Source organism: Phocoena sinus, chromosome 14 (assembly GCF_008692025.1).
Source record: "Phocoena sinus isolate mPhoSin1 chromosome 14, mPhoSin1.pri, whole genome shotgun sequence".
Taxonomy (NCBI): Eukaryota; Metazoa; Chordata; class Mammalia; order Artiodactyla; family Phocoenidae; genus Phocoena; species Phocoena sinus.
The window spans coordinates 71,208,732-71,279,579 of NC_045776.1; the positions used below are offsets into that span (position 1 = coordinate 71,208,732).

General features: G+C 50.7%; 1 protein-coding gene and 2 long non-coding RNA genes across 6 annotated transcripts; 2 read left to right on the plus strand and 1 right to left on the minus strand.

Annotated features, from left to right (window-relative positions):
* Nucleotides 1-1,881: 1,881 nt before the first annotated feature.
* Nucleotides 1,882-40,875, minus strand: CMKLR1 (chemerin chemokine-like receptor 1). 4 transcript variants are annotated; one of them, XM_032602730.1, is made up of 3 exons: nt 40,636-40,875; nt 5,055-5,130; nt 1,882-4,442 (listed from the first exon to the last, which is right to left on the minus strand). In XM_032602730.1, the coding sequence occupies exon 3, from the start codon at nt 4,437-4,439 to the stop codon at nt 3,360-3,362; it is 1,080 nt and encodes a 359-aa protein (XP_032458621.1). In that variant the 5' UTR covers nt 4,440-4,442; nt 5,055-5,130; nt 40,636-40,875; the 3' UTR covers nt 1,882-3,359. The 4 variants fall into 4 exon arrangements, with proteins under 4 accessions (XP_032458621.1, XP_032458622.1, XP_032458619.1 ...); XM_032602731.1 differs by having other exon boundaries at nt 40,585-40,875; XM_032602728.1 differs by lacking the exon at nt 40,636-40,875 and adding an exon at nt 32,404-32,601.
* LOC116738859 lies at nt 20,511-32,310 on the plus strand. Its single transcript, XR_004345385.1, has 4 exons — nt 20,511-22,818; nt 23,374-23,441; nt 26,113-26,358; nt 30,193-32,310. It is a non-coding gene; the product is annotated as an uncharacterized LOC116738859 (long non-coding RNA).
* Nucleotides 40,876-44,253: 3,378 nt separating the features above from the next.
* Nucleotides 44,254-57,195, plus strand: LOC116739358. The gene is made up of 2 exons (XR_004345545.1): nt 44,254-44,380; nt 56,990-57,195. It is a non-coding gene; the product is annotated as an uncharacterized LOC116739358 (long non-coding RNA).
* Nucleotides 57,196-70,848: the final 13,653 nt, after the last annotated feature.

The following is a 70,848-nucleotide window of genomic DNA, read 5'->3' on the forward strand; positions in this document are numbered from 1 at the left end:
AAGCCAGCACCACCTAATTTTGCAGATTTCTCGAAGGGCAGCTCTTACGACCTCAGTTCCCTCATCTGTAAAATGGGAAAGACCTGGGTGGTTTGAGTTTGAATGGCCCTGTGGCTCTCATGATTGGTTGCTCTCTTCTCCCACCCATCCTGGCCCCTAAGCTCTCCAAGCTTAAGGGTTTAAGGCAAACTCCTCCCTCAGCCAGCGCCTGGGTCGGTCCCCCCTTCTGAGCCCCTCCCTCTTGTCTTGCTCCTACTTCTTCTCTCCCTTCCCCTTCCCCTCCCCCTCCCCCTCCCTCTCCATCCTCCCAAGGGCTGAAGAAGCTGGGAATTCAGGCAGCAGACCCAGTTCCATTTACTACTGTGTGACCCTGAACAAGTGAGGTCCACCACCTGACCCTCCCTTCCTGCACTCCCCAAGGTGGGTCTGATGGTTCTCTTCTCACAGGACCGTTTTTGAGGGTTTGATGAGATTTTGTGCCTGACACATGGTAGATGCTTGATAAATGCCAGATCTCTTTTCTTCATTGTCCTTCTCTGTTTCCTTTGTGCTTCCCTCCTCCCTCCCTCTCCCCCACCCTCAAACAGCATCTTCTCTGCTTGTCCCTCTGCCCACAGCCCCGTGCCCCCTCCACCCACCCACCAAACCCAGGAAGCAGCACTGAGGCCCCAACTGGCGGGTCCTGGCCCTGGAGGGAGGGCTCTCGGGCACAAAGCGTGTTGGCTGCCTGTGGAGTAATTCAGGTGAACGTGCTTTGTGAACTGCAGGGCCTTTGTATGTGTGACCTGTGGGGTCGTCAGAAGCTGTAGGGACAAGGTTGAAAAGGGTGTTATGGCTGCACTTAAGCATTTGATGGGGAACTACAATCAGAACAGGAAGACTTGGTGGGGCAGCCAGAAAGAGCGAGCCCTGGCTCCGAGGAGGAAAACAGCTGGCTTTCATTTCGTTCCTGTTCATCAGCTTTTCCAATGACAAAATGATTTCCTGGCTTCCCCAGCCTGGCCTGACCTGCACACAGCCCGGAAGGAACGAGAAACTGAGCCCCAAGGAACAGCACGGTCCTCCCCGAGTGGCTGGTGACTGTCTCTGGGGCCTGGAACACGTCCCACTCCATCTTGTGCCCTGGATGCTTCCCCTGTGAAGTTGGGAAAGGGGGTGACAGGGGGCGCTGGGCAATATTTAAAGCTCCCTTAGCTCAAGCTAAGTTCAGATTGCTCAAAACAATCGGAGGCCCCAGTGGGGTCAGTTCAGAGCTGCCTCACCAACACACTGACCCAAGAAGGGAAGGAACAGTTTGTCTCTTAACGAGGTGTGATTCCAAACAGCCCATGGCCTCGGGAACTTGCCGCCCGTGCTGTGTTGATGTTACATCTGTTCACTGTATCTTGTTGAAGTGGCTTCGCAACAAAGAAACTTGGAAGAGAGCAGAATATGGACACTTGGAGGCCAAAGGGCCCTCCCGTCAGGCCTCTCTCCCCACTGCCCTCCCCCAGAGAGCCTGGGGGGACACAGGAGGTGGGAGCCAGGGTGGGTGGCTGTGAATGGATGCCAAGGGAGCTGGGAGCCAAGTACATTTTCTTTGCCACGTTGGATCGTTTTTGAAAACTATTTGCAAAGCTGCCTTTAAAGCCCTTAAGATGTTTACATTAATCTGCTGAGGGATGCATATATATTTATGGTCAAAACCCCAAGCCTCTGCCGACTTATTTGAGCCAGACAGACCTAGGTTCAAACCTAGCCAGACTCTAACAGAGACCTGCTGGGTGCCCTTGGGCAAGTTACTTAAACTCTGAGCCCCAGATGTCTCATCCATAAAAGGGAAGGGATAATTGTACTTAACTCAGGGCTGCTGGGAGGGATAAATGAGATACACATGGAAAGTGCTTAACATAGACGTGCTAAATAAATGTAGGTTACCAGGATAGTCTAGAATATTCTCAGTAGATACATTCTCCATAAAAGAACAGAGTTTCTGGGACCAGACGGAGCTGGGTTCAGACGGGTAACTGTGCCCCTGGCCAGCTGTGTGACGTTGGGTGTGTAACTTCCCTTCTCTGAGCCTCAGCTGTGTCGTTTGTAAATGGGACAATGACACTGCAGCACAGGGAGGTGTGGGTCCCAGAAAAGACAATGTGACTGCACATAGGAGGGGCCCTAGGCCTGTGGGCCCCCCTCGGCCCTGCGTCTCAGGAGCACAGTCCAGTGAGCCAGGCTCCAGATTCTGCTTCAAGCTCGGGGACTGAGCCCTCGGACTCAGCTTCAGCCCGTGAGGTGCTCCGAGGTTGCTTCCTGCAGCTGATTTTGGACTAGCCTCCAGCCAGGCTTTGAGGAAGTTGGGAAGGAGTAGATGTCCCCCACCATCCTCCCATCTGCCTCCTGCCCTGGAGTGTTTTCTTCTGAGCATCTCCAGCAAGAACCAGTGGATCAGGGAAGAGGGAGGAATCCCTGTGATGGGGTGGAGGCTGCTGGTGAAGCTGCCCACCTCGAACCAGCCCAGGGTAAAAAATGCAAAGTGAGAACAGGGCTTGGGACAAGGGGCTGGCATCACCCCCACCCCAAAATAGCTACGGCCCAAAGCACCATCGCCCTGGGAGGTTCGAGGGTGAGTTGATACATGTCACGCACCCTTTGAAAGGTCTTTTCTTTCTTCATTCCTTCCCCCAAACCCCTGAGTCCTCATCACAGCCCTGCTTCTCTTGCCCTCACAAAGAGCCCCATGGCTCCTCAGGACCTGTTGCCTGTCTTTTCAGCTGATCTGAAAGTCAAATGCATGGTCCCGGGAGTTCCTGTGCTCATATGTCACCTTCTCTTCCCAGGGAACCTGGAGAAGGTGTGTGCATTTCCACACACCCTAACCCAGAGGAATGGCTTGAGTGGCAGGATTTCTGGCCAGCTATTGACAGAGGGATATGAGCGAGGCGTGACCTACATCACACTGGGTTTGCTCTGACCTCCTCTGCTCACACCAGGAATGGACCTTGAAAAGCGTTTCTGTCATTCCTGGGAAGCACTCAGGTAGGTAACTGATCCCTCTGTCTTATGCCCAGCCCAGTTCAGTTCATGGCAGTGCTTTTGAGAATTCTCCCTTTTTTGCTTTGCATCAGTCAAGGCTGGTCTCCCAGGATGCACGGGATGCTCTTCCAAGGCTGAGCACCGTAGCATGCTCTGTCCGCCGTGCCCCTGGAAGAAAGGAGTTCTGAGCCCTGGATTCCCAGTTCAAAACACAGTTCAGCCCCATGCAAAATACAGCGGGCATCTGTGGGCGCCCAAGATGTTCTTGCCGTGGTCTTGAGAAGGCGTAGCTTTGAGCCTCCAAGGTTGGGAGTATCCACGGGGGGCGGGGGTGTTCCAGGCGAGGCTCAGAGCATGCTGGTCTCCCTCTCGTTCATGGATGACATCTTGGTGAAACTTCTATGGCTGGGATAGGAGGAGTGGCCTGTGTCCTCACTCAGAGCATGGACCAGACGGGAGAAGAGGGCCACCTTGAACTTCTTGAAGTCCTGACCCACGAAGACGTACAGAATGGGATTCATGCAGCTGTTGGCAATGGCGATGGCAGTGGCCAGGGGCACACCCAGGCTGAAGACGGAGCCAGGCATGGCGCTGTGATGGAGCTCCAGAAGGTACAGCGTGTGGTAGGGGCACCAGCAGAGGAAGAAGGTGATAATGATGGTCACGATGACCTTGAAGGGCTTCTTAGTCTTGGCCAGGCGGTTGCGCCGCAGCTTGCAGACGATGGTGACGTAGCAGGCGGTGATGATGAGCATCGGGGTCAGGAAGCCACAGAGGAAGCGGGTGATGGTCACCGCCACGTGCCGGCCAAAGCCCACAGCGTCCACTTGGGGATGAGTGGTGGCAGACAGGCTGAAGTTGTTAAAGCAGGATATTTTCCCGTGCACATGGGCTGTGTCCCGGAAGACGAGGGATGGGGAACTCAAGAAGAAAGCCAGGACCCAGATGACCATGCAGGCCATGTAAGCCAACCGGACGCTGCGGTGGTTCTGGGACCAGACGGGAAGGAGCACGGAGATGCAGCGGTCGGAGCTGATGACAGTGAGCAGGAAGACGCTGGTGTACATGTTGTGGATGAGCAGGAAGTTGCTGATCTTGCACATGGCTGTGCCGAACACCCAGTGGTAGTCCATGGCGGCGTAGGTGATGTGGATTGGGAGGAAGACGTTGAACAGGAAATCCGCAACGGCCAGGTTGAGGAACCAGACGGTGTTCACCGTCTTCTTCATCTTGCAGGTGGCGATGATGATCACCAAGCCGTTGCCCAGGATCCCGAGGAAACAGATGATGCTGTAGACCACCACCAGGAAGATCCTGACCACCCTGCCTTCCAGGGGAGATAACTCCTCCAAAACCACGACGGGGTCGAAATCATCAGAGTACACGTACTCATAGGTGAGGGAGGTGTTGTTATCCTCATCCTCCATTCTCTGCAAGCGGAGGCAGGGGTCATTAGGGGAACTTTGATGAGAACTGGCTTTAAAAGGTTGACCTTAAAGCCAGCGCAACTGACCGTGTCCTCCCTGGCTGTGAGCAAGGCCAGTTGGGTGGCTTTGCTATTTTATTTACTGGACTAACACCTCTCAGGCACCTCCTATATATCGGGTACTATTCTTTTCATCCTCATAATAACTCAATGAAAGTTGTTACAAACCCCATTTTACAGATGAGGAAACTGAGGCACAGAGAGCTTGAGTCACGTGCCCAAAGTCATACAGCTGGGAAGAGGCAGAGCCAGGAGTCAGGCCCCAGCTTCAGAGTCTGTGGTCCCTCTGGACCACCATGTTTTTGCTTCCTCTCTGGGACCCTCCCCTTTCCCTTACAGTCTAGTGGGAGACAACTATTCATCAAAAAACTCCTCAAATCATGGAAAAAATCGCAACGATGCTAAGCGCAATGAAGGAGAGGTGCGTAGTGCTGCAAACTTGGTTCCGACCGTATTTCCAAAACCCAGGGACCCCTGCACTGACAGTGCACCCACCTCATCCTCGTCCCCCACTGATGCCCTTTGGAGAGATGAGTTCAGATTCCGTGTCCCTTACCGTTCCCTGTTACGACGCCCAAAGCTCTCCAATGTGGGTCCTTGGCCAGTCAGTTCCCAAACACAGCTGGAAACACCTGCAGGGAAGAATGAGGAACAGCAGTTGGCTCTGGATCTAAGAACCAGAGGTTTGGGTGGACCCAGAGCCAGAGGTTGAATGTATTGCTGTTACTCCCACTTTCCAGAGGAGGAAGCAGAGGCTCAGAGAAGCTAAGTGATGTGCCCGAGGTTACCCAGCTGGGAAGTGGTGGAGCCCCCTGAACCCAGGTCAACAGCTGAACCCTTCATCCCAACCCCCATCTCCACCAACCCCCCCCATCCCAGCACATCCAGAGACGAGAGCCTGATTCAGGGATGGGTGCAGGGGAGAGAGTATGGATGGCTCGATACAAATCCACTGCCAGGGCAGGACCCAGAAAACACCATTTCAGGCAGTGTTGGGGACACAGGAGACAAGAAGAGGAACTGCCCAGAGCACCTACTCTGTGCCAAGAACTATAATTTCCTCATCACATTAAATCCTCCCAGAGGTTCTTCCAGGCAGGTGATACTACTCTTGGCTTGGAGCTGCGGAAACTGAGGCTCAGAGAGAAGCATCCTTCTCACCGGGCATCTTCTGGGCCCTCTGTTACCAAGAATTGGGCCCTGGTGTCACAACGGTCCAATGAGACAGACACAAATACATTCCCTGAGCATCTACTATATGCCAGAAAGCTGAACTGGTACTTCATACAATCCCCATAACAACCTTGTTGGATATTTTCCCAATGTATGGAAGAAGGAACAAAGATTGGAGAGTTTGCAAGCTTGGGAGATCTTGGAGGAGGTGGTCTCATGCATCGTTCACACCCAGCCTTGGCCACCTGCCAGCTCTGTGGCTTTGGACACACGACTTCTCCTCTCTGAGCCTCGGTTTCCTCATCAGTAAGATGGGAATACTCACTACTTCACGGAAAGGATGTAAGGATTACAGGCAATCAGGAATTTGGAGCATTTGGCTCAGTGCTGGCACACTCGATAAATATTAGCGATTACATTGCAACCCAAGGGTAAACAGCTGAATTCTGAGCTGGAATCCGAGCCCAGGGCGCTGACAACCCAGAGCCCATGCACTTTCCACCACCCATGTCCTCCCCATCTGACAAATGGGCTCTAAACAAGATGTCTCAGCCTGGCGACACTGGCAATCGACACTTCATTATAAGTAAGTCCAACCCTTCTCCATATAAATTCATCATTGCTGCTTGATGGGCTTGAGGTTGTATTTTATTGCATAAAAGTCATCTTTCGCTTTTTATTAAATAAAAGCCACTTGGAAATTTCCATTGAGGACTCTGGGCTCAAAGGAGTGGGCTGCATCATCCCGCTCTACAGCCTGGGTGAAGAATCCGGAAGTGTCCAACCAGGGGTCCCCAAGGACTTCCTGTGGGATGCGGAGAGAAGACGGGGAGGCAGCAGCTGCCCCCTCCCCCAACGCCCACAACTGGGGGAAACGTCACAGGTGTTCACGATAATAATGTATGTGCTGAGCATGTGATTCAGATGGTCTCACTTTGACCCAGGAGGGGCCACAGCGAGGCTGAAGGAGATGAAGACCCTTGCCCAAGACATCTGGGCAGGGGGGTGGGAGAGCCTGGATTTGAACCAGGTCTGCAGAATGTGGGATCTTGCCCGCCACTCCACGCTGCGAAATCGTGATCTCATGACAGCCACCGAGTGTGTCCTTGAGGAAGCAAGGAGCATGCCCGCGTTCCCTGTTCCGGGCTGTGCCCGATGCAGGGACGAGGCCATGGCTTCCCAGGTTGCTTTTCCACAGGGGCTCAGTCACAAGGGACAAGACAGAGGTGGTGCTGTGTCCTGAGCAAGGCCAGGCTGCACCCAGGGAGCCCCCCGGAGGGGCATCCCCTATGCTGGGCATTGGAGACTTCCTGTGGCAGGTGGGCTATGGGCTGAGGTTTTTTTTTGTTTTGGGGGGCGTTTTTTTGCTGTACGCGGGCCTCTCACTGTTGTGGCCTCTCCCGTTGCGGCGCACAGGCTCCAGGCGCACAGGCTCCAGACGCGCAGGCTCAGCGGCCATGGCTCACGGGCCCAGCCGCTCCGCGGCACGTGGGATCTTCCTGGACCGGGGCATGAACGGCAGGCGGACTCTCAACCACTGCGCCACCAGGGAAGCCCGTACGAGCTGAGTTTTAAAGGGCAGTTGTGAGTTAAGACGGGAAGGAGGGAGGAGGGAGGGCATGCCAGGCCGTCTCCCCCGCCCCCGCATCCCCCCCTCATTAGCGGGGCGGGGGGGGGCCGGTGTCTGAGCCCCCAGAGGAGGGCGAAGAGCAGCAAGGTCTCAGGACCCAGCAATTGGCACTGAAGCAGCTGCAGAAATGCGACATCACATCTGGCTCTCCGGCTGGGCTGGAAGCAGCTCGGGGTCGGAAGTCACAGGTCTTTTCATCTTTGAGCAGGGTGGAGGCCAGGCTGGGCCTGCACAGGGTGGTGCTGACATCCCCCGGCATGTCTGTCCAACTACTCCTCACCCCTCATCCCCCCAGAAATGTCAGTGTCCCCCACAGGTGTGTGCCCTTCCCCTCCACTCCCCCCTGCCTGAGCCCCTGGGATCTCCCTGCAGGGGGGCGCCAGTCACAGGTTTGCCCTCAGCCTCAGCCTCTGCTCTATCCCGACGTACATCCCTCCTGTCCTGTACTGCCCCCAGCCTGGGCAGTAGAGCAGAGCAGTCAAGGACACAGACCTTGGGGCCCGGCCTAGCTACCAGCGTCCAAATCCTCCTCCTTCATGAACTCCCTGTGACCTTGAGCCACTCAGGTATCTTCTCTGTGCCTCAGTTGTCTTATCTATAAAATGGGTATGATCGTAATAGTTCAAATGGTTGAGAGGATTAAATGTCACATGCAAAGTACTAAGAACAGGGTCTCTTATGGGGTAAGCACTATGTTTTTACTGTCATTATTACTGTTGTTATTATTATCATCACTTTCCCCCCTCAGTCTTCTACTCTTAACTCCCTTCTAAAATGGCCTTTGCCATTCTAAAATGGTGGGAGGGGCCAGGAAGGCCAGAGGACCTGTGCATCTTGCCCGCTTGTCTCCCCAGCTCTGGGTTCAAGGGCAGGTCAAGGGCGATACAGGCAAGAATTTGCTTCTCTAAGCTCCAGTCTCCTCACCTCTCCAGAGGGGTAAGAACCCTTCCCTCATTGCTGTTGGAAGGGTCATAAGAAATGACAATGACTCCTTTGCCAATCGTAAAGAGCTGTAAAATTCTCATTGTTCAGATTCCTTAAACCCTCTATAACCAGGAAGCTTAGGAAAAAAGGGTATAAGTATACATACATAATATGTGTATACTAACATTGTATATATAATATGTGTATGGCTAACATTTATTTGAGCACTCCCTATATGCTATTGTGCTCTGTAATAGCCTTACAAGGATACATTAGCTTGCAGTTAGGAAAACTGAGGTTCAGAGAGGTGAAGCAACTTGCCCGAAGCCACACAGCTGGGAAATCTGACCCCAGAGCCTGACTTCCAAGGATCCCAAGTGAAAAGTCTCTTGGGTTCCCCCTGCTTCCCTGAGAGATTAGGAGTCCCAATCCCACCTCTCTGAGCTCTCTAAGCCTTAGCTTTGAACCCTGAGAGCCCAGACCTTCATCACATTCTTGATCCTCCCATGGAGCTGCCTTCCCCGGTCTCCCTTTGCCTTGCCTTCAAGGTCCCTACAAGCAGCTACCACAGGGAAATCACATCTGTGATGCTGTATTAGTCCTGGACAGTGATGCTACCCACTGCCTCTCTCAAGGTGCCCTTTATGAAGTTCCCTGCCCAGTGAGAAATGCCCTGGAGAATTCAAGGTAAGGAAAAACATTATTTCCTCTGAGGAACTAGGCTGCTTCCTCAATCTTAATAAACAAAGTTCTACAAAGGATCATGGTTCCCTTTTTGATGTGGCAAGAGTCACATCTGCACGTCAGAGGCAGCAAGCCCATCCATCCTGCTGGTCTGCAGTTCCTGCATTGGTTTGGGTTGGCTCTGATGTCTACATCTAGCTATACTTCATGTTGGTTTTAGTTCCTTGTGATAGATAAATCGGGGCACACTCTAGCCCAAACATTGTACCAAGCTTTTTAGTGGCATTCGCTCATACGTCCCCAACAAACCCCAGCAGTAGTACTGCTGTTACTCCCAAGGTAAAGGTAAGGAAGTGAGGCTAAGGCACAGTCAGCTAGTAGCCAGTTCACACCCAGGTTGCTGGGACTCTGTGCCCTGCTCTTAACCATCTTGCTTTCCAGGAAGTGGAGCACATCTTTCCATGTCTGTTCACACCCTGGCTGATGCCCCAGGGTCCCCAGCTCCACCCTCCCGGGAAACCTCCTCTTTGCTCCCCTTTCTTAGCCCCTCAAGGAACCCATGTTCCCCAGTTTTGAGGACAATCTGGCTGAGGTCTGGGGCACAGATGGGAATCGTTTGCCAAAGCTGACACTGTCCATCACAGCCCAGGCGGGCAAGCGAGCCTGTAGCCAGACTGTCCTTCTTTCTGCCCTCGGCTCCCCAGGGAGCCCAAGGGACAGATGAGCTGTGCTGGCGCGGCTCCCAGATTCTTCGTGTGATCCCAAACTCACACCCATTTGGAACCAGGACCTAGAGCTGATCTGCTCTGAGGCTCCTGAGACAGACTCTCCAAGCCCGTCTTGGCAGTCCTTTCTTTGGGACAGTTCCCATAGGTCCCCAGAAGGGGATGCCAGGGAGGAGGTGGTAGGGGAGGCAGGAGACCCGCTATGACACCGGAGCAAGTTTCTTCCCCATCTCTGAGCCTCGGTTGTGCCATCTGAAAAATGGGAATGATAACCCCTGCCCTGCTTACTTCTCAGGACCGGTGGGAGCACGCATTAAGGCCCTTCAGCTTGTCCCAGGCTTGGTGAGGATGATGGAGAGAGACCCAATGTGAGTCAAGGCCCTGGGAGGTCTGAGAGCTCCACTTTGTGGAGTGACAAAGCTTCCCGAAGTGAAGTAACACATTTGCTACGTGGCATCTGCCAAAAATCAAAATCACTCTTTTTTTCAGGGTGTAAGAGTTTCTATTCCCTTTTAAATTTCCTCTACAAGTTCAAACTCATCTCTGAAAACCAGGCTCCTCTCCAGCTGGTTTTCCCTTGGCATCCCTCCCCCCACCCCCTGCAGTGGGTTAAATGTCTTCCCTCAAAAAAAAAAAGATAGTTCACCAGAACCTGCAAATGTGACCTTATTTGGAAAAAAGGGTCTTTGCAGATGTAATTAACATAAGGATCTCAAGATGAGATCATCTTGGATTCAGGTGGACTCTAAATCCAATGACAAGTGTCCCTATAAGAGGAAATGACAGAAGGAGGTTTGACACAGAAACAGAGAAGGCCATGTGAAGAGGGAGGTGGGGCCTGGAGGGATGCAGCCAGGAGCCAAGGAACACCCAGAGCCCCAGAAGCTGGAAGACACAAGGAAGGGTCCTCCCCTAGAGACTTCAGAGGGAGCACAGCCTGCGATGGCTTGTTTTCAGACTTCTGGCCTCCAGAACCACGAGAGAATATACATTTCTATCGTTTTAAGCCACCCGGTGTGCAGTAATTTGTTACAGCAGCCCTAGGACACTAATACACCTCCGTTCTGGCTCCGCCAGCACCCTGCTCCCCACTGCGGAGCACGCAGTATTTATATGATTATTACTGGCTTCACACATCTGACTAGATTGCAAGCTACCTGAGGGGGAGGACTGGGTCTTATTCAGGCTCCGTATCTCAGGTCAGAGCAGGATGTGGGCACCAAGTGGGTCCTCGGGATATTGCTGTGTCCTCACATGGTCTCCCCTGTGTGCGTGTCCTAATCACCTCTTCATATAAGGACATCAGGCAGATTGGGTTAGGGCCCACCCTAATGACCTCACTTTTCCCTAATCACCACTTAAAAACCCTGTTCCAAATACAGTCACATTCCCAAAGTACTGGGGTTTAGGACGTCAGCATATGAATTTGGGGGAGGGGACACAATTCAGCCCATAACACCTACATAGTTGTCATTATTGTTAGAACTTAACATTGCTATTTGCTGTTCCTCCAGATCGCTCCCTCTGTACTGAGGTTGCCAACTGGAATGTACAGGGAACGCCTTCCTGCAAATCAGAAAACACAGCAACCCCAGCAGAAAAATGGGCTAATGATAGAAACAGGTAATTTACAGGAGGGAAACCTCTAAACCCAGGTATTAGACAAACTGATCATCAAAGACATGCGAATGAGAACTGTGGAAAGGTTCCAGAAAGCTGGGATGGAGACCCCCTGGGGCTGGCACAGGCTTCATGCCTTGCTGCTGGTACCCGTGAACCCCTGCGTGCCCCCCAGCTTATGTGCGGTGTTTGGAGGGGCATGCCTTAGCATTGGTTCTCCAGAAGCAAACCTCACATAAGCCTTCCTGCAAAGGTGATTATTAAGGAAGTGTTCCAGGAAAACCCAGTAAGGGAGTGGAGAAGTAGGATTAGGAAAGGGAGGAGGTCCGACAAGGGGGCAACGCCAGGCAAAATCCCCGGGGAAGGTGGCTTGGTTCATGCCGCGGTCAGGGAACAATGGAGGTTGAATTCCAGAAGGCTATTTATATCCCTCCATCCTGCCCGAGGCCGGTCGGCAGTCCCAGGCCCTCCCAGTGCCCGAGGGCCAGTCCTCCGACAAAGAGCCACAGGTGCCGGCTGTCAGTAGCGAGAGCTCACGGGGAGGCTGTGTGCCCCAAAACGGTCAAAGATCCAGGCGTCTCGGGCAGCGCAGGGGCATCTGCTGACGGCTGGAAGCTGGAAGCTGCTTACGTCCAGTGTGGGAGAGGCAGAAAGCTACGCAGCTGTTAGAAGCAACAGATTAGCAAGTGTACTCACAGCGAAAGAACGCGGCTATTTAAAACCACCTACCCAAATAGCACTTAAGTACACTGAAAACAAGCCTCCAAAAGCAGTAACACACTTTCTGCAAGAACAGGGCCAAATAACGAGATACACGCTGAACAGATTAGAATAGCTCCTTGGGTGCGGGGGTGGGAGGGAGAGGGAGAAGGAAAAGGGGAAAAAGGAAATGAATGCAGAGAAGAATGAAAATAAGACAAGGGCGGGGGCTTCAGAGGCCTCTGAGGCAGATGGGGATGGGTGGAGGGGTGTCATTATGTCAGCCTTCCCTCCCCTCCTGAGGTCCAGAAAAACCCAAAGCAAACAAACACACACCCCAAATTCCTGCCCCCGGGGTTCAGGCTTGGGCAGTGACCAGCCCATGCCTGGGTCACTGAATCTCTCATAAAGCCACATTGGGCAGGGGAAGGACCAAACAAGCAGCCTTGTCCCTGCCCGGGGCCTTGAGAGCCCCGCCCTGCCAGCCTTCTCCATCAGGCTGGGAATGAACTTGGATGAGCCCACAAAAGGAACAGCATCAACCCAGTCAGAGGTGGCTGTGCGGTGGCCAAGGGCCGATTCCTCCTGTCGGAGGCCAGATAGACCAGGCAGAAGACCCTGCACAGATGGTCCTGCCCTGCCCACCTGGCCAGGGCAGACAGACCTTTGCTGGGGAAGGGGTGGGAGAGCTCAAGGCCACATCTGGTTCCTCCCACCACAGAGAGCAGAAGCCTCAGACAGATGTTCTTTGCTTAGTTTTTATTAAGCAAATGTGTATAGAGCCCTCACCAAATTCCAGGCACGGTTCTAAGCACTATTACCGAAGAGGAAATTGTGCCAGAGAGGTTAAGTGCCCAAGGTCACACAGATAGCTCAGGTAAGCAAGATAGGCCAAATTCGTCATTCCAGACAGGAAGGAGCTCAGAGCCCGGTGAACTGCCAAACCCACTCTCCTTCCTTGTCCACTGCCTCGCCTCCTTGGGACATTCCAGAATCCTCTAGTCATTGCCCCAGTGGAACCTCCCAAGAGTCCCCACGAGGTCAGGGTGTGCATTTTCCAGGTGGGGCAAGACGAGGCTCCCCTGGGTTTCCCCCAAGCCCCCGTGCCTCTAGGTAATGGCCTTAAGGGGAGCATGTCACATCCCAGGTGCTGCAGGAAAAGCCCTTTGGAGGGGGGCTCATTCATTCATCCATCCTTCAAGGATGCGTGGAGCCTGCTGCCCCCTGGCCCAGGAGAGGAGGCCAGGGTGCCATGGGCACAGCTCTTCCCACCTGGACCTCCCCCTAACCCTGCAAGGTCACTGTCTTCAGTCCTGATTTACCGAGGGGATGTCTGAGGCCAGGCAGCAGTGGGAGAAGGGTCATCTGCCTGCAGTCACACACCTGGTTAGTGGCAGTGCAGGAATTTGAACACAGGTCCTTAGGAATCCAGGGCCCCACCTCCTCCAGCTGCCACCTGCTGGCCTATGTCCCCTGGGCTCAGGGGACAGCAGGGCTGAGAGCCATCTGGGCGGCAGACGTGGCCTTCAGCTTCCTCTCCGTGTCGTTGCCACGCCCCTCTACCAGACTCTGCAAAGGACTTGCTCCCTTTCTGTCCGAGTCTGGTCTCTCCCTGCTTGCTTCTCCGTCGTCAGCCTCTATCTTGGTCTCTCTCCCTTTGTCTTGTCTTGTATTCTCTGTCTGTCCCTGTCTCTGTGTCTCGCCCTGCCTCTCACTTCTCTGTGCAGTCTCCCTGTCTTCTCTTTGTCTCCCTGTTCCCTCCCTCTCTCCCCACTCTCCCGCCTGAGAAGCCAACCCCTCACCTTCTGGCATCACTCACCTATGTGCCTAGCGGGCTACACCGCAGGCTGCCACCCTGTCTCCCAGACCGCTGCCTTCCAGCTGCTGCGTCTCCAGCCTATGGCTAACCGTCTCCTGGCTGCAGGCCCCAGGCCGAGTGCAGGGGCTTTATCAGGGCCCGTGGGCGTGGGAGCCCATCGGGGAAACTGGTAACTCTTCCCCCCATGTTTGCCCTGGCTCCTGTCCGCGTCTCCCACCTCCCCCATGGCCCACCCTGACAGTCCGGGCCGGGCGGCCCCGGATGCCTCTCCTCCAGCTTTCAGAGCCTCCAACAGGCTCTCAGGAGCTGGGAGGCCCCTCAGAGGACATTCTGTTTTGTAGCCGGGGAAACGGAGGTCCAGGAGAGGGACTGACCCTCCCTAAGCCTCAGAGAAGAGGGCCTTAGCCTGTCTTGCCCGTGATGTATCCCAGAGCCTAGAAGCCAGCCTGGTGCTTGACACACCTTAGGCCTCAGCACTCCGCCCTCAGGCCCTCAGCTTGTGACATAGATTTGCAAATGAAGCCTCACTCAGAGAGGTGAAGTGACTCACCCGAGCTCACACAGCCTTTAAGCATCAGCCCAGGGTTTGAACCAAGGACCCTCTGACCCCCAAACCTTGGCTATTTCTACTTGCCCAAGATCACAGCCTGAGCCAGCAGGTGAAACATAATGGGGCCTTCCAGGCACCACTCTCCCTGTCACAAATGTCCCTCCTCGGCAGTGTCCCCACCTCCCCCAGGCCCTGCCAGCCAGCTTTGGTCCTGATACCTTGGCCTCTGCCACAGTCCCCTGTCTGGTCCCGTCCACCAGTCCCTCATCCTTCAGGGCAGAGAGAGGGGGCCTCGAGCCCCACCGCCGGCTCCACGAGATACTCAGGGGTTACCATCCCTGGATCCCTAGCCCTGAGAGACTCGGGAATCTCGAAACTGCACGGCAGCAGCTGTTCCAGCCACAGCCCTGGCTGCCAGCGCTGGGACAGAATTAGCTCTGTGTTGGGAGAAAATTTCCTCCCTGGTCCCACGCCCACACCCGGGAGCTCGGGCTGAGTCACCGTAGTGGGGATCGAAGGAGCTGGCTGCCCAACAACCTACCCCATTTTCTTTGGGTTGGGATGGGGCTGCGTTTGGGCTTAGGACTCTGCAGCGGTGGGAAAAAGCAAGGAGCTTATGCCCTTCGACGTGGGCAACCTGCTTGCCCAGAGGCCCCAGGAAACCTCCAGTGCCTGACGGGAGCACTGAAGCAGGAAGACTGCCCCCACCCCCCCACCGCCACCGCCAAATGTCCACTCCGCTGCCTGGATCCCCCCCATTAGAATGATCCATGCCTTCTCCCCAATGTGCTGTCTTCAAATTCACTGCTCCCTGCTCTGTGCCCTGCAGGCTGAGCTGTAGGAATAATATTATTAACTCCCTGCCCTCTGACCTCCAGTTGACTCAATCCATGAAGGCCCAGCAGGGGCTGCAGGACAGGAAGAAAGCAGGTCAGGTGTTTATTGTCCCAGTGCCCTCCCTGCAGGGTCTCCATGAGTCTGTCACAGCTACACAACCTGGGTCCCAGTAAGCAGTCCCTCCCTGACCCCTCGGCCTAAGGGCAGGAAGGTCTCCTTGTATCTTAGACCTGGGGTCTAAGATACAAGGATACATCATTTAGGCTGTCCACACTTTCTAAGTCCTCCCTTGCCTAAGCACTCATCAAGTCCTCATTTGAGTGGGTCATCTGTTTCCCGCTGAGACCCTGACCCAGAATCCAGACTCTCTGTGTCTCCCCCTCTGACACCCACACGTCTGTTTCCTAAACAGCTCACAAATCTGTCCATCATTTCTGCCCGCCTGGGTGAGTGCTAGAGATCCCTAACCAGCATGTCACTTCCACTATAATTTCATTTTCCACCTAGTAGCTGGAGAGACCATTTCAAAATGCAAACCGCATCACAGCTCTCCCTGCTTAAAAGCCCCTGCCTACCCTAGGACTGAGCGGAGGCTGGACCCCAGCCCCAGAGAGAATCCTGACTGGGAAGCAGATTCCTGGCCCAGGTAGAGGGCGGACTCTTCCTTGCAAACCCAGCCCCACTATTTTACTGCAGACCCAGCAGCTATTCCAGCCACAAAAGACCCCCAAGATTGTTTGGATGTATGTGTCTCTTTGGACATATGTCCAAGATTGTTTGGACGTATGTCTCTCTTTGTTTGGACGTATGTCTCTCTTTGTTTGGACGTATGTCTCTCTTTCCAGGCCAAAAGGCTACTCTGGCCCCCACCGTGGGTCCAATGCACAAACACTACGAATTCTCCCGGCCACTCAGCTTACATCCAAAGCGGTCAGGGAAATAGCCTGGGTCTCTCCCCCGTAAACAGTGCCCCAGCCCCTGGAGGTGGCCTGTAAACAGATTTTCTCCCATGCTTATAACCCACTGGACTGGGAGGCCCGGCATCCCGTTCGCTTAATCACCTGAAGTCAGCCTTGAGTCCACTCACGTAAATAATCCCCAAGCTGTGTACACAGAGTATCTGGAAAGCAGCAGGCACAGGGGTTTTACGTGAGCCGCTCAGGATGTGGTCGGAGGAGGCTGCCAGTGGTGGTCGCCGTCTCCCCAGTGCTGGCAATGCCCTCAGTGTTCTGCTCATGGCGTGGGCTTGGAGCCCAGACTCTGAGTGGCTCCTGGGTGCCCTGCGAGTTGTCATAGTTCCAGCCCCTGTCCCCCTAAATCCAGGCCAGCACAGCCCACCTTCAGCCCTGAGGGCCAGGCTGCATCTGATACCGCCCCAGAGCATGGCTTCTCCTCTGGGTACCTTGAGATGCGTGGAAGGGAGCAGCCAAAGGAACTGTCCCCATCTTTAGTGCCCCAACCTGCTGCGGGAAAGAAGGGCGAGGAAGCTGAAGACTGGCCTCATCTGCTTTTGCAGCCCCTCCCTCTCTCTCTGTTACTCTGAGAACCTTACCAGGCCCCTGAAAGTCACTCCTGGACATTCTGGTAAAGAGCTTTTGACCCTAGAATGCCAGGGTTAAATATTATAATAATCACCAAAATATCAATATTTTATTGAGCACCTACTATATATGCCAGGACATTGAGAAGCACCTTATGTGTATCATCTCACACAAACCCAGGGGGATGATTATGGCCATTTTAGAGTTGAGGAAGCCAAGGCCAGAGAGGTTAAGAGTCTTACCCAAAGTCACGTGGCTAGTGAGAGGCAGAGGTAGGATTTGAACCCAGATTAAGAATACAGTACTCTTTCTTTTATACCTTACAGGATCTACTTGGCAAATGTCTTTAGATAAATCCCTGACCATTTGGGGCCTTGGTTTCCACAACTATAAAACAAGGAGGTTGGAGTTGATGGCATCAAAGGCTCTCTTCCAGCTTTAAAATATGCCATAATTGAACGGGCCAAGTGTCTGTCTATTCCTAGCCTTGTGCCCATAAAAAGACAGCATGGCTCAGCTCCACGCTGTGTGACCCTAGACAAGTTGCTTTACCTCTCTGAGCTATAGTAGGGTTGCCTATAAAATGGCAATAATAAAACCTTCCTTTCAGAAAATCCAGGAATCTGGATGAAGCGATCTCTTGGGACCCCTTGCAGGATTAAGATCTCTGGGATGGAAGTTCAAGGTTAATTTACAAGCCTCCCCACCACAAAGACCCCAAGTCTGGGGTCCTTACTGACTGTGACAGTGTTGTCTCAGACTCGCCCCCCTCCCCCTTCCCAGCTGCACAGTGGCTAAAAGCCCATACTTGAAAGTCAGCCAGACCAGGTTTAAAGGCCCTTCCTCATTCAGTGGCTGTGGACATATTACCTCTCTTCTCCAAGCCTCAGTGTGCTCATTGGTAAAATGGGGCTGATATTATTACCTCCCTCCTAGGGTTACCGTGAGCATATCACAAAACGATGAGGTGAACGTGGTATCTGGTGCGCAGCAGGTGCTCAGCAAACGTTTGTATAGAAAAATCAGATGGTGACGTGCCTGTGAGATCCGGTAGCATCCCTGTCTCATGGAGGGAGGGGAGAAAGCCAGGCCGAATATCCAGTTTGCAGATGCTGAACCAAAGCAAAGGGCTGTGTTACCAGGAAACTCACAGAGCTCAAAGATGAGCCTGGATGGTGTCTGGAAGTAGAGGAGGGCTGGGAGCCAGCCAGCGGTTGCTCTCAGCCTCCTCCTTCCAGACCAGATGCCGCCCGGGGCCGGATGAGGAAACGGTGGCTACTGCCATTCCCTCCCCGTCTCGGCCCCTTCTCCCTTCCTGGCATCCCCACATCCTCTGCCAGAGCTTCTGCAAAGCATTTTTCAACTTGACTATAGTCCCTCGGTTAAAACAAGCATTGTCCCACTTCCGGCCGCACAGGGCATTAAAGCATAACAAGGAGGTGCCCGGGCTATGTGGCCTCGGGCCCATTCTCCACATCTCCAACCTTCCGTTTCCAACCTGGCACACAGAGATGGCCCAACATACTGGGAAGATGAAGGAAAATGATTATATGAAGCACCTAGCAAAACAGCCAGCCGCTCATAGGGCCTCAGACGATGCCAATTCCCCCTTATGCCCATTTAACAGATAAGAAAACTGAGATTCAAACAAGTTTCATGATCTTTCCCAAAGTTACCCAGAAACTGAGCAATGGGTATAACCAGGAGCTCTAGGCTGGACTTTGGGCTTCTCCTCTCCTGGTTTTCCCTGGAATCATTTTCCGTATCACTTAGAACTAGATTTCAATTCCACCTCCAGCACTTAGAGGCTGTGTGACCTTGTATAGGTTGCTTCACCTCTCTGAGCCTCAGGCTCCTCATCCATAGCATCTTTCTCTAGGAGTTGTGAGGATACAGTAAAACAAGGCTGGTAAAGTGCTTGGCATTGTGCCTGCCATGATCACAATTACCAATACTATTAATACCAGTAATTAGTAATATTACAGGAAAGGGAGGGATTTATCTCACAGCGGTAAAACTGGAAAATATGTTTCCACCCTCTTGGTGGGGTCCTTTATTTTAGGATCCAAGGAGAACTTGGCAGGACACAGCCTTTTCTAGAATTCCCAGAATGTCAGGGAACATTGGGTAAATTGGAGACACCAGGAGGCTGCAGCGTCACGTCACAGACCCCTTTCCAGCCTTCTCCCATGTCCCATCTGCTGGTCGCCTAAGCAGCCCTGAGGCCCCAGCACATCTAGACGAGAGCAGCCCCGCCCAGGCCCCTCACTGTCTGCCCAAAAGCCCTGTTCACTCCGGGCCACTTTGTTTCGGAGACTTCCTGCCTCTGGCCTGGAACGTTCTCCTCCATGGCCCTGTCACAGGAGGAAGTGTGCGCAGCATGGGCCTGGGGTTCCAGGAGTGCGGTTTGGCACCTTTGCCTGGGAGAGGTCAGAAAACAGAAGCCTTATTGGAGGGTGAGGGAGGGGAAGGGAGGGCGAGGTGGGGTCCCTTCCAGACAGGCTGACTCAAACCCTCCAGGAGGCTGAGAAACTTCCCACAGATGGCCTTGACATTGGGCTAACGGAAAGCTCAGAAGGCCAAGGATTCTTCCCTGCAATTCTCCGATCCTCCTCTCTCCCTTCCTCCATCCTTCCAAGAAATATTTATTAAACACCTATTGTGTGCCAAGCCCAGATCCAGATCCAGATCCAGGGGCTACAGCAGGGAACAAAATGGACACATTGCTTCCCTGGAGGGGCTGGCATTCTCAAGGGTGAGGATTGGGCAACAAACAGATAAACAAATTTGTAATAAAGAGGACAAACACCTCTAGAGCCAAACTGCCTGGGTTTGAACCCCTGCCCTGCCATTCACCAGCTGCGTTACTGTGGGCAAGTCACCACATCTCTCTGTGCCTCAGTTTCCTCATCTGAAAAATGGGAGTGATAGCTCTTTCCTCATAGGGTTGTTACGAGGATTAAATGAGTTTATGTTGGTAATGTTTAGAAGCATGCCTGGTTCATTGGAAGCAGTATGGAAGTGCTGGAAAAATGAAACGAATATAACAGATGATGATATATGCTATGAACTAAAATATAAAGAGGAGTGGGGCATAGAGATGGGGGCGGGGTGCTATTTTAGGCAGAGTGTTCCAAGAAGGCCTCTGATACGGAGACCTTTGAGCAGACTTGAATACAGGGAGAGGGAGACATATCACTATCTGATGGAAGAGCACTTCAGGCAGTGGGAAGGGTAAGTGCAAAGGCCCTGAGGCAGGAGCAGGTTTAGCAGGTTCAAGAAACAGCATGAATCCATTCATTCAAACATCCATTCAATAAGCAGCTAGTGAATACCTTCTAAGTGTCACACTGCTTGTTGGAGACTGTGGGAGTCTATGCCCCCAAGTAGGGGAGGTGGGTGCAGGAACATGGCATAGTCAGTGCTCTGAGATGTCACCTAAAATCCAGACTTCCAGCAAACCAGCCCTATTGGGCCTGCATCACAGACAGGATGGGGTTCTTGGCAGCCTCCCTATGTTCAACCCCTTGACTCTGGGGCAACGAGTCTGGTGTGATTCACCATGGAGCCTGCCCTGGCTCTCTACTGTTGTCGAAACAAGAGCAAGATAAGAGAAAGATGAACAGTCATTCTCACTTTCAGCTTTAATGGGAGAGTGTGGATTTCTTTGTGGAAGTGGAGAATGTTCTGATGTTAGTCAATTGTGTCTCCTGCCTGACCTTGTTGCTGGCTGAGTTTGTGGCCCTGGCTCTGTACAAAGCAAAGGGAAGGCAGCCAGGGAAATCAGGGGAGGCTTCTGGGAGGAAGTGACATTTGAGCTGAGGCTTGAGGGGTACGAAGCCTTTGCTTAATGGAGCAGTGGAAGGAGAAGGCATCTCCGCAGAGGAAACTGTGTGCAAAGGTACAGAGGCTGGGTAATGTGAGGTTAGATTGTGTGTGGGTGTCTGTGCGTGTGTGTCTGTGTGTGTGTGGCGGGAATTTTGGGGGGATGGCAGGAGACGTGGCTGAGAAAAGAAGAGGGGTTCAGATTATGAGACCTCCTGCAAGGTGCCAAATTTATCCTGTGGGCAATAGGGAGCCATGGGTGGTTTTTAAGCAGAGGGGTGCCCATTTTTCTAAACAACCCCAGCTCTAGCCCAGGTGGCTCATACGGAGACTGCATTGGAAGAGGAGAGACTGGAGGCAAGAGGCTAGCAAAAGACCTGATGAACTGAGTGAGAATCCCCCACCAGCTCCAGGTCCACTCAGAAGTGGCAGTTTTTGGAGGCTTCAGAAATCAAGGGCCCCATCACAGAGCCGGGGAGTCTGGCAATCTCCCCATTTTCTTGAGGGAATTCTTCCTCAGCCGGCATGGGCACATTTGCCTCAAGAGCCGTTTCCATGGCAACTGCCAATGCTCCAAGAAAAATCTTGGATGAGCAGAGGAGTAGGGACAGGATACACCAAAATGAGTCTTCATGGAAGAAGCCAGGTCACACTGGCCAGTCCCAGGGGCTGAGACCCAACCCCAGCCCGAGAATCCCTGATGGCCACAGATGAAATCTAGTCACCATGGCAACACTGATTCCCCATCCTTGGGTGTCACTGGGGATGGGGAGAGACAGGAGGGAGGAAATGCCAAGGGGCAGCCAGACCAGTAGCTTACAAGGTATGCTAATCCTAGGATGGGTGTGAGAGGCAGGTAAGTGAAGAACATGGGTGCAGATGAAAGAGCAGCCTCTGGGGTCTGATTTTTGGATTCAGAAAGGCATCCCCTACCCAAAAATTGATGCCTGGTAAACCCTGTTGCTAGGCCTTGAATTCCACCATTAGAGTTCTACTTTTAACTCCCCCACAATTAACTGCAGTAAAAGTAACAATGGCCTGTGGGCCAACACTCCCACCACCACCACCATTCACTGGCTCAGGCTGGTTGGGGGCAAGGCTGGAGCAGTTGTGGGTGTGGAGAGAAGCGAGGGAGAGAATAGTTTATGCTAAATGATGGGGGTGGCAGGACATCTCAAGGATGCAACCTGATCCCCCCCTCCCTGTCTTCCACTCCAGCAAACCTGAGGAGTGCATAGAGGGCTGAGCTTAGAGAACAAACTGACAGAACCTCCCATGGTGTCCCTGGTTTGCTGTGTGACTTTAGGCAAGCACTTTCCCTCTCTGATCAGGCCTCAGTTTCCACATCTCTAAAATGGACAGGTTGGACTGAGAGAGGAAGACTTTGGAGTGGAGGAAAGAGAGAGTAGGAAAGCAAAGAAAGTTGGGGTGCAGTGTGGAAGAATTATGGGGGTTGCAGAGCTATGAAAGACAGAAGGCAGAAATGTTGCTGTTATGTAATCATTAGCTATTCCTTGAAATAGGATTTGGGGGAAGGTTAGACATCCAGCTCATCAAGCTCAGGCTCTCACTGAGGCCAGATGGTGGAGGGGCTGAGTGCCCAGCTGGGGAGCCAGGTTGCCCGGGGTTAATCTCAGCAGTGGAGGATCATTTACCTGCCCTCTGCCTCAGTTTCCCTATTTGCAAAGTGGGGAAAATTGTAATACCTCTTGCACTGAACTATTCTGGGATTAAATAACTTGACACACACAGAGCGCATAGCATAGATCCTGTTTCTTGTTATCTCACTATTGATGAGACAAGGCTAAAAGCATCTAATTGGGGGGCATGTGCGTGCGCGCGTGCCTGATCCTGACATTACTAAGTTTCAGGGAAGGGATGTTAAGGGGAAAAGGCAGCCCAGATCAGGAGGCTGGATGGAGATAAGCTGCAAAAAAGAGGAAGGGAGGGCCCCTGGCTGTGAGCACTGATCTCTGTTCCCCTTCGCCAGCCCAGGGAGGTCAGCGACATGCACGCACCCACCCAGGACAGGGCAGCAGGGTTCATGGGGAACCGCCGGCTGGGTCCAGGGAGGGGCCACAGGGGGGAACCTTGGACCTCAAGTCCTTCCAAGACGACACACTCACTTGTGCCCCCAAGAGCCCAGTGCCCCTTGAATGCGTGGCGGTCAAGGCCTCTGGGCATTTGCTCTTACAGGTTGCTGTGCTGGGGGTCAGAGGAACCTTTTCCTGTCCTGCTCCCCCCAGCCTTGCTACGCACTGGACAAAAAGACAGGCAGAACGGAGAGCAAATGGTAAGAAGACAGAGAATGATCCTGCTGGCATGTGCCAGACATCTGGCTGGATGCTTTGCCTTCCTTATCTCCCGGTAGCCTGACCAGCTCCCCACCCAAGACGGGGATGGTTATTATCCCCACTTAACAGGTGTTGAAACTGAGGCTCTGAAAGGAACCTGGTCAGGATCACCAGACAGCCCTGGTGGAGCCAGGACTTGAACTTGGATCTGTGGTCTCCAGAGCCCGTGCTCCAGTGCACCCCAGCTGCAATCCACACAGCTGTTTAAAATGTTCTCCTGTCCTTATCACAGCGCTTCTAAGAGTCCTGGGTGGGCTGCTGGCCTCTTTCACTGCTAGGCCGTGACAAGCCTTCAGGCCACATTCCTTCCTCTCCCTCCTTCTTCCCCGGGTTCCCAGGTGCAGCCCTGGTAGGGGAGGAATCTAAGCCACTGAGAGGCTGGGGGTGGGAGGTGGTGATAACAGTGGCCCTTACTTGTCAGGCGCCAACTGTGTACCCAGTGCCTCTACTCAGAACAAACCTTTAAGGTGGGTATTTTCATTCCCATTTTGCAGATGTGGAAACTGAGGCACAGAAAAGCAAAGCCACTAGCCCAAGATCCCACAGCTAGGAAGAGGCAGAGGTAAGATTTGAACCTGGGCTGTTCTGACACGGGGGCCCACACCTTCAATCACCGTGACTGCCCTTGATGTTCTGCGGCTTGCTGGCTGGGGACTCCACTGTGTGCAAGGCCCTCTGTTCCTACACCCGCTGACTCCCCCATGCACAGGGCAGGCAGGGGAGCCGTGTCTCACATACCCACAAGCCCACCTCAAAGAGCCCTCAGTGACCCGACTTACCCACCTCTGGCCAGTGCGGTCGCCACACGCCAGGCTCCAGAGCAGGCAGGGGGCTGCAGAGGCACGTCCAGCCGGAGGACCCCTGGGAGATCCTGCAGGCCTGAGCCGCCCCAGCCGCACCCCGCCCAGGCTGCCAGCACCAGGCACAGGGCCCCTGGGGCACTCAGGCAGGCTCTGGCCCCCTGGAATTGCCTGGCTCCAGCCCAGGCAGCTGACGGAAGGGCTGGCATTGGTGGAGTATGTAGGAGATCCCACCCTGTTCCCAGGCTTGGTGGGAGGAGAGACAGGCTGCCCTCCCCCTTGACCCTATAACTGTGCTGTCACCTTTTCCCAAGGAGAAACTCAGCCTTGCCCGAGAAAGGGTCTCACTGGGAAGACAGTTGAAGCCCAGAGGAAATGTCAGAATCCTTAAAAGCCACTGCTGGAGAGGCTATAGGCTCGAGGGGTCTGCCACCTCCATGTTACAGAAAAAGGAAACTGGCTTAGGGCAGCGGAGGGCTTAAGCCTCACACAGCTGCAGCAAAGCCAGGCGCCAAGGCCAGCCTGACCCCTGAGATCTCAGGCCATGACTCAGTCTCTTCATCTGCAAAGCGGGCCAGTGTAAGGCTTACATGAGATCACAAATGCAGGGTATATAGGTTGACCAGTCATCCGAGTTTGGGGGTGTCCTGAGAAATAGGACTTTTGGTGCTAAAACCAGAACGTTCCAGGCAAATCAGGACAGGCAGGTGGCCCTGCCTATATGAAAATCCCAGCTCCAACAAACACACCCTGTGGCTGTGATGTTTAAAGGAAGCTACTTCTGGAGTCGGATAACATCGACTTTGTTATTCTAGCTCTGTCATCATTTTAAAAAAAAAAAAAACTTTTATTTTTTCATTCAGTTAAATTTGACAGATCTCTGCCAGGCACTGTGCTAGGCGTGGGGATGCTGTAGAGAGCAGAGTGGGCCAAAACCGGTGCCTGGTAGAGCTTAGAAGGACACAAGACATCATCCCACAGGCAGCAGGAAGGGGAGCCCTCCTGGTAAGTTGCTTGGTTTCTGAGGCTTGGTTTCACTTCAAAATGAGGGACCATCCACTTAGAACCTCCTCTCGGGCATCCCCCAGGCCCTCGAGTCATCACTCAGAAATAAAATCATCAGAAAACAAACTCTCCCTGGGTTCTGCTATTTTCCAGAGAAGGTTGCCCTTCTCTCTCTTCCCCCATCCCCACAGCAGAACTTCTAGAAAAACCCATCAAGTCATTAGAAAGCTCTTCCTTTTTTTACTAAACTGAACTCCAGCAACCTGCCACATTCCCCTCAGCCTGGAGTCACACAGGATAAGCCGGCCACCTCCTTCCCCGGCAGCGGCCACTTCCTCACTTTAACCTTGGCCAGCACTTCCTCTGCATCATTCTTAACCCCTTACCTGCTGGTTCCTACAGCTGGGACTGCTCTTTCCCCGGGCAGGGGGAGGGGTGTTCACAGGCTGCTCTTGCTTGCAGGTTTGTCAAATTTTTTGTTTGCTTAGGTACCGGCTTGGTCCCAAGGGTGGGCTAACGCTCCGAAGAGGCTCAGGTATCCAAGGGAACGTAAATTAAAAGTGAGAGTGAAAGGAGGAAAGGAAACATGGGTGGAGACAGAAAACGGAGCCAGGGCTGAGGGGAAAAATGCAGACAATAAGTAATGTCCTAAATACTTAGCCTGGGTGGGCCACACAGTGGACTCACAGACTCCTAGTCTGGAAAAGAAAAACCAGTTACAGGAGTCACGTGCCCCTTGGCTCAGAACAAACCCACTTCAGGGAAGGCGAAACCTTCGGGGACCAGGAACAGAAGGACCTTGTCCAGAGTTCCGTGTAGAGAGGACACAGCATGATGTGCAGGCCAGCATCCTCAGAGATGTGCTGACGGTAGATGCAGGCTTGAGGTTCCAGATGTTTCAGGAGAGGCTTCCAAACACTGGCTGCCTGAATACAATACCCCCTCCTGTAAGCTGGCAGCTCTGCCCCAAAAGGCCATTCAGTAGGAGCTGCTTTCCCCAGACGTGCCAGGGAAGGAGTGACTATTTGCTTTGGTCTAGACATCCAGGGTTATGCATTGCTGGCTTAATGGGAAGAAATTTCTAGAATGTCTGGGAAAGGGCCTGAAGTGTGTGGCCCTCAAGGCATTCTCGCTGATGCCGTTTCTCTGAACTGATGTCTTGATACTCTAGGCAGCGGAGAGCAGGACATTATTCTCTGTGACAAATGCTAGAACCCAGCCACGCTCTCCACCATCCGGAGACGGGCCTGGGGTGTCATGACGCTCACTGCCCTGGGCTTGCTTGTCTGTTACCCTGTTCTATGGTAAAAGGATGCTGACAAGGACACTCACGACTCCTACAAGCATGGGTTTTCAGTCATTACCTTCTCCAGAGGATCTCTGCGTCCACTGAATATTAGCCCATGAGGACATATTTTTTTCCTACAGACACTTCCTCGAGGGGTCAAGCATTCAAAGATTTTCTTGGAATGAGATGGCAAATCCACAGTGAGACATGGGCTGGACCGGCCGTGGCCACAGGGGGCCACTGGGAGCACATGTCAGCCACCAGGATGACACGGATGCTGAAGAAAGAGTGGGTCCTACATAAACCTCAAACAGGACCCTCTCAAGCCAGGTTCAAGGAGACCAGAAGGAACTTTCTCCTTGTGACATCGAGGAAGCTGGAGTCAGGTAGAGTAGACTTAAAATCCCAAATATGTTCCTGTGGTGGTCAAAGAGATAACGGTGATGAAAGCCACGGACATTAGCGTTTATAATATCTCTTCACAGTGGCACTTGCTTTAGCCTAGTGGGCGTCCATTCACAATTCTAAGTTGGCTTTTTTAATTTAAATTTTCGACTAGGCTACACAACTCCATCGAATTGGTGATGTTCAAAACTATCTAAAATTATAAAAAGGTTAGAATGCAAATCCTCATTCTATCCTGCCACCATACACCCAGTCCCCACTGCACCCAAATCCTTTTGTTTCTTATGTCTCCTTCCAGAGTGTCTTTAAACAAATACAAATACATCTCCAAGTTCTTTCCTGTTCTACATGAAAGTTGGTCTGTTACACACACTATTTTGCAACTTGTCTTTCTTACCTAACAATATACCTTGGAGATCATTTCATATCAGTGGGTAAAAAAGCACCCATCCTTTTTGATGGCTGCATAGTATTCCATTATTGGATTTGCCTTCATTTACTTGTCCAGTCTCCTGGGCACAGGCACTTGGCTTGTTTCCAGTCTCTTACTGTTAGAGTTCATCATCATGTGTGTGTTACAATATTACATGAAATCAGTGTGTGTGTGTGTGTGTGTGTGTGTGTGTGTCATTCCCCAGTTATTCTTAATAGTTTCTAGGGCTCTCGAACCCTTTCTTTTATGATGAGAAAACAAGTCTTAAGCCCTTCCTTTTCACTGGCTGTGCTGTGATTTAATCCATCAAAAAAAAAAAAAAGCTTCAGAGCCATGTAGACTGGGATCAGAAATGAATTCTGCGATGTACGAAACTATCCGCAGAGTGTGGGAGACAGATTTAGGCCTGAGGCACCCTCAACAACCCCAAAGGGTAGATCTGGAGCCTGTAGCTTCCCGGAGAAGAAGGCACTCAGGCTGGAGGAGGCACAGAACAGGGTAGTGACGGACCAGTCAGCAGATTTCTGGGGTCGACCCCGAGCTCAGAGCCCGGAGCCTGAGCCCATGGGAAGCCATTTTCTGGAGCTGGCTTGGCCGCCTTGAGCAGCCCACAGCAGCTGCCGACTTAAGGCTGTTTTCTGCTTTCATTCTGTTTTAAAATAAGGCCATGATCGCATTCCTGGGGTGTGGAGAAACCTCTCCCCTCCATGAATGGGCCCTGGCCATCCCTGCCCCTCAGGAAAGGATCCAAAATAATTTTCCACCCATTTCTCATGAAGAACAAATCTTGGCGGGCAACAGAGTGCCCGCCCCACGCCCAGGCACTCCTCGTCTCTCCCTTACAGGACTCACATCTTCCCAACTTGGGACGGGCCCCAAGTGGCTGACAGAAGAGCCTTTGTCTCCCTCATCCCTCTTCCTCACCCTCCAGCCAAGAATCCTGGCAACGTCTCACTGGTGTAGGTTCCCAAGAGCCCCCGCAGTTTGCAGCCACAAGTGGGGACCCTTGAAATCACCGTGATGCTGAGCCGTGGGAGCCATCACCATGAGCCCTCAGGATCCTTCCCATCCCTCACTTTGCTCCAGCCTCCCAAGAGCCCTGACACTACCCTCACTTCACAACTGAGGAAACTAAAGCTCAGAGGGGGTCAAGCAACTTGCCCAAGGTCACACAGTTAAAAAATGGAGGAACCAGGACTTGAACCCAAAGCCATGCTCAGCGTGACAGTGAAGAGGGCAAGCTCTGGAGCTGGGCCATCCAAGTTCAAATCCCAGTTCTGCCACTTACGACTTGTGAGACTTCTCTGTCACTTAAATTCTCTGTGCCCCACTTTCCCGATCTGCAAGATTGAACAGTAATAGTACATACCTCACAGAGTTGGTATTAGAATTAAATAAGAGAAGGAATACAGAGCATCCAGAACAATGCCTGGTCCACGTTAAGTTCTCAGTAAAGAATCTATCACTGTTTCTATTATTAGTGTCGTCAGGTATGATTACGATTCGTACGATTGCCTGGCATTGCCCCAGACATGAATGTGGTACAGCCATAAGGGAGTGTGAGTATACAAAACCTCCTCTCAGAGCTTCTTTCACACTGAGGTGTAAATACCTGCTCACAGATTACATATTTCTCATTCATACATTCAGGAAACCTCACGGAGCCCATATTATCTGCCAGGTAGCAGGCAAGCAGCTAGGAATACAAAGATGTAATTCCAAGTCCTAAGAAACCCAAAGCCGGGTTCCTCCTCCCTCTGCTCCTCTTTCCATGGCCAGAATCATAGATACTTACTCCACTCTGGCCTTCCTCTCCCCAGCTCCCACCTTCTAAGGAAATGAACGAGCAACTTGAAATGAGTCCACCCCTCAGGTGAGGGCCGCAGCCACACTAGCTCCGCCCACCATCCTGCTCCCCTCTCCCCAAGCCCGGACACCCTCCCTGCTGCAAGCGTTCATTCATTCATCCATTCTATAACAGGAATAGAAGCTGCGCCCTGGAAGCTCTAGCACAGTCACATTCAAAGAAACAGTCCAGCAGCCATAAGCACTTATAAATAATTCAAATTTTACTGCCATCTCTCAAAGAATATTGTAGTAGGTGTTGGTGGCCCAGATCCCCTTTACCAGAGGGGGGCACCCATCCCACAGCTGTAGAGAATGCTAGATATCACAGCTCACTGCTGCCCCCTTCTCCTGAGAACTGCCCTCAGCCAAGCAGGAGCTGCTTCCCCCCGGCTGCCATGGGGTACAATTCAGGCTCCAGAGTCCACCCACCCCCCGGGGATCAGGCTGAGGCTAGTCTCCACCTGCGACCATATTCTTGCTGACATCCTCCCTGTGCCCGATCCTTGAATGCAAATTTAAGGGTGTGCCCCCCCCAAACCCACTAATCAGGATAAATAATACTTTCATGCAGCATTGAAAAATCAAAGCTAATGCACAAAAGGCACGATGAGCAAAATATCAAAATGTTCAATAAAGATGAGATCCAACCCTGAAATGGCGTGACCCTGCCTCCCTTCCCTCACCAAATCCCAGCCCTGCCTGAGACACACCCTCACCACCTCCCATTCACCAAATCCTCACCTCAGGCTCTGCTTCTGGGGAGCCCCTTCCTAAGACAGATATCCAGCTCAGAAGCCACAACAAGCCTCTTGGGACTGTCTTTTACTCATTCCTCTCCTGTGTATCCACCACCTCGACAGAGGCCCTACGACCCCCTCTCAACTCCTCCCCACTCAGCCCCCTGCCCACCAAAACCTCGCCCTCTGTCCCAGCCAGAGCAGGCTCCCTGCGCCCCTTCCCAGCCCCCTCCTGTGTCCTTCTGACCCACGATCAGCATCTCCGCCTTTCATTCTCTCTCCCCCAGTCCTCTCCCTCCCCGCCCACTGCCTGGACTCTGAGTCATGACGGAGGCCTCACGTGGCAACCGTTGCATCCTGTTGCCCCTGTGGGGAAACCGTGGTGTGCCAGGTACATCCCCCTCTCTGAAGTCCAGCCCTGGCGCTGGCAGCCAGAGCCTTCATCTCCACGCCCAATTTCTCAGTTCTTTCTGGGCGCCCCACCTCAGCTGCACCCGTGCCTACCCTCACCTCAAAGGAGCCCAAGAGACCCTCTGAGCTCAAGCGAACTCCTGAACCAGTTACATTTCCCAAACGCTTCTGAGACTGTGCTAGACTTACCACTTTTCTAGGTTTGCCAAGTAAGGGCACGGCAGAATTAAAACTGTCTTTGACCATCTTCACCATTTCCGAAAACAAACTATGTTAATACTGACAAAAATCAATGAGACGCGGACTCATCCTTCTCAGCTGAAAATACTTCACTTTATGAATAAAACAATCACTCGATTGTCTGTGTTCTCTCTTTTTCTCTGCAGGCTGGTAAAAGCTTGGCCACAGACAGGTTCCAGTGGGTCGGGGTTCTCAACCCCGCTTTGGACATCAGGGGAAAGTGAGACCCACAGAGCAGCTCTATCTTTCCCATCCAAACCCAAGTCCTTGAATCTTCCCTGGAGGGAAACCACGCTGAGGTAGGAGGCCTGGGTTCCAGGCCCAACTCTGCTCCTAATTTTCAAAGAATCTGCACAAATCTCTCTTCCCCTCTCTGAGCCTCGAACCTGTAGGTATTTCAGATGACCCTGAAGATGCAGCATTGAGGACATGGGGCTCAGACCCTGCCCGAGCTCAGGAGCCAGCACAGCTGAAGAAATGGTCTGGACACCCAGGCTTCTTTCTCTGACATCACGTTTGGGCCTCAGTTTCCTCTTCTGGGAATGCAAGTGTTGTGGTTAATGCTGTCTGGGTTCAAACTCTGGCTCTGCCTTTACCAGCTGTGTGACCTTGGGCAAGTCACTTAACCTCTCTGTGCCTCTGTTTCCTCACCTACACAGCGGAGCAGCAAGGGAAGAGGACTCAGTTGTCTGAGAGTGTCCCCTGTCAGACCTGACGATCCATGCATTTCTACCCCAAGTTTCTCCAAATGAACCACAGAGATAGGAATCAGGTGAGGGGCCTCTCCCTGGAGCCGAGCCAAAGATTTCCAAGGGACACAATTTTGGTCTTTAAATGGATGGGAATATTACGGTGTTGAACACAAAAGTCCCATGCTTTTTTTTTTTTTTTTTTACAAAGCGTATGCCCTCAAAGGAATTATGTGTGTTTTAAAAATAAGGCACATGACCTCAAAATAACTTTAGTGAGGGTTGGTTTTGCGTGAGGGAAAGAGAGGACTTCAAGTGATGCCCCAGATGCTGTCCCCCAAAATATCAGGAGTTGGCCCTCTGCTGTTGCGGCTCATGTGTTCATTCCCTCACTAAGGATTAATGAGGGCCCACGATTCAGGGTGCAGGTAAGTGCTTGGTTTTGACCAAAGATGCTCCATCCACTCCAGCTCTGGAAGATGTCAGTTGGCTCAGAGCACTGGCTGCCGAAAAAAGGAGGGGGAAGGGGAGAGGAGTGGAGGGAGAGCCAGAAGGGGTGGAGGGGTCCCGGGAGCAGGAGGTGCATTGAGAAGGCAGGGGCCAGGCAGCCGGCCTTCTACTCAGCTCCCCACGGTGGCCCTGCTCCGCACCCCATGAGCTTCAGAGCCCCCTAAGGAACTTGAGTGTCTGGGGTGCCCCCAGCATTTCCATATGACATCCTAGGGGAGAAACCAGCCAGACACCACTGCCGCCCCCGCCCCGGGGGAGCCAGATGACGCCCAAAGAGGCCTTTCAGGCGCTTCCAGAACTGATGGCTGCCCCAGGGCCAGGACCACCTTTGATGTCAGCCCTGCATCCTTACAACCACCAGAGATGGAGCTGACGCAGCCCCAGTTTTCAAGAACACGGCTCTCAGCAAGGCACAGCAACTTGCCAAAGCGCCACAGCGAGAAAGCAGAAAGGGGCAGAGCTTCTCACTAAATCTGCCCTGTCGCCGGGGACACGGACACCTAGAGACAAAGTCGTGAACGCCGCACGCTTACCGAGCTCTGGGACCCCAGCTAAGTGCGTCTCCCACATGAACGCCCAATTCCAAGTTCCCCAACCCCAGGTCCTTTCCTTTAAACAAATGGCACGGCAAATACCAAAATAACAAAGATAAAATAGGGCTTCCCTGGTGGCGCAGTGGTTGAGAGTCCGCCTGCCGATGCAGGGGACACGGGTTCGTGCCCCAGTCCGGGAAGATCCCACATGCCGCGGAGCGGCTGGGCCCGTGAGCCATGGCCGCTGAGCCTGAGCGTCCGGAGCCTGTGCTCCGCAACGGGAGAGGCCACAACAGTGAGAGGCCCGTGTACCATAAAAAACACACAAATAAATAAATAAATAAGATAAAATAAAATGTGCCCTCCCCTAGATCCATGTCCCCCCCACCAAAGGCCCTGTGAGGCAGTGTCGTTCCCATTTCACAGATGAGGAAACCAAGACTGCAGAACTAGGAAGGCGAGGAATTTGAAGCCAAGCAGTCAGATTCCAGAAGCTCTGACCATCGTGCCATCCTGCCTCTCCAAACACACCTTGACGAGCCATGCTTCTCCCCCTGGTCTCCCGGCACCGGCTCCAATGCCCACACAGGGAAGGAAGGATGCCCGAGTGAGGGAACAGTTTTACCAGTTCAGCAGAAGGTGAGAGGGACCCCAGTCTCTTCATCCAGGTCACAGGACACAGCCTTAACCACCCTCAGTCACCGCGGCCCGTGGGCTCTGGCAGAAGGCCACAGGCAGGCAGGCAGGCAGGCAGTGTAGACGTGGGTGTGCCAAGATTGCAACACTTACCCTCACGGCCTCCCAGGCCTGTTCGGTTTCTCTGAGCTCCGCTGATATGCAGCTTTGTCACATTAAAAAAAAAAAAAAAAAAGTCAACGCAAGGAACAGAGAGGTCCCAGTGGAGGTATGAGGAAGTGGTAACACAGACGTCTATGGAACTGACTTAGTCACTGCCTGTCCTCAGGTTCCTGAAGCAGGGGAGGCTGCCGCTTACTAACCTCCAGGAAGATCCCGGGCCAAAGGCTCCCCTCCCCCGTGTCCAAAAGCCTGAGGGTCCACCACTGTGGACGCGCTGTGCTGGCATAAGGCACCAGGCTCACAAACCCCTCTCCTGCGAGCTGTCACCAGCTGCAAACACCTCAGGGTGAAGGAGTTGATCCCTTTGGTTTTCAGTGCAACATCTGGATGAGAAGAGTCTTCTGAGGGATGGGGCATGAGACTCATAAGTGTTGATCGAGCTATCAAAGATAAATGAGATAACCCTGACTGGTGTAGGGAGAGTCTGTGGCATCAGTGGAAAGGGCTGGAAATCACAGAGGAGGAGGGTAGGTGAGCTCTGGAGAAGGGACCAGGAGAATAGGAACAGCCCTTGTGGTGTCCAGGTAAACGAAGGGCAAGGCTCAGGAGCCTGACTCCTTTCGCTGTGAGCTGTGTGGCCTTAGGGAGCCAATTAACCTCTCTGATCCTCAATCTCTAAGCCTCATCCTTCACAGGAAAAAAATAACGGCCAACAGTCTGGGGGTTGGAGCAGAAGGGGGTGATTAAAGAATTCAATCTCATTTCAGGAAGTATTTACCAAGGACCTGCCACGTACCCCATTTTCAGGGCCCAGAAGTCTTTGCAGGGACCCACTAAGTGCGGGACCCAGTGCTAAGCCCTTTACATGGATTATCTCCTTTAATTCTCACCACACAACTCAGGGCAGAACCTGCCAACACTCTCATTTACAAGTGGGGAAACCGAGGCTGAGAGAGAGGAACCGACCCGAGATCACCCAGCTGGTCATCAAGCGACTCAGGATTCGAACCCAGGTCTGCCTTACTCCAAACTGAATCATTACTCTGAGGGCCCCGTCAAAGCACAGAAAGCCAGGGCCACTGGAGGTGGGACGTGTTCCCAAGGCAGAGAGGGAGGCTGTGAATTAGGGAACGGAGGAGGGGTGAGCACACGTTTTCTCCAGGCCTCAGTTTCCTCGGCTGTAAAATTGGGACAGTTTGCCCCATCTCCCACATTTCTGATGGGTCTGTGTGACACCAGCAGAGGAATGACTGGCCCCCGAAGAGGATCTTGGCGGTGGGAAGCAGGGTTGGGCAGAAGTCCGGCGTGGTCTCGGCGAATGAAAGCTACCTGTCCCTTCAGACAGTGGAAACAATACAAAAAGCTCTTGGAAGGAGGAATTTGGGGGCGCTGCTGGCTTCCCAGCCCCCTGGAAAGCGTGAGCTGCCAGAGCTGGGAGAGGGCCGAGATTATGGAGCAGACGGGATGCGTGGCGCCGGGGCCAGCCCAGTGGGACGGGGCAGATAAGCAGCATCGCCCAGCCAGGCTCAGGGAAGCTGCCCTACCCTTCCCCAGGGTCCTGGTTCTGATTTCCCTCGTGTCTGAGGTCTTTCACAGGAGGGCAGGGAAACACAGAAAAAGAAAGGCCCATTTAAGCCAGTCAGGCCCCACTGGTCCCAGGAAAAGAAAGACCTGTGATCTGGGGTCTCTACCCAGACCCCGCCGTGTTTTCAGGCCAAGCCGGGAAGTGGAGGGGAAGCTTGGGGTGAAGCTCCGACCCTGGCACCGTCCACACCTGGCATTTCTAGCCTGTCATAGCTCAGGACTTCCGGCCCCCGCTGCTCTGCCCACCGCCTGAGCCAGCCCCTCAGGCTCAGGCCACAGCTGGTCTTCAGCCCCAACTCTGTGCCGCTCTGCATCTCACGTAAGCCAGCCAGCACCCTCCACCCCGTGAGGAAAACCCTTTAATCACCCCCAATTTACAGTGGAGCAAACTGAGGCTCAGAGAAGTTAAGGGTCCTCTCCGAGGTCTCACAGCCAGCGAGGGCAGAGGTGGGTTTCAAAACAGGTCCGTGAGCTGGCAGAGTCCCGCTTCTACCCCGGGTGGCCGTTTCTTTCTTACTCAAGGGATGTCGTTTTTCTTCCTGACCCACATCCCTGACCATTGAAGAAGGCCCCCTGTGAGTCGCATCTGTCATAAAAGAGACTGTAAATTGCCCGAACTCCCCGAAGACCTGCTCTTGACGTCAGTCAGCTCTACCCCCCGGCGATGGCAGGGGCCAGCAGACCCTTCAACGCCCAGCCCGGTTCATCTGGCTCCAGCGGCCAGTGGCCAAGTCCCTCTCCCCACAGTAAACATATCCCGGGCTGGCCACAGGTGCCACCCTAAGTCAACTCTCTTTAGCCCTGAAGGAAACACCTCATTTCTCCCAAGTTCCGTGCCTACAGCTGTCAGCAAGTCCTGGATGTGCTAGGAGAAGAGACCCAACATTCAGCCAAGAAAGCCACCAATGCAAAGAAGTATTCTCTCCTCCGAGCTGGTTTCTGGACCAGACAACCCAGGAGATGAAGCCGCTAACCAACATGCCCTTCTGCCAAGTTGGAATTTCAAACTCAATTCACTTGAGATTGTCTGGAATCTTCACTCGTCCAAATGTTTGAGTTTAAGCACCAAGTTTGGAGAGGGCAAGGTCTGGGGACAACAAGATGCTGTTCCGGTGAAATGGGGCATACTGGACCACCCAGCAAGTTGCATGGGACCTTCAAGGCCCTGCAGAACATCCAGGCTCCCTCCGGCCGTTCCCTGCTTCCATTCGCCACATCAGATATTCCTCGCTTGTCAAGCTGCTCACGTTGCTCTCCCAGCCAGAAATATCTTTTATTTCTGGCCAAGTTTTCCTCCAGGCGCTCGAGGCCAGTCATCCTTGGAACCAGCTCAGGTGCATGCTCCCTTCTCCAGACACTATTTCCTGACTGTCCCGATCAAAGCTACCCCCTCTTTGCTCCCGTGGTAGTTCGGGCGCTGAATGCACCAGGCAGGCACTGATGGGAGTGTCTTCAACAATCGAAAAGGCCTCAGTCAGAAAGGCCCAGGTGAAACTCATTTGAGACTTCTGCCCTCCAGAAAGGTATGATCATAAATGTGTATTGTTTTAAGCCACAAAGTTTGCAGTGGTTGTTATAGCAGCAACAGGCTCACACACTATCTGAACGATTCGTTCATCCCACACCCCGGAATTCATAGATTCTGAAAACTGTTCAAACAAATTCTGATAACAAGGGATGGGCATATTTTGAATGTCCCCTGGCCCTAATCACCACCCCCAGATCACTGATTGAACACTGCAGAACTCAACAAGTCTGAAACAAGAGGAAACTGAGGCTCTGAGACCAGAACCCAGGTCTGCCTGGCTACACCCCACCAGGCCTCCTGTGTCTCTGACCCCTGAGCTCCAGGAGGAAATACTGAGCACGCTAGCCACTGTTTCTTGCACCAGATGCCCCACCCCCCACCCACCCAACCCACCCAACCCACCTCCTTGCACAAGAGCTGCTCTCAGTGGGATCCCAGGGCCAAGATCGGAGGACCCAAGTCACATACCCCAAGAAAGCAGAACCGATTCTGACATTCTGCCTGGTTAGCAGCTGACCCTCCTGCTGCGTCAGCTGCTAATACTTCCAAGGTCACCAGAGTGTGTCTGTGGTGGGCAGGACACCCCCCACTGCCCACGGAGCCTAGGACTCCCCCATGGGGCAAGTCATGAAGCCAGGAGACTGACTGAAATGACCTTTCCTGTCCTGGGAACCCGAGGTCACAGGGCACAAGATGTCCACATCACCCCCTGCGTACAAACATGAATATCGGTGCCCACTTCCCCGGGAATTAAAATAGAAGCGCCCTCATTGAGCTGGCCATGTGCTGTGCTCGTGTATATATTTTTACGTATATTAACTCGTTTAACCCCCAACAACCTTGTGAAGTGGTAGACCCTGAGAGTATCCCCCCGCTCAGAGATGAGGACTCAGAGGGGGAGGGAGGTTAAAGGGCAGAGACGGGGTTTGAACCCTAGAGCAGGTGACTGTGGAGTGCATGCCATGTCATGCTGTCAGCCGATGGCAGCCTGACATTAATGTTTCTTTCTTTGACAGCACCGTGTAGAATGAACATGGCCTCTGGCTTCCACCCAGCAGGGCAAGAAATTCTACTCTTCCTCTATCATGCTTGTGCCCAACGCTGCAAAAATACAGAGGTTCCAAGAGAGAAGTATTGTAAGTTAACTGGTGTCCTAATTTTGCCTGAAAACAGCACGTCCTGGGAGCCAGAAGCCAACCCTGCATCCCAGGCCCGAGGCTAGGGCCTCGCCCTCAGCCAGGGACACGTAAGGAGTCCTGACCTGGGAACCAGAGCCCCGGGTCTTACCCACCAAGTGACCCGGGGAATGTTGCTCAACCAATCAGAGCCTCACTTTCCTCAGATCTAATACGGGGCCAATGTAACTACCCTCACAGCCCCTCCACAGTCCCACGAGGGCAGGAATCCTGTCTTTTTCATCACCCTGCCTTGTGGAGTGCCAGACACAGAGCAGGTAGTAATAAATGTTTGTTGAGTGACTGAATAAAAGTCTATGTGACAAGTTTGCCTCCCCTCCCCCAAAGGCCTTAAAAACAGGGACTGGGCTGACCCATCTTAGGTTCTCGCACAGGTACAGCTTTCACTCCTCCGTGGGTTTATTCACGCAGGAAATCATCCACAAGGACCTACTACGCGCCTGGCCCAGTTAAGGCCTCGGTGGCATCCAGGACCCACACACAGCCTCAGCTGTGTCCTCACACGCCACCCCCTTCGCTTTTTTCTGGCCAGTGACTATAATACTTAGTCACAGTGGGCTTCCTCGGCCCAAGACAACGACCCGGCTGCCCTCTAAACAGCAAGCTTGGCCCATTCTGGGCACTTGGACAATGATTCCTTCACTTCCACTTCCTTATACCCCGCCCTGGGGAAATACAGCCCAAGGAAAACCCCTACCCTAACCCCACACATGCACTGGCACACACACACAGCCTTGCACACATGCACTCAACGTGCAGTAGGACCCTAGGACAGAAGTTGGATTTTCTGAGTTCAGATCCCAGTTCTTTTGCTTATGAGCTGTGTGACTTTGGGCAAGTCCCTTTACCTCTCTGAGCCTCATTTTCTTCCTTTATAAAATGGGAATGCTAATCATGAAGCCTTTCCATGTAGTGTTATAGGGAGATTCAATGAGATAGTGGATACAAAAACCTTTGGTTCATCAAAGTGATTTGCTCAACGACATTGTTATTTTTGTTCCCTTTCTCCAGGAGGGAAAGAGAATGGCAGTTGCCTAGGTTTCAAGGAAATCCATGTTTAGGGGGCCTGGAATGTGGGAATTTACCCAGTCTATTTGATGGGGATTATTTTGAGGATAGGAAAGTATTTGTGGGTCCAACATCACCATGTTAACTTTAAGATTAACTAATGAAAATTTAGAATCAGAGACTGGAAGAGACCCAAGAGGTCACCGTATTTGTGGCAGAGACAGCTAGCTGTCCACAAAAATTCGTTCTCCCTTCCACAGTACACAGCCATAGATGGGAAAGAGCCACCCTTGCCAAGAGCTACATTTCACAGCCTCGTTTGCAACTAGATTGGTCACATGACTAGTTCTCGTGTGTGGCAGAAAACAGTTAAGAAGCAAACATGCCCCCTCCATACTTTCTTTCCTTGGTGACGATGTCCAAGGGATAGTCGGAATGTGAGATGGCTCACTGAATCACTGTGTGGAAGAGGACAACCCTCCACTCACAAATACCTGCCTTATAACAAACGTCTGTTTCGTTTGAGCCATTATACGTGCTTGGGTCTATTTGTTACTGCACCTACTACCCTAATACAACATTCAACCTCCTTATTTACAAGTGAGACGATTAGGGCCAGAGAATGAGAGTACCTTGCCTAAGGTCACACAGCAAATTCAGCAATGGTTAAGAACTTTGGTGTCTTAACAATTTGGAGTAGATTTTGCAGTTTTCAACCTGCCCCCGAGAGCCATGAGGATTCCGAGAGGCCCTTCGGCAGTGAGAGTGAGGTTCAGTGAGCTGCCGTCTGGAGTCCTCCACTTCTGTTTCTACTAGAAAAACATCACTTTTATCTGTCTTCAAATTGCACTTCTCCATATATTTTCATCAGAAGAAAGGGCTCTGTGGCTTAAACTAATGTCAAAGCCCGAATGCTTGATGATGTGGTCTGACTTTCTGTGGTACAAGACCAAGTTTTGCTTCTTCTCCACCATTGTCTCCTGGCCTCAGCTGCTGACACAGGGCATGTAGACTCGCAGAAGAGCATAGATATTTGCTTAGAAAGGAAAAAAAGAAGGCTCAGTGTGCAAACAAAGAACCCAGAAACTTGGACAAAGGACAAAAAGAAAAGACACTTAGCTCAGTGGTTCTCAGATTTTAGGGTGTGTCAAAATCACTGGGGGTGCTGATTCAAAATGCAGACTCCTATACCCCATCCTCAGAGATTCTGACTCAAAAAACTGATGCTCGTGGTCCCAGGATTGCCCTTTGAGAAGTCCTGGGTCTAATTCGACTCGGTGTAATTCGACAGCAAGAACTACAGGGAAGATTGGTCTTGAAAAGGAGGTCAGGGATGACAAAAAGGAAGCTGGGGGCTGGGCCCTTGCATAGAGAGAGAAGGTAGACCCACGGCTCAGCCACTTGCTTGCTGGCCTCTCTGAACCACATAGGTCTGAATGATCAGACTGACATCAAGTAACAGTTACTTGAGTATAATGATGTGCTGTTTGCTCATAACTTTGCCAAACGCTGGTCCAAATGGCTCACCCATTTAAAATGTGCTAATTTGAAAGCAGAGAGGGGAGTGGAATATTTTCAACAGATACCACTGGCAAAGGGTTCATATCCTTCATATACAAAGAACTCTTAAATATCAATAAGAAAGGAGACAAACATGCCGGCAAGGAACAAATGGGAATAGACTTGAGCAGGATAGTCATAAAATGAACAATAAGATTAAAAAGGTTATTCAGCATGAATGAAGGCGTGCAAAGTCAAGCAGCCAGATGTTATTCTCACCTTTCCCATCAGGGAAGTTTTAGGAGATGGGTAGCAACCAGTGTGGGTGAGGCTGTGAGAACATCACACCCCAACACTGTGCCAGGGGAGTGCAAGCCGGCACAACCTTCCAGGGCGATAGCCTCAAAAGACTTAAAAACACGCGAACACTTGAGCCAGGAATTTCACCTTAGGAAACGTATCCATAGGCCCAAACACGCAAAGATGATGTACTAGGAGCAGCCTTTGCAGTGCTGTTTATAATAATGAAAAAAAAAAGAGGAAGAAGAAGCAACCACACGGAGGAATGATTAATAAATCCCAACTCACCCTCTCTGTGCAGCCATTAAAATGTATATTGGAGGAACATAGAAAATACAGATGCAGGTTCATGATCCGTGGTTAAGGACAAGGTAAGGTACGAAACGAGATGTTGGAAAAGCATGTGTGTGTCCACATCTAGATACTCCTATGTGTCTGGTACATTGTAAGCACTCAACAAACATCACAGGTCAAGTAGTGAGAGGGTGAGTGAGAGTTCTACAGAGAGGCACCCGAAGGTTCACCTCTGGGTTAGGAACCCCTTCTTTCCTCTCCATAGCTGAGCGGTAGGACAGTCCAGCAGCTAAGAAGGTGGGATCTGCAGACTCTCATGTCCTTTGGATCTCAGAGCCCAGCCCCGCACCCCCCCAACCTGACTCTCAGTTTCTTCACCTATAAGATGTGGACAATGAAAGCATCTCCCTTGTAGGCTTCTTGTGAGCATTAACCGAAGGGAAACACTGAGCTCGCTGCTCTTGTAACTATGGTGACCTCGCTGGTTTTTTACAGTTAGCATGCATTACTTTGGAAATCTGAAAATCATAATAAAGCTATTTCCATTTTGACAAAAATTACATTTTACCAAGAACCAAAGAACTTCTCTCTCTATTACCATTTCCCCTTTCCTGGCGCCTCTGGGTGATGTCAGAGCGGAGCGTGATACCTTGTGGCTGGTCTCCTCTGCCCAGGTGTTCCCAAGCGTGCGGTGACTTCAGACCACTCGAGGTTGTGCAGGAGACCCGTGTTCCCCGACTTCTTTCTTGAAATCACACTGTCCTTTGGCTGTGGCCGTTTGCCCAGAAAGCAGTGCATCCATTCATTCAAGGGCCCCTCAAATAGCCCAGAGTTCAGCCCCCCTAGAACATTCTCATCCCCCGGAGGCTCCTGCGCTCTTTGCTCACCAGGGCTGCTGTCCTGAATGGGACAGGCCTCTGCCAAACAGCTGGAGGGAGGAGAGAGGGAGGGGCAGGAAACCGGGCTGACCGGAGGGCGGGGGCGGCCAGCTGCGTGGAGCGGGGCTGTCAAGGGAGCCTGCCTGTCGAGGGTGGTGGCTGATGGCGAGGCCTGCTGGGGACGACCCGCCCCTCTGGGAGCTGGGAGCTGTGCTCACCGTCTGAGCACAAACCAGGAGCACATGTGGGCCCCGGGCAGCTGTGGGAAGCACGTCTGCTCCCAGCAAGGGCCTCCGGAGCTCCAGACAGACTACGTACAAGCAAGACTAGCTGCCGGATATCCCACCACCTTGGGTCACCTCCTCACCCCAGGCGTTTGTGCATCATTCCACCTGGATGCCCTTCCTGCTTCCTGCCCCTATTCGTGGCCTGATGACCTCCTGCTTCCTTTTTTTTTGAGGGGGGGGGCTTAAATTAAAATAGCAATGTGGTTTTTTTTAAGTATCAAATGAACAAAGATTAAAATGTTCTGTAATATTTGATTTTAGTAAATGTTACAGGGAAGCAAAATTCTTATCCATCATTGGAATATACCTACATTCATGTACCACTTCTAGAAAACTAACAAACTACATCAAACCTTTAACGATGTTCAGACCTTGTGTTGTTTAAATATAAATTCTGCTTTCATCCTAAACCCCGCTCCCCAGAGATAAATATCATTAACATGTTGGTTTGAACACATGCACATATATATTTTATATATAAATGTAAAGTGGCTCAGTCATGCTCTGTGTACCATATTGTAACCTGCTTTTGCATTCAATGATTATATATATAAAATATATGTGTATATGTATATATACTTTACCATATTTTAAAAGTTGCTAATTATTTCATTTACTCAATGTACCGTAGTTTATTTAATCAATACAATACTCTGAGGGTGGATGATTAGGTTACTTTCAACTTTTCGACTATAGTGAGCACGCCATTACACACTTGTCCAATTACTTTATTATACAAATTTCCTATGAACATGTTTATTATTCAAAGAGTCGCCCACTCTCTCTTCATGTCTCAGCTTGGGGCCACCTCCCAGGTAAGACTTCCCTGCCCCTTGGGGGACTGCTCTGGGCTCCCCCCATCACAGCACTGATGCAGTGTTGTCCCAGCTTGTTAGGGTGTCTCTTTCCCTTGCACTAGGAACTCCTTGGGGAAGGGTCTGTGTTTTGTCCCCTGCTCTATCCCCAGTGCTAAGCACGGTGCCTGGCGACATCACCATCATCAGTGAATTATCTAAATAGCTGACAGCCAGGCAGTGTGCTAGAAACTTGGTACTTAATCCTTATGAAGGAAGGAAGCAGGCACTGTTTCTGCCCCCATTTTGCGATGAGAAAATTGGGACACAGAAAGGTTAAGTCGCTTGCCCAAGGCCACACAGCTAGTAGGTGGCACAGCTGGGATTCCAACCAGGCCACCTGGCTCCAGAGCCCTGCCTTTAGCCTCCAAACTAAAGAACTAACAGAAGGGCCCACTGTGTGCATTGCCCTGTACCAGGTGCTTTCCATGGAGTAAGCAATGAACCAACAACGCTGCAGGAGGTGACACTTGCCCATTTTACAGATGAGGATTCTGCGGCCACGGACGGAAAGTCGTTTTGGCAAGGGCGCCCAGATCATGCCAACAGAGGCATGACTGAACCCAGGTCTGTCTGATTCCAAAGCTGGGGCTGCTGAAAATAACCTGTGAAAAAAGGAAAAGAGAAGGGGAGGGGTGGGGGAGGGGATGAGAAAAGGTAACAGAGAAAAAGGGAAGGAGGGTGCATAGGAAAGAAGGAAAGGAAAAAAGGAAGGAAGGGAGGGAGAGAGGGAAAAAAGAAAGAAGGAAGGGGGAGGAAGGAAAGGAGGGAGGGAGGGGGAAGAAGGGACATCTGCTCTTCTTAGGCCTCCAGAACTTTGGCAAGTGGGGAAACATGTCCTTCACCATATGACCAGCCCGAGAACCTCATCTTCTCTCCCCACCATCCTCAACCCTTAATTCAGTGAGATTTACACTTAGAAACTATCTGGTTTAATGCTTTCATTTCAGAGATAATAACTGGAAGCACAGAGAGGTTAAGTCACTTGCCCAAAGTCACACAGCTTCCTAGGGTCAGAAGTCAGACCCAGCCTGACTCCAAACTCCTCTCCTCCCCACTCTGCCAGGCTTGCCCATGCAAATCCTTACTGTACAGATGGGAACACTGGATCCAGAGAACGCAAGGGACTCGCCCAAGGTCACCCAACAGTTAGCAGTAGAGCAGCAGCCCCAAGTCTCCTGGTCCAAAGGAGAGGACATTTCCACCATGCAAGGGGAATCCTATACATCACCATCTAAAGGTTTGTTACTAATACAGACCAGTGGTACTCAAAGCATGGATTCTGGACCAGCAGCAGCAGCCTTGCCTGGCAACTTGTTAGAAATGCAGGCTCTTAACAAGCCACCAAGGGATTCTGATGCTGGCTCAAGTTTAAAAACCACTGAAACAGAAAATGTCTGTATTCTTTTTTTTTTTTTTTTTTTTTTGGGGGGTACGCGGGCCTCTCACTGTTGTGGTCTCTCCCGTTGCGGAGCAGAGGCTCGGGACGCGCAGGCTCAGCGGCCATGGCTCACAGGCCCAGCCGCTCCGCGGCATGTGGGATCTTCCCGGACCGGGGCACGAACCCGTGTCCCCTGCATCGGCAGGCGGACTCTCAACCACTGCGCCACCAGGGAAGCCCCATCTGTATTCTTAATGGAAAAGCCACTAAGAATACATTCTGGATCCCAGGACAGGTCACCTTCTCAATCCACAGAATCGTAGTTAAGAACAGAGACCTTGGGATCAGACAGACCCGATTTGATTGAATCCCTGTCTCCACCCCTGGAAGCTGTGTGGGCAAGTCCTTTCACCTCGCTGAGCCTCAGTTTTCTCATCTGTTCTGGATGAGGGAGCAGGGGACGGGGGGGTGGGGGTGGGGGGGACGGGGGGCAGGGGGACGGGGGGCAGAGAAGGAAGCGGGAGGAAGTAGAGGATGGAGGGGGGAAGGAGAAGGAGGAAGCAGCCTTCCAGGAAGATGGAGCACACTGGGGGTGGGGGAGGGGAGATCCTGAAAGGGGAGCTGGGAGAATCCAGCCTCTGGATGGATTTATGGATATTGCCTTTTCCTCCTTCCTTGGGTGCTGCTACTGCAGGCCCCCCGGAGGCTTCACGCCTCCCGAGCCAACCCAAGGCTATAATAATGAGGCTCAGGTGTTATCAGCTGTGAGCCACACCAGGCTGAGGGAGGACGCTGGGCTCCCAGCCAGCCAGGCCTCGGAGGCCGGAGGCAGGAAGCCCAGAGGTGGAAGTCTGAGCTCACAGCCCCACCCGGCCCGGCGAGGAACAGGCGGAGTCGCGCTGCTCCGACCAATCCAAAGCCACAGTCTCGGGCCACCATTCTGAACATGGCGGCGAAGTTTGGCGTATTCTTCCTCGAAGTGAAAAGCCTTACGGTGAGTTTTTTGACTTTTTGGTGTGTTTTTTGTTTTTTTTTTTAAATAGGATTCTGAAATCTAAGGCCTGATATAGGAATACTGGGGCCTGAGAGAGACGTGGTGGTCTTCAGGGCCTGCAAAGACGCCTCTGTTTATTCCCATAGAAACTGTGTCGTTCCAAGGTGGTGGATCAGGCTTCATTCTTTTTTGTTTTTTAAATTTATTTTATTGAAGTCTAGTTGATTTACAATATTGTGTTAATTTATGCTGTACAGCCAAGTGACTCAGTTATACATACATATGCATTCTTTTTCATATTCTTTTCCATTACGGTTTATCACAGGATATTGAATATAGTTCCCTGTGCTATACAGTGGGACCTTGTTGTTTATCCATTCTCTATATAATAGTCTGTATGTGCTAATCCCAAACTCCCAATACTTCCCTCCCCCAACCCCCTCCCCATTGGCAACCACAAGCCTGTTCTCTATGTCTGTGAGTCTGTTTCTGTTTCATAGATAAGTTCATTTGTGTCATATTTTAGATTCGATATATAAGTGATATATGGTATTTGTCTTTCTCTTTCTGACTTACTTCACTTACTATAATCTCTAGGTCCGTCCATGTTGCTGCAAATGGCATTATTTCATTCTTTTCTATGGCTGAGTACTATTCCCTTGTATATATACACCACATCTTCTTTATCCAGTCATCTGTCAAGGGACATTTAGGTTTCTATGCCTTGGCTATGCACCTAGGGGTGCATGCAGATCAGGCTTCATCTTTTTTTTTTTTTTTTTTTTTTTTGCGGTACACGGGCCTCTCACTGTTGTGGCCCCTCCCGTTGCGGAGCACAGGCTCAGCGGCCATGGCTCACGGGCCCAGCCGCTCCGCGGCATGTGGGATCTTCCCGAACCAGGGCACGAACCCGTGTCCCCTCCATCGGCAGGCGAACTCTCAACCACTGCGCCACCAGGGAAGCCCGATCAGGCTTCATCTTGATGCCCAACTCCAGTTGGTTGGTTCTGGAGTCCTGGAGCTCTCTGTTTAAGGGAATCTGAGGCCACATCCAGGCCTGGCTGGGAAGAGCACAGTGATTGATTAGCAATGCCTGCCCTGGACGGAAGTGGGGTGGGGCCGTTTTGGCTTTCTCATCCCACTCTGTCCTCCAACTAAAGTCCATCCCATTGGACTAGAAGGCTCAGGGGCTGGTTCCAGCTCTGCCCCGTTTGTTCCATGAATTGGCAGATCCTAGTGTATATCTAATCTGTATCTCAATTCCCACACTCCTTTGTATTTATTTCTGATTGATCTCTACTGTTCATGGATCCCTAATATCCTAGTTAAAGCTAAATGATTCCTCTATCTTCCTGATCATCAGCTGCTAAAGCAGATTGACCAGAGAGGCTCTCAAACAAACGGGAGCCTTCAAAGATGCTTTCTATGACATGCAGGATTCTCTGTAAAACCAAACTGTGCCTATTTTGCACTTTCTTTAAGGCATGAACAAGCCACACCGAATGAGAACTCCATTTCAGCCTTGGGCTGTGTGGCCTTGGGCTGTGTGGCCTTGGGCAAGTCATTTATCCTCTCTGGTTCCTTCAGTGCTCGTGAGATTAAATTACGGATGTGATTAAGTTGTGAATCTGGAGATGGGAAGATTATTCTGGATTATCTAGGTGGGCCCAGTATAATCCAAGGGGCCTCAGAAGAGGAAGGCAGGAGATAAAAGGGAGGAGAAGGCAGTAGGGGGATGAAGGAAGCAGAGATCTGAGATCACAAGCCAAGGAATGCAGGCAGCCTGTGTGCTGGAAAAGACAAGGAATAGATTCTACCCTAGGGCCTCCAGGAGGAGCCAGCCCTGCCAACATCCTGATTCTAACCCCTTAATACACATTTTGAACTTCTGACCTCCCGAACGGTGGGAGAATATGTACTGTTTTAAGCCCCTAAATTTGTGGTAATTTGTAAAGCGGCAGTAGGAAATGAATATAAGGGCTGTTCCAGAGAAGACCAGAACACTGCCCTTGGTGGCAGGCAGATCTGGGCTTGAGTCCCTGCTCCACTTGCTAGCTGTGTGGCCTTGTGCAATTCCTAACCTCTCTGAATCTCAGCTTTCTACTCAGCACATGAGAGTAATAAAGAACCAACCTCAGACTGTAGGGAAAATGAAATCAGTTGATACACACCACATGCTTAGAACAGAGTCTGGCACACAGCACTCAATAAATGTTGGATTTTCCCCCTTCTGTTGGGCCTTAAGAGGCCTACATTCCCAAATACAGGCCCTCTAATCTCCCCGGGATGCTGCTAGAGCCACCTTCCTGATGCTCCATTTCATTCAGTGTCCCTCCACTGCTCAACAACATTCCATGGCTCCCCAGTACAATGTCTTTAATCTGGTTGATCAAAATCCCCCATAACTGGGCTCCTGCCAGCCTCATCTCCCAGGAAGGAGAAAACAAAGGGATGGCAAAGCTGAAAAGAGTTTGAGGAGACAAACCTTCAGATGTCAATTGAAACGTCACTTTCTCCAGACCCCCTGAGACAGGTTGGCACCCCTGTTGTCCATTCTTGTAGCATCCTGACCTCCACAGCAGTACCAACCTCAGTCATAATGTGGTGATCATTTGTGCTGGGAATATACCACCCATCTCCCCCTCCACAGGTAAACTCCATGGGGGCAGAGACTGGTGCTAGGCATGTAGTCCCTTCTCGATAAGGATTTGTTAAATGAATGAAGAGATGGATGACCAGTCAGCAACCTCCCAGGCCAGCTGGGCTGAGGACCCAGAGTTTTTCCTGACAGCCAAGTCCTGGTTCTTAACCACTGAGAGGGCTGCAGAGTTATCGAGATAGGAGAGTTGAGCACTGGGCCAAGTATCACTGGACACTTGTCACACCCTCAGCCAAAAACTGTATTGCAAACTTGATTTGGGTTCAAGTAACAGCAAGGGTTAATTCTTCTTGGGTGAAGGCGGGTCCCTCGAGCTGTCGGAGATTGTCTGAGGTGAGATGTTGAATTGGAGGGGGGTTGAAAAGGAAGAAGAGATGGGAGGATGCCAGCAGCCCAGGTTTCTGTCCACTCAGCAAGCATCCAGGCCCTGGGCTTTCATCCAAGCTGGGAAGTGTTAACAGCGCTAATTGGAGCCTGGGTGGGATAAGGAATGAGGAAGCCTCAACTCTGAGACCAGGGGAGAGGACTGTCCTGGTGAGGGGTCGATAAGGCCCACCGCTCCCCTGTGAGCCATGGAGACCCCACCCGCCCAGCTCCTCCTGCTGGAAGAGACAGTTTGCCTCTGGCAGTGGAGCGGGGGAGACCACCCCGGATGCCTGGGGGGGCTGGGAGAGCCGGCAAGGTTGTTCTGGCCCATTTCTCCAGGATGGGGATGGGAGAAGCTTGGAGCCCCCTTGCCTAAAGTTCCCCAGCTCTCAGGTGGTGCCTGACAGCATGTAGCTTGATTCTGGGAAAGCTTCCATTTTCCAGGGGGTAGAACAGAGGCCCAGAGGGGATTAGCAGCTGCTCAGAGCCACACAGCAAGTCCTGAGCAGGCAAGCTTCCCAGTTCCCAGAGAACCCTCTCACCTCTGCTACACATGGCGTGCGCACACACACACATACACACACACAGGTTTTCTATTACCTTGCCCCTGCCCATCTCCCCAGCCACATGGCCCACCTCTTCCCCTCCTTCAACTCTGACCCCATCGTGCAGTTTCAAATCCTGGCACCTTTGCCTGAGCTGCCCCTTCTGCCAGTAATGCTCTCTCTCACCGCCCTGTGCCCAGCCACCTGGTGACCTGGTCATCTTTCAAAACCTAGCTCAATTGTCCCTTCCTTCAGTCAGCCTTCCAGGATTGTCCCTTCTCTTCCCACCTACCTGGGAAAGTTGATTACTCCTTCTGCCAGGTGGGTCTGTACTTGGCCAACACATCCATCCTTTCTCAAATCACACTGCTTTTTCATTCTGCCATGTGCACACCTGTCTCAGCCTTTGGACTTCTGTCGCTCCAGTTCCTGACACTAGACCTGACCCTTACTGGAAATGTTTGATGGATTGAGGTAGCCCCCATGCCTGCCCGTCCCTCCCCAAGGCCAGCTGTTATGTGAGCTACTAGAAACGGATCAGATACACCAAAGCCACGGCGTATTAGGCCAGTTCAGGAACACAGCCTTTTATTTATTTATTTTTAAATTGAAGTATAGTTGATGTACAGTGTTGTAGGAACAGCCTTTTTTTTTTTTTTTTTTTTTTTTTAAGTGGGATCTTCCCGGACCGGGGCACGAACCCGTGTCCCCTGCATCAGCAGGCGGACTCTCAAACACTGCGCCACCAGGGAAGCCCGAACACAGCCTTTTGAGGTCAGAAAGATCTGGGTTTGAATCCCATCTCTGCTACTTCCTTGCTGTGTGACCTTGGGTAAGGCACTTGCCCTCTCTGGGCTTCCCGTGTCCTTTCTGTAAAATGATGAACATAATCTCCACCTCATAGGGCTGGTTGGGAGAATTCTCCGAGATGATACATGTCGTATATGTGGCATGGGGCTCAGAGCAAGTGCTTAATACATAGTGTTGCCATAACTCTGTGAGTTATTTCTGGAAGCCCATTTCCCCCCATCCTCTGGCCTTGCATCATTCACCAAAGACCCTGTTCTTTTTTTTTTTAAAGGAACATTTATTTATTTTTTCTGCTGCGTTGGGTCTTCGTTGCTGCCCGGGCTTTCTCTAGTTGCGGCGAGCAGGGGCTACTCTTCATTGCAGTGTGTGGGCTTCTCATTGTGGTGGCTTCTCGTTGCGGAGCACGGGCTCTAGGTGCGTGGGCTTCAGTAGTTGTGGCTCACGGGCTCTAGAGCGCAGGCTCAGTGGCCATGGCTCACGGGCTTAGTTGCTTCGCGGCATGTGGGATCTTCCCAGACCAGGGCTTGAACCCGTGTCCCCTGCATTGGCAGGCGGATTCTTAACCACTGCGCCACCAGGGAAGTCCCTCTTTCTGTGTTCTTAACAGGGAAGAAGTAAAGCCACACTGGGTCTGCCACTGCCTGGCTGTGTGATCTTGAGAAAGTGACTTCACCTCTCTGAGCCTCAGGTTCCTCCTCTGTTACATAGGGATGGTAACAGTGCCTGCCTGGCAGGGTATCCTGAGATTCAAAGGAGTTAGTGCTTGTAAAGGACCTAGATTAGCACCTGGCACCTACTGAGCACTGGCTGGTAAAGACTCAAACTCACCATCGCCTTCCGGCACTTCCACGTGTTTCTCCTCCCATTGCCCACCTCCTCCTCCTGCCTCACCCACAATCTACAGCCAATGACTTGGCCTCTTTTCCCTTCACTGTTAGGAAAACCCAAGGCCTCCGAGATGGCTAGACAAGATCCTTCATGTCCTTAGACCTGCCTCCGTCCTCAAGCACTTCCACGGCCACTGATATCTGGCTTTTTCTTTAGAGAACCCTCTTCTTCCAGAAGAATCTGGATCCCCAAAATATAAGGCACATGAAAATGGACATGCTTGGCTAGAGGGAACAGGGAGCCACACCCCTCAGCTCCCTGGTTGTCCCCAGGCTCCATCTGAGCACAGCCCCAAACTTCCATTTCATCCATTGACCCTGCCCCCTCCCACCTTGGGTGGGTGGACTTCTTCATTTTTCATCTTGATATAATGTTTCATTTTTCAAATTGAAGTATAGTTGATTTAGAATGTGTTAGTTTCAGGTATATAGCAAAGTGATTCAGTTACACATATATATATTCTTTTTCAGATTCTTTTCCATGATAGGTTATTACAAGATATTGAATATAGTTCCCTGTGCTATACAGTAGGTCCTTGTTATTTATCTATTTTATATATAGTTGTTTGTTCCTGTTAATCCCAAACTCCTAATTTATCCCTACCTGCCCTTTCCCCTTTGGTAACCATACATTTGTTTTCTATGTCTATGAATCTATTTCTGTTTTATAAATAAGTTTATTTGTATCATTTTTTCAGGTGCCATGTATAAGTGATATGGTATGATATTTGTCTTTCTCTGTTGACTTACTTCACTTAGTATGATAATCTCTAGGTCCATCCATGTTGCTGCAAAGGGCATTATTTCATTCTTTTTTATGGCTGAGTAATATTCCATTGTGTGTACCACATCTTCTTTATGCATTCATCTATCAATGGACACTCAGGTTGCTTCCATGTCTTGGCTACTGTACGTAGTGCTGCAGTGAACAATGGGGGCGCATGTGTCTTTTCAGACTAGAGTTTGTGTCTTTTCCAGATATGTGCCATCATTCTGATATCCTTTTAAACGTGCAGAAAAGTAGCAACAGTAGTGCAAGGAACTCCCTTATACCTTCACCCAGATTCTCCAATTATTTATATTTTTCCCCATTTGCTTTACCTTTCTCTCCCTCCCTCTCCTCCTCTCTCTCTCTCTCTCTCTCTCTCTCTCTCTCTCTGTCTCTCTCTCTCTCTCTCTCTGTGCACATCTTTTCGTGAACCACTCCCATTTTGCTTATGGGAAAACTGAGACCCAAGGAGTTGCTTCTGGCCCCTACCTCCATGGTCCCACATTAGAGGCCCAGAACCTTGAGATCTACAAACCTGTCAAGGGCCTACAGAGATATTTGAAACCTGAACTCACAAGCACATCGACCCCAGAACACCAAAAGGCAACTGCAAACTCAAAATTAATAAATGTCTGATTAAATGTCTACAACACATTAGTGAGTCACCTGCTATCCAACAGCACTTGTGTTTAGAAATAGAAAAGCACAAATCACAAAGGACACGAAAAATAATTTATTCTTCATAAACCCCATATATGTGAATTACTTTAACACCTTTTCAGATACTTTTAGCAAAAATGTATATGTGTAATGGGATCCGTAGCGACATTTTGAGGTTTGCCATGGTATGGGGTGTGGTCCCTATAACGTCAGAGGTCCCGGGACCTTCAGAGGCCTTAAAACAAGCTCTCTTGGTCCATAGTCCCTTGAGTCCCACTCAAATTGGGCATAAGATGAAGATTTTTCCATGTATTTTTACAAAGAGGCTGTGTGTACCTTTTTATGTGGGTCATAAAAAAATTTTTTTTTAATTTAAAAACATGGAGCAACACGAGAAGTTTGTCATAGCAACGGGGCTGCCTCTCCTATTTTTAAAAAGTGAGCTGTTCCCTCCTCCTCTTAGTACAGAAAGTTTATTTTCCTGCTGGGGCCTCTGACTCAGAGGCAAGCCCAGAACTCAGTCTGCTGCCTCTGAGGGAGGGCTGGGGGTCCTGCTGACCCTCAGGAGCCCCAGCCTCAGGTTCCCTTCAACTGGCATGTCCTCCAGGCGCCCAGATGCCCCTGACATTCCTGGCCAGCACCCGGGCTTCCCTCCCTGTGTTCATCCACTACTCCCACCTAGGAATGCATCTTCAGAACAGCCCACCTTGTAGGAGCGCAGCTGGACGACTTGAGCTGGTTCTGTGAATATCAAAATACTTCCTGGCCAGTTGGGAAACCCTGGCTACACAGGACCCTCTCCTAGGACCACCCTCTGATCCAAGAACTAAAGGGGTAACAGCAGGCAAGCGGCGGGCCCAGAATCTTGACTCAGGGCTGCCTTCTAATTGGTCAGAGCCCACGTCCTCTCAGATGAGAGAGCAGATAACTCCATAGCCTAAGGACTTTGAGACAGCAACTGAAGGAGGTTGAGAGCACAGTGTGAGTTTGAATCCTGCCCTACCACTGATGAGCTGTGTGACCTAAGGCAAGTGGCTTAACCTCTCTGTGCCTCAGTTCCCTCTCATGGGTAATAATAGTGACAGTGAGTTGTGGTGGGGATGACTTATGTTAACCCAAATAAGGTACTTAGCATAGCACCTGGCACATAGCAGACACTGAATAAATGTTTATTATTATTACCATCAACATCATCATCATCTCCTTCCTCCTATCCTTCATATCCTTTTGTGACCATCTCTTAGGAACAAAGCAATAAAATCAGAATCTAGCTCCATCAGTTACCAGCCGAGTGACCTTGGGCAACTTGCGACACTAATTTCTCATCTGTAAACTAGGCATAATAATAGCCCATAATATATTATATTATTATAATATAATAAGACATACTCATATCTTGGCTTATGAAGAGTGTTCCTAAACACTGGCTTTTATTATTATCGGGGTCAGAAAACTATTACCCATAAGCCAAATATGTAAATAAACATATTTTGTTTTTGTTTATTTACAAAAACACTGCCTGTTTTGTAAATAAACATTTAATGCTACACCCATTCATTTATGGATCATCTCTGGCTGCTTCGATGCTATAACCACAGGGCTGAGCAGTTGCAGCGAGAGACCGAATGGCTCACAAAGCCTGCAGTATTTACTGTCTTGCCCTTTGAGAGAAAGTTTGCCTGATTTGGATCATTCATACCTTCTTTAACAGCAGTAATTACAGTACATATACATTTTGTCTCCCTCAGTGGACGATACATGTTAAGATTTGCTTTCCAGGGATCACAGAGCAACCCACGGTTGGGTTCCAGTGGTCCAAAAACCTCATCAAGTTATTCGCAGTAGTAACATATGGAGAGAGGGTCCCATAGCTTTCATTGGCTACTCAAAGCCTGTGACCCATGAGGACACAATCACAGGATCGTGAGCATGGGAGGAGCTGGCCCGGGTCTAAATCAACACCCTCCTCTGTTTTCCCAGGTTTGCCTGTTCTCAGACCTGCTCCAGGGCACCAAGACATCGAGGCTTCATTACTAAGGTTTCTCTCTGTGCTGCTTTATTGCCTGTTCGGAAGCAACTGGCTGCCCCCTGGTTCAGAACCCTTCGTGTTCCTTTCGTGTGATGTTGGGGTGAAAGAAAGGGCGGCCCAGGAGCTCATTTGGAATTTGACAGGGGAAGCCTGTGAATTATTTACCCCAGAAAGATGTCTTCCTATGTCTGACTGGATTCGCTCCTTTGGACGCAAACGGGAGAACCCGCCATTCCTCATTGGTTTCACGGGATTTTGGTGACGTGGTGTGGAAAACCGCACACAAAGTAACTTGTGGACCTCCCAGATCTGGAGGATCTTGGTGGCCACGCTCCTTGGCTTTGTTTCATGCCCACAGATGTAACACATTGGATTTGGTTTCCACTATTTGAGGCGTGTTGGTTCCCAAAACCCTAACTGGGCTCTAAAACACCAGGCTGGACTCAGCAACCCGCAGCCCCTGCCTTGACTGGAGGTCATCATGCCTGATGCACCCTGACACCACCGCCACCTGCATGTCCCCTCTTCAGCTCTGTCACCCTTGTTTCTTCCTGACATGCTGTCAGTGAGAGCCAGAGGACAAACAGCCTGCTGAGATTCAGCAAATGTCCCTAGGGTAGCCCAGGTCAAGTAAGGACAGAAGTTCCTCCCCCAGACTGCAGGCTGCATGAGGGCCGGGACCATGTCTGTCAACCTTTCTGCTAAAGCTGGAGCATCTCAAACGACCCCAGCAGAGAACCTAGGAACCGATGTTCAGACGGCAAAGTCTACAAATCCTGCAGTATGAGGAAGGAAATCCTTGATCCGGAGTCAAGCTTCAGGGTGTTACATAATTATAATAACACAAATATGACACGGCATCTTCTTTTTCTCACTTACTGGAATATAACAATGACTCTGAACTTGGGATCCATGGGCCCCCTAGGAAATCCATTGGTGGTCTCTCAGGTGGACATAAACACATAAAATCACGTGTGTGGGGGCACAGATTTTTCTGGAGGGGTGTGCTTGTCCAGCATTTTCATCAGATTTTCAAAAGAGTTCCAAATATGTAAATAAACATTTTGAACCTGAAATGGTTGTAAACATGAGATCATAAATCTGATGCATAGCTCCGTCCCTACTGTCTCGTACTGTAGCCAGTGCATGATAGGTGCTCAAGACATGTTTGCTGAAAGAATCAGTCAACTGAATGACCGTTTCAAACCACGGGTTACCAAACTGATAATCAGATTTTTCCAATTTTCCAATCTGGAATTTGGGAATCGCTTGAGCGGATTCTTTTTCTGTCCCAGGAAGGGAGAGGTACATGAATGATGCAAAGAATGAGCCTCGAGTGACATTAAAGGGTGCCCACCGCCGGCCAGCAAGGTGTTCTCGTCGAGTGACATTAAAGGGTGCCCACCGCCGGCCAGCAAGGTGTTCTCGTCGAGTGACATTAAAGGGTGCCCACCGCCGGCCAGCAAGGTGTTCTCGTCGAGTGACATTAAAGGGTGCCCACCGCCGGCCAGCAAGGTGTTCTCGTCGAGTGACATTAAAGGGTGCCCACCGCCGGCCAGCAAGGTGTTCTCGTCGAGTGACATTAAAGGGTGCCCACCGCCGGCCAGCAAGGTGTTCTCGTCGAGTGACATTAAAGGGTGCCCACTGCCGGCCAGCAAAGTGTTCTCAGAGCTGCCGTTTCCTGCTCCAAGCACTGAAGCAGTTCCCCAAGGAACTTTGCAAAGAAGATGCTTTCTCATCCCAGACGGTTGTCTGCACGCAAAAGTAATGAAACTTCATCTCTTAGAAGACAGTCCGGGATCTAATTAGCCATCTCTTCTACCTAGACTTGCCTCTGATCAACTCCACAATTTTCCCCCCAAACCAGCTAGAAAATACACATCTTAAAGTTCAGTGAATTCGGTAAAGAAGTCTTCCTTTGTAAATAATAGTACCAGAGGCTGCATTGACTAGGCACTCGTATGCATTATAGGGATGGGTGGTGGGCAGAGGAAGGCACACGGGACCATTACTTTTTTGGAAAGCAATCTTGTAAGAGGCGTCAAAGCATTCACAATCTTAGGCAGAGTAGTTGCCCTTCCAGGACTTTGTCCTAAGAAGAGCATCAGAATTGTGACAAAGATTTCTTCACAGAGACATACAGCTTAACATGATCAAGAACAGCAAAGAAACTGAAAACAGTGCAAGTCTTCAGCAGCAGGTGTTAAACAAATTGTAGCATACTAATATGAAACATTAAATCAAGTAAAGTCATGTCTTGAAAATACTCTTGAAACTTCATATAAAAAGTTTTGTTCTTCAAAGGATATCATCAAGAAAGTGAAGACAACGCACAGAATGGAAGAAAATATTTGCAAGTCATACCTGATAAGGGACTTGTATCTAGAATATTAAAAGAGATTTTATAACTCAATATAAAAAGACAAATAACCCAATAACCCAAATTAAAGATGGGCAAGTGATTTAAATAGACATGTCTCCAAAGAAGATACACAAATGGCTAAGAAGCGCATGAAAAGATGCTCAATATCATTAGTCATTAGGGAAACGCAAATCAAAACCACAGTGAGACACCATTTCACACCCACTAGGATGACTGTAATAACAAGTGTTGCAGAGGATGTGGAGAAAAAGGAACCTTCACACACTGCTGATGGGAACATAAAATGATGCAACTACTTCGGGAAAATAGTCTAGCAGTTCCTAAAAAGGAGAAACAGAGTTACCATAGAACCCAGCAATTCCACTCCTAGCGATACACCCAAGAGAAATGAAAATGTATGTCCACACAAAAACTCAGACACAGATGTTCATAGCAGCACTATTCATAATAGCCGAAAAGTAGAATAAACAAAATATGGTCTCTCCATACAATGGACTGTTGTTTAACCGTAAAAAGGAAATGAAGTACTGATAACTGCTACAATGAGGATGAATGTTGAAGGTATTAGGCTGAGTGAAAGAAGCCAGACACAAAGAGCCGCAAAGTGTAGGATTCCATCGGTAGGATTCCATCGATATGAAATATCAAGAAAAGGCAAATCTAGAGACAGAAAGTAGATGAGTGGTTGTCAGGGGTTGGAGGAGAACCGAGAATGACAGCAAATGCATACAATGTTTCTTTTTGAGGTAATGAACATGTTCTAGAATTGCCTCTGGTGATAGTTGCACCAAAATAGTATGTTTTGTGAACATACTAAAACCCAGTGAAATAAGCACTTTGGGCGAATTGTATGTGAATTATATCTCAACAAAGCTGTTTTATTTGTATTATTACACAATGAATATCATTTATTAAGTGTATGACATATAAATGTATATTGATAATATAAATATATATAAGTATAGATTAAGTATATATATGTAATGTGTAAATATATATTAAGGAAATGATGCTTGGTGAATATTATATAAAAACACTGTCTTGAAATAGCAGACTGATAACTTCTCAGACCTACGCATCAAATGGTAAAGAAGAATGAATGCACAGCTCTGAGGGTCTGGGGTAGAGCTTAAGCCACTGGAACATTTTTCTCAGAAGCTTCATATTTTAGTTACAAAATTCCAGCACATTTTGCCTTCCACTTCAAAATATGGCCATGTTAATTTTAATATAAAAAATTATTTTCTCCAAATCCACGATAAAAGCAGATATAAAGCTCTGTGTACAGGATGGGAGTACACGAGGCGGTGGGGGAAACGGAAATGCATAGGTCTGGAGAGAAAAAAGACTAGAAAGAAATATGCCAACGTATTAGCAGTGGTTATCTCCAGGTTGTGGAATTGCAATCTTTTAAAGCTTCCTGACACCTTTTTTCCTTTTCCATATTCACAATGGATGTTGCATAATATTAAACAATAAACATTTTTTTTTATTCCAACAGATGACACCCGGGAGGGAAGACATCAGGCAATGTTTTTCTGGGGATGCTTGGCCCGGCCCTCCCTCTGGTGGGAGCACACTGACACCCCTGGGATCAGAGCTGGGCCGAGTGGAATAACACGTGCCCTCATGGAGGCTCCCAGCATCCCTTGCTTTCTGCAGATGCTGGCGGAGAATGTGGACTTCTTTCCAGAGGAGAGATGAGACCAGAAGCTTTGCAAAGTTCTGGGAATAAAGACAAGCAAGATCATCATTATGTGACAACAGCTGGAGGAGGTGAATAAGGACTGGACCAGATGTCAGGGACAGAGCTCTCAACTGGATGGACACCAGGAGACAGATGTGAGTTCGAGCTCCTGCTCTGCTTCCAACAGGCTGGATGACCTTAGTCAAGCAAGTCACCATCTCTCTCCAGGCCTCAGTTTCCCCCTCTTTAAAATGAGGCCACTGGGTCCTACTTCTGATGGTTTGTGATTCTGTGGTCTCACATCTGCCATCTTTCTTCCTACCATCCATGTAACAAACAACTGGAAGCTCTTCCTATTGACAGCCCACTACAGCCCCTGCCCCAGGAATCTCAAGGGCCATTCTGCCCCCAAAGGCAGTCTCTAAATTGAGTGACACTTTTCAATCCATCTAATTGAAGAAGACTTTCCAAAGAAGGCAGTGTGAGCAAATGGCATCCCCACCCTCTGCACCCCTGAACCTGGTTAAGCATGAGGATATTTCTTGAGCTCAGCCAGCACTGGTTCTGTGCCAGTGAGTAAGACACACACTGTCCTGTTTGCTCGGAGCATATAGAATCAACCCTAACGACCACTTACAGACCCTGTCTCCTGCCCCAGAGGGGGATTCATGTACAATACTTATTTAATAAGCTTTCACATCAACGTTTGGAGGCTGATACCATTATTCACATTGTACAGGTAGGAAAATTGAGGCCAGAGAAGTGAAGTGCTCTGCCCAAGGTCACAGGTCAAACAAATGGTAAAACCAAGGTTCCAACCCTGGTCAGTTATACTTCCAAGGTACCTGTGATTTATCGGTGGTTTTTCTTTTTTTTTTAATTGAAGTATAGTTGATTTACAATGTGTTAATTTCCGCTGTACAGCAAGTGATTCAGTTATACATATATATATTCTTTTTCATATTCTTTTCCGTTATGGTCTGTCATAGGATATTTAATATAGTTCCCTGTGCTATACAGTAGGGTTTTGTTGTTTATCCATCCTATATATAATAGTTTGCATCTGCTAATCCCAAACTCCCAATCCATCCCTCCTCCAAAGCCTCTCCAAATTTAGCAACCACAAGCCTGTTTCCTATATCTGTCTGTGGTTCTTAACTTTACTGTTTAGGCAGAACAAAAGACCCTAAGACCCACCTGATCTCAACCTTGGTAATGTCGTAAGAAAGACCTGGAGAAAAACAAAATCAGTTACAATAAACTTGACGCTGAAGCATCGGACTTGCTATTGACTTTATAAGAGCAAGCTATGAGCTGGTACAAATGAATTTACATGATAAAAAGTACCCGATAATATGAAAAAGGCACAAAATACATATGGAATCACAACATGAGGAAGTTTTTCTTTCCAATTCTCTTTCAACCCTTCTAATGACACCTAGGAAAAAGTCTCCATTTGGTGCTAACACGTCTTCAGCATCTTCTCCGACACTTGCCAATTTCCCTCTATAACAAAGAAAGAGCAGACTTCAGGCTCAGAGCCCACAGGCAACAGTATCCAGAGCTAACATTTAATGATACTGTTTTATTGTTTATGGGGGGCGGCGATATTTTATGGTTACCTCCTATGCGAGGAAAGTGATAACTGGTTTTCTATTTACTGTGGTCATATAAATTTCCCTTTTGAGCTACATTTACTGATTTTTTTTAATGAATAACTTTACTCATTTTTTAATGAGTAGATTTAAAGAAAAATATTAAATTCATGACACCATAGAGGTGGTATACAAGCAGGGCAAAAATAAAAAAGGTGGCATTGGAACAATTGAGGCTTAAGAAACACTGCCCCATGAAATTAAAAATAACCCAGCCATGTAATTTTATTGTCCTGAAAGTACATTGCAAGTTCTCTGAATAGCACAAATTCACAGTAGCCCATCACGATTAAAGCAGATTTTTGAGGGCTTACGTATGCAGTTTCTGTAGCAACAGAGATATAACTGAATCATATTCAAACCACTAGACCTATGTGCCTGAAAGTCTAATTATTGGAAAATTATAGACCTAAGAAACACAGCTATGCCTCACCGCACACCACAGGTTTGACCGAATACCTCACGGTAATTGGATAAACCCCATCTACATAGAAGCCATGTGGAAAGGAAGAACCCTTCCCCCCAACTGTGGCGCCCTCAACCACCTGTGTATGTGGAATTACATTTATTTATTCACTCACTCATTCAGTCATTCAACCATTCTTTGCAGTGTTTACCTAGCCCCTGTGATATGCACTGGAAATACAAGGAAGGACTGCAGCGAGCCTCCAGTCCAGAAGGGGGCGCCAGACATGAAGCCCAACTTCACATGCCTGAGTGCCTGACTGCCAAGTGGGCTCTGAAAAGAGCATCTTTGTTTGAAAACAAGTAACAAAGAAACTTGCCTACCCTGTGGGTAGTAAGGGAAGGCTTCCTGGAGGTAGTGACCATCAAGTTGCAACCTAAAGAAGGAATAGGCGTTAACTACGGGAGGTGGGAGAAGAGAGGGATAAAAGGGCAGGTGTGTCCATGTACGTGGATGAGCTTTCAGGTCCCACGTGCCCTTCCCAAAGTGAGCATCTCACCCTGGTGCCATCACCCAAGCGTGATCCTTGGATTCAAATATACGTATTTCATGTCTTGAGCCTAAATGCAAGCCGGCAAGTGTATCTGTTCTTCAGTGGGGAAACGGCTATCCAATCCCAACACTGAGGAAAAACTGAGAGATGGTGAGTGGGTCTCCAACACCAGCCTCCCTGTGGGATTTGAAAGAGTGATTCTGACCACTCAGAACTTTTATCGTAGGCAACAACATGGTGGATCTCAGCCAGGGCTTCACTTGGAACTCTGGGAAGTTTTCAGGTCTGCAAGCCCAGGCCACGCTCAGGCACAACCAAGCCATGCCCGGGCTATTAAGTTAGACTCCCTGGGGGTGGGGTCTGGTGACCAGTAAAGTGTAAAGCTCCCCACAGGAGTCCAGCTTGTGGCCCAGGCTCAGAACCACATAGGGAACCTAGCCTTATGGAGGATTGAAATCTAGAAAAACTTACTGAGCACACACCAGGCGCTGGGCAGGGGGCAGGGTGGAGGGTGGTGGATGGTGAGAATCAAATCCCCTGTCGTTTAAGAATCACTACGGGGAATTCCCAGGTGGCACAGTGGTTAAGAATCCCTGCCAATGCAGGGAACACGGTTTCAAGCCCTGGTCTGGGAAGATCCCACATGCTGCAGAGCAACTAAGCCCGTGCACCACAACTACTGAGCCTGCGTGCCACAACTACTGAAGCCCACGCACCTAGAGCCCATGCTTCGCAACAAGGGAAGCCACCGCAATGAGAAGTCCATTCACTGCAATGAAGAGCAGCCCCTGCTCGCTGCAACTAGAGAAAGCCCACGTGCAGCAACGAAGACCCAGTGCAGCCAGTAAACAAATTTTTTTTTTTTTTTTTTTGCGGTACGTGGGCCTCTCACTGTTGTGGCCTCTCCCGTTGCGGAGCACAGGCTCCGGACGCGCGGGCTCAGCGGCCATGGCTCACGGGCCCAGCCGCTCCGTGGCCTGTGGGATCTTCCCGGACCGGGGCACGAACCCGTGTCCCCTGCATTGGCAGGCGGACTCAACCACTGCGCCACCAGGGAAGCCCAATAGATAAATTTTTTAAAAGAGAATCACTACGGAAGCACGGAGCCTAGGTGAAGATGAAAAGTGCTCTGGTCACACGAATTGCCTGGCGGATCTGGTTAAACTGCAGATTCTGGGTCAGCGCGTCTGGGTTGGGGCCCAAGAGTCTGCATTTCTAAAGAGCCCTCGTTTCACTGCAGGAGTGTGGCGAGGCTCTGAGGGAACCTCTCAGATCTCAGCTTCTCCCCACCGTTTTTCCACCACTCTGATGGCCCTGAGCATTGCCTGGAGGCGATCACAAACTGTAGGGAAACAACAAAATGCACCCTTGCCACCTGCCAGGTGTGGACCCGTGTCCCTCAGACTCCAAAGGTCCGGTGACCACCTCCAGCTGTCACCCACACACATCCCCAGAGCGTGGGGGCAGATCTCAGGAAGAAAGAGAAGGGGAGGGGGTGGAGACGGGGTCGATGGCTGTCATAAAGGGTAAACCATCTGCATGGCAGCAGTCCCCCACTGCCTGTGGAGTCCCCCATCTGGGGTCAGAACAAAGGCAGAGAAATTCAGGAGGCTTCAGAGAGCAAATCAGCCTCAGAGGGACTTCCCTGGTGGCACAGTAGTTAAGAATCCGCCTGCCAATGCAGGGGACACGGGTTCGAGCCCTGGTCCGGGAAGATCTCACATGACACAGAGCCACTAAGCCCGTGTGCCATAACTACTGAGCCCGCGTGCCACAACTACTGAGCCCATGAGCCACAACTGCTGAAGCCCGTGTGCCTAGAGCCCGTGCTCCGCAACAAGAGAAGCCACCGCAATGAGAAGCCCGCACACCGCAACGAAGAGTAGCCCCCGCTCGCCGCGACTAGAGAAAGCCCACGCGCAGCAACGAAGACCCAACGCAGCCATAAATAAATAAAGAAATTTATTTTTTTTTAAAAAACCAGCCCTGTAGGCTCTCTTGCTGCGAGACCTCGTTTCTAATTAATCACCCGTCCTTGGCAAATCAACTGTGCCTGTTTCACAAGCAGTACTCCAAGGGCGAGAGGTGGGGTGGGAGCTGGAGCAGAGGTCATTGGAGCTGACTCCCAGGGTAGTGAATTCGTGGGGAGGGGACAGTGGGGTCAGCCCTGACCCATTTCAGCAGGGCCAGAAAGGAATGGATCAGGGGACAGGAATGCTTGCAGAGGCCAGGCTGGTCATAGGACTCGGTGGGCTGGAGGGGTGGGGGGATGGGGGGTTAGTAGAGACTGCCCTGGGGACTAGGGCCAAGTGGACACTGTACCACCCAGTAGGTTGGCAGCTACTCAGTTCCACTGCCAAGCAGAAATGTAGACCCGTTTCTGCATTTCTGGAAGATGTGCTAGGGCTTCCTTTCTTTAAAGATGGAATCTCCTGGCTTATAGAAGTTGGCTCAAATTGTTTTGAAACATCCCGCCACCCATCCAGATATGTTTTGGAGCCACATACAGAGTGCAGACTGCCAATGTGTAGCCTCTGAGAGAGTGGACTGTAGGAATTACGTGGGAAATTAAATGGCCTGTGGGTGTGGACGTCCTCATGGGGCTCAGAGCAGGAGAACGTGGATGGACGACTTCCAAAACACAAGGGAAGTGCCCGGAAGGCCTCCGGAAATCACTGGGAGAGACACTGAGGGGAGAGTGAGGTCCTGCAAGTAGGGACCGAATGCCCTTGTACTTTGAGAGTTATGGTCCCTGCAACCCCATTTGCATTGCTCCATGTACGTCTTAGCAACAGTACTTACTGAGCACATACTATGTGCTGACACCATGCCAAGTGCTTTATGTGTATTTACTCATTTAATCCTCACAACCTCCCTGTGACGTGGGTATGACTGTTAGCCCCACTTTACGGATAAGGAAACTGAGGTTCCGTTAAGTGACTTACCCAAGTCACACAGCTAGTAAGTGGTAGAGCCGAGATTCAGACCCGGGCAGTCTGGTTCTAGAATCCATTCTCTTGACTATAGGCAGCCCTGCCTATCCAAAGTCCCAAAGAGCCTTGGGCAGAGCGCAGCACACAGTAAGTGCTCAGAAAATGTCTGTTTCATTGAACAGAGTCTCTGGGAATTAGATGTACTAGAATCCAATGCTATTATTTCGCCTGATTTTGTGTTCCTATTTCAAGAACTGGTTTGTGGTTTCTGCTGGGACGGGGTCCTTGCCCAGGTGATGGTGTGAAATCACCCAGGCACGGTCTGTAAAGACAAGGAATACCCGTCCTCCCCTCCAACTGTCCGCCCCTGACCCTGCAGCCTCCTGCTCTCGTCTGTCTCCAGCCTGGCCACCCTACTCCAGCTCTCAGGCTCTGCCTCCCTCCTGGGCTACGACTTCCACTTCCAGATCCGTTTCAGACGTATCCCTAGAAGTCCATCTCAGCACTGGAGCCTTCCGAGTCACTTTTCCGGCAGTGGCATTTATCTAAAAGAGGAGGAGGGGGTCATCGGCACAAGGCTAAGCATTGTGGGGGCTGTTGAAGCCTTTTAAAAGTTCCCTTTGGGACATTTCAAGCCCTCAGATGGAAACTTTCACTGTCTGGAAGGCAAAGTGTCCACCTGTGGGAATTCCAGTTCCCCACCCGCCGCTGCTCATCACCGTACGGGAAACGCACGAAATGGGACAGGCTGCGCAGCAATGCAGCTGCTGTTGAAGAAATTGGCCACTGAGCCCAAATGCAGGCTTTCCTTTTTAATTGAAGTGTAGCTGATTTACAATGTTGCGTTAATTACCGCTGTACAGCAAAGTGATTCAGTTATACATATGTGTGTGTGTATATATATATATATATATATATATATTCTTTTCCGTTATGATTTACCATAGGATATGGAATATAGTTTCCTGTGCTATACGGTAGGACCTTGGTGTTTACCCATCCTATATATAAAAGCTTAACATTTGCTAATCCCAACCTCCCACTCCAGCCCTCCCCCAACTCCCACCCCCTTGGTAACCACCAGTCTGTTCTCTATGTCTGTGATTCTGTTTCATAGATAGGTTCATTTGTGTCATATCTTTTGTTTATTTATTTATTTTGCAGTACGTGGGCAGGCCTCTCACTATTGTGGCCTCTCCCGTTGCGGAACACAGGCTCCAGACGCGCAGGCTCAGTGGCCATGGCCCACGGGCCCAGCCGCTCCGCGGCATGTGGGATCCTCCCGGACCGGAGCATGAACCCGTGTCCTCTGCATCGGCTGGCGGACCCTCAACTACTGCGCCACCAGGGAAGCCCCATATCTTTTATTTCATTTTTTTGACTGCACTGTGCAGCCTGCGGGATCTTAGTTCCCCAGCGAGGGATCGAAGCCAGGCCCCTGGCAGTGAAAGCACCAAGGCCTAATCACTGGACCAGCAGGAAATTGCCTGTGTCGTATTTTAGATTCCACATATAAGTGATATCATTCGGTGTTTGTCTTTCTCTTTCTGACTTACTTCACTTAGTATGATGATCTCTAGTTGCATCCTTGTTGCTGCAAATGTCATTCTTTTTTATGGCTGAGTGGTAGTCCATTGTATATATGTACCACATCTTCTTTATCCACTCACCTATTGATGGACACTTACGTTGTTTCCATGTCTTGGCTATTGTGAAGAGTGCTGCTATGTACATAGGGGTGCAGGTATCTTTTTGAATTATAGTTTTGTCTGGATACATGCCAAGGAATGAGATTGCTGGATCATATGGTAATTCTGTTTTTAGTTTTCTGAGGCTAAAGTTTTTCCACAGTGGCTGCACCAACTTACATTCCCACCAACAGTGTAGGAGGGTTCCCTTTTCGCCACACCCTCTCCAGCACCAAATGCAGGCTTGTAAATCACATAGTTCTAGTTCCAGATCTGCTGATAAACGTTCATTCACTTATTCATTCGCTCATTCATTCATTCAACAAATATTTATGGCACGTGCTATATTCTAAGCACTGAGGTGGTTGCTAAGGAAGCGTGCAAAACCAACGGGTCTTGGTGAAATTTACAGTCAGGAGGTCAGATGTCTTCTCTAAACATCAGCTTCTTTTTCTGTAAGGTCGGGGTGCTGATGAAGATGTAAGTTCCCCTCAAAAGTCCTTTTCCTCCACGGTGCTGCTAATCCCTACCTCTAGGAGAAGGGTATCCTCATGCCACAAAAGGAGCACTGGAAAAAGAGTCGGGATGCAGCCTTCTGGCTCAATGCTCCTGCTTAGGTCACTTCCCCACCCTGGCCCTCAGTTACTTCATCAGTAAAATGAGAGGGCTGGACTGTGTGATTTTTAAGAGCTTGTCTTTCTCTAACCATCTGTGATTCTCCGATTCAAATATTCGTGATTCTAGCATGAGACTAGCCTGTGACTCCAGGAATGGACCTTCTCCTGTTCTGGGAGCAAATCTCCTTATGGGATGCCTTTCATCATGACGGCGGCAGAAAGGGACTCACGAAGTGAGCATGAAGGGCCGTGGGGCGCCTCGTAGGAGCTGCTCTCCCAGGATCCCCAGAATCACTAAATGTATCTTCCCCGTCATGCTCTTATTCTCTGAAAATTTAATGGCACAACCATAAGCTGCCTGAAGACCGTAGCTGACCCATCACCAATAAATCAGAAACTCCCGGTGATGCTTTTGAATAAATGATAGCCCCTCTGATCAGTGGGCAGGCGAGCTGGGGCTGTTTAACGTACCTTGGGAGACAGCTCAACCCGCACTCTGCTGGGGTGGGAGGCTAACGTACCTTGGGAGGTTCAACCCGCACTCAGGGAGCGTGGTGAGCAGATCGAGAGGCCCCTGGAGTCATCCCTGGGTATTTGGACGGAACCAGACCCAAGCTCTCTCAGTCACGGCTGGCTCTACCTTGCCTGAAAGAGAAACATCCCCCAGAGAGAGGGAAAAAAATGTCCCAGGGTGTATGGTCAGGCCACTCAAGGGGGCTGTTCTCTTGCTCTCTGTACGTCCCCTGCTGGACCAGCCCCTGCTTCACCTGCACCTGCTCACGTGACCGTACCTGCCCCCCCCCCCCCCCCCCCCCAGCAAGTGATTGTCCTAATCCTTAGCCCAGAGCGGCTCCATCTGCTAGTTTATTAAAGGGAAACACCTGGCCTCGTGATGGTCATTAACCTGAGGGCCGGGAGGGGCGTGCCCAAGCTGCTGGTTTCCCGGGTAACTGATGAGCCCACGTGATGGCGGTTCCCCATATAAGTGGCAGCCTCCCTCCCCCCAACCCCGTGGTGAAAAGAGTGCCGCCATGTTTTGCTCGCCGTTTGCTGCGCACGGTGGGGTGTCGCTCCGAGACCTTCCTTCAGACGTGTAAGACCCCCGTCCAACAAACCACTGATGTCTCTGTCACTGTCTCCAGGCTCTTTCTTCGGTTTGGGGACTGGGCTAAGGCTCGCGGGCCCACGGGGTGCAGCCCAACATGGGATTGTGGAAAGAGACATCAACTTAGAAACCTCAATTACAATCCCAGCTCCTCTCAAGATCCCCTGCTTGGCCAGTTTGTTCATCTAGAAACTGGGGGTCCCAGGAAACAAAGACGTGTGCTTTGTTTTGTCTTGACCTTGACCGTGTTGGTCTTGACCTTGCACGTCGCAGTGGTAACCACTGACGGGCCCCATTTTACACAGAGGAGGAAATAGAGGCTCAGAAAGATGAAGTCTCACAGCAAGTCGGGATTCAGGCAAATGCCCGAGCCCCCGACGCCATGCACTGTCTCCCTCCATGGGAGGCCTGGGAACTCTTTGGCTGTTTTTTCACTTTTGGGGGCTGAAGCCCCTGGGAAGTCCCAGCTGCACAGCCCCCCCTGGGGCCTCGGGGGGCCGGATGCACACCATCTTCCTACACGCCCCGGCTCTGCGTCCCTCCCACTGTGGCGACTCCGAGAACCAGGCAGATGGGCAGCCGTGGATCCAGATCGGAGTCGGTTCCCGGTGGGTGGTGCGTCCAAGGACATTCCACGCCCCGCCACGGGCTGTTTGGAAATTGCAGCGGACCCTGGATCATGGGAAGCAGCTCTGCTTGGAAACAGGTGAGGAAATGCAGTTAGCCGTTGTTTATACTCAGCCCTTCACTGATGCGGTCTCTGAATGCTTCTAAGTACATCGGGTTCCCAACGGCTCTGTCCCGGAGCTCGGCAGTCCCACGTCCTAGGGAGACCCACGCGGCCGCCTCTGTGCTTTCGCTACATTCTTCCCACTGGAAACTCCAGGTCTGGAGCCCAGGGTCTCCTTCGCGCCTCCCCCTACAACCACAAGGAAACACTTGTTACCCCCTTAGAGTTTAAAAGGTGATCCAACGCAGTGGTTTTTAAGACATCTAAGACTTTCTTCAAATGAAGTCTTACTCAAAATCCCAACACAAAATGGATAAAAGGAGAAAAAAGAGATGACAATCCAGGTCCGCGCCTACATGGCTGCCTCTTGCCTCCCAAGGGAGTCCCAGGGCCCTTCTACAGAGCCCCGGGCCCCAAGGAACCCAGTTGGCAAAGTTCTGGTCCGGCTCAGGGATAATACCTGGCCCAGGGTTACCCAGGAAGGTTAGTGCACAGGTGAGGCCCCTTAACCAGGAGGGCTGCTGAAAGCCCAGACAGGAGGCAGACAGCCCTTGCCCTGGGCCAGAGTCTTGTGTGTATTTGCCTGAAACTAGTAAATTTTGGTTGACTTGTTGGTTAGTAGTTATTTGGTTGTTTGGTTGGTTGGTTTGTGGGATTGGATGATTAGTTGCTCATTGAATGGTTGAGTAGTTGGTTGGCTAGTTGGCTCGTTCACTGATGAGTTGGCTAGTTTGTTGATTGGTAAGTCAGTCGGTGGATGGTTGGTTCCATTATTTGGGTTGAGTGGTTAGTTAACTAGTTAGATGGCCAGTTCATTGATAAGATGATTGATTAGATGGTTGGTTGGTTCACTGATTGGTTGAACAAATGAGGGTTTCACGTGGTAGTGCTTTGGAGAAGGCTCTGAGACGTGAAGTGGACATTTGAGGGAAGAGGCACCAAGGAGATGGCCTGCGACGTGGAGGGGGAGTGATACGTACTCGGAGTGAAGGCTGGAAGAGTAGCAAAGAGACATCAACAGATGCCTCTTTGCCTTTTTGGCTTGGGAGGTGAGCAGATGAGCCAACGAATGCGCACTCCATAAAAGCTGTAAAGCCCGTTACGTGCGTCAGGGGTCCTCTCCCTCCCCCACCCCCGCCCCGGGCTCCCAGCGCCTCCTGGCTTCCGCCATCCCTTCCCCTGCTCTTCAATCCTTTGTTCACCCTGGGCTGTCAGTGACGGATCACAGCTCGGTGTGTTTGAATATATACCTTTGAGAGATGGAGCGTGAAGGGGAGTATTTCAGCCATCCTGAAACATAGCAGATGGGACTGGGGTTTAAAGGAAAGATTCTTCTAGAACCCAGTAGTCACATCCTAGGTCAGAGTAAATGCTGCTCACAACAATAATGGTGGCACTCACGTAACCCTCAGAGTAAATTTCTGTACGAAGCATTGATATCACCTCCATTTCAAAGATGAAATCTGAGCCTCAGCGGGCAGTGACCGAGTCCTGACTAGTGGAGAGTGGGGCGCCCAGACTCGACCCCTGTCTCCCAAACCTCATACTCTCTCACAACCCCAAGATCCCTCCGTGACACCACACTGTTCTCCAACCTCGCAGCCCCTTCTTCCTCCCCTTGGGCTCCTGGATACCAGTCCTGGTGCTGTGGGGAGCCCCGAGCATCACCCACCCCTAAGCCAGGGCCACGGCGGGCTGCACATGCCACGTGGCGACTACCACCTGCAAAAGCCCTGCCTAATGAGCTCTGAACTCGGTTCTGAAGCTGCCATCAATTAATAGGAAAACTCCCAGCTGCGGCCACTTCATGCACTTATTTGCAAGATTAACGGCAGATACAAAGTTGCTGCTTCACCTTGGAACTGTGGCAAATCTGGAGAACACCTGTGCCACAGCCTCATACGTATTCCTCAAGGCCACTCCTGCCTGTTGCCACACCCTTTGTTATCAGAAGGTCGTGCTTTTCTGTCCACGCTTTGCAGGGCTGAGGGGAACATGCCAGGGGATGGGCCCCATTGGTAATTAAGAGAATTTCAGGCTCCCTCCTCCCTTTAACATTTGCCCTTCCCAGGGATGTGGGAAGAGAAGCTGCTTCAGGGGGCCCACAAATGGCTCCCCCTTCACGTATTCCTTCTTCAGAGGCCAGCTTGAAAAGTTTAATAAAATAATAATTAACTCACCCATATTGTGGGCTCGCTGTGAGCCAAGCACTTCATCTTGGCAACAGCCCTGTGAGCTTGGAACAGTTACGGTGCCCATTTTGCAGATGAGAAAACCAAGGCACAAGATCACAGAAATTTAGTGGAGGAGGCTGGACTTGAACCAGAACCTCCTGACTCCAGAGCCAGAGCTCTTAGCACAGTCCCTGTAATATGGGCTCCACGAATCTGACTCATCCTTCTAAGGGGTGCTACAAGGTGGTCCCTGTTCAAGACTAAATGAGGGGAGTAGGTCCTGGGAGTCTCCAGGGATGGACCCTTTGAAACATCGCCTGCCTTTGGGGCTTCCCCACTTCCCTTCAAATCTGCAGCCCGGCTGCCTGGTGGTCAAGGGCTCAAGGTCTAGGTCAGACAGGAGGTTCCACCCTCGGACCCTCCACTTTCCAGCACTGTGGCCTTAGACGTTCTCTGAGCTTCATATTCTCCTCTACAAAGAGGGTTGCTTAATAAGGTGTTTTTTTGTTTTGCTAAGTAATAAGTGCTCATGATAAAACAAAAGCTCCAAATGTACAAAAGAGGAAAGTCTCTCTTCCACCCGTCTCCACCATCTGCACGTTCTCCCCACACCAGATGTAACCACTAATACGAGCTTCTTACGCATCCTTTGAGGCAGCTCCATCCAAGAACTTCCCAGTGATGGAGATGCCCCACACCCGTGTTCTCTGAACCATGGGCTACTGAGCGCTTGAACTGGGGTTAATGGGATGAGGAACTAAGTTCTGAATTTTATTGGATTTTAATTCACTTAAATTAGCTGCGTGTGGTGGCTGCCGTATTGGACAGCACGAGTCTGGAGACCCTGATGATAACTAACATCTACCGAGCAGTGACCGTGTGGCAGGCCCTGTTCTAAGCACTTCCCATGTATTAACTCCTAATTCTCATAAGAACCCCATGAGTAGGTGCTAGATCCCCGGTGCTCCCTCTGGAGAAGCTGAGGGGCAGCAAGGTTACATTCTAACAAGTTCAATCTACCAGGACGTCGGGGAGCTGTGCTCTGAGCCCAGGCTGTCTGACTCCGGAGCCTGGGATTTAGCTACCTAAGCAGGGGTCATAAGACACATAAGCAGCTTAAATGAGAATGTGTGTAATGAGCTTGGCACCGTGCCTGGCACAGAACATGTGCTCAGTAACTTACCCCTGTAATCGGGTCCATCGCCTCCCGGCTCTGTTTAGGCCCTACTCATTCCCACCCCTGGGCCCTTGCTTATGCTGTGCTCCCAAATCCTCCCCAGTTGTCAGGCGCCAGGATGGGCTAGAGGGGTCCAGAGGCCCGAGGTGGCCTGGGAACGGGCAGAAGAAGTAGGAGGCATGGGGGAAGCTGTGTAGAGTTCGGAGGACTGTGTAACAGAAGCCGTGGCCTTCTGGAGAGGGATGTAGCCAAGTCAGAAGCCAGCAGGAGGATGACAAGACAGGCGTCAGGAGGATGCAAGCTGCATAGTGGGAAGCAGCGGTAAAGGAGGTTAGGTGGGAAGGGCTGGGGCAAGACCTAGGAGCTTTGACTACCAGATATTAATTTAGATCAGATTGAATAAGGGGTAAGGGGCTGGCGTTGACGTATTCATGCATTTAGCAAGCATTTATTAAGCACCTACTTAATTGATCATTGATCACGGGGGGCCACGTTAGTGGTCTTCCCATCACGTTTCTGTGCTGAAGACAAACTGGACTTGCTGGTGTACGTCCTCAGTGGCCCCTTTTCTGAGGAGGAGAACGTGTAGGGGCAGAAACAAGCTTCTTTCCCTTCATCCTGTTGACAGGTACTTT

Coding starts and splice junctions, on each gene's coding strand:
- CMKLR1 (XM_032602730.1), bottom strand. CDS start 4,439: ATGGAGGATGAGGATAACAACACCTCCCTCACCTATGAGTACGTGTAC.